General features: G+C 35.2%; 2 protein-coding genes and 1 long non-coding RNA gene across 3 annotated transcripts in view; 1 reads left to right on the top strand and 2 right to left on the bottom strand.

Moving 5' to 3' along the window:
- Positions 1-737, bottom strand: part of LOC107930477 (uncharacterized) — a 2,002-nt gene extending 1,265 nt beyond the window's left edge. The window contains exons 1-3 of the mRNA XM_041074690.1: positions 511-737; positions 222-405; positions 1-110 (exon numbers count right to left, since the gene is read on the bottom strand). The exon at positions 1-110 is cut by the window's left edge and continues 739 nt beyond it. Of these exons, the coding sequence (XP_040930624.1) occupies positions 1-110; positions 222-405; positions 511-737 (521 nt within the window). The remainder of the gene's footprint in view (positions 111-221; positions 406-510) is intronic.
- A 36,024-nt stretch (positions 738-36,761) lies between these two features.
- LOC107930475 (uncharacterized) lies at positions 36,762-39,838 on the top strand. The gene is made up of 5 exons (XM_041074689.1): positions 36,762-37,555; positions 37,607-38,370; positions 38,455-39,257; positions 39,299-39,417; positions 39,523-39,838. Exons 1-5 carry the CDS (start codon positions 36,762-36,764, stop codon positions 39,836-39,838), a joined length of 2,796 nt encoding a protein of 931 aa, XP_040930623.1.
- A 12,289-nt stretch (positions 39,839-52,127) lies between these two features.
- On the bottom strand, positions 52,128-52,841 carry LOC121204890 (uncharacterized). Its single transcript, XR_005900040.1, has 2 exons — positions 52,730-52,841; positions 52,128-52,505 (listed from the first exon to the last, which is right to left on the bottom strand). It is a non-coding gene; the product is annotated as an uncharacterized lncRNA (long non-coding RNA).
- Between the last annotated feature and the right edge of the window lie 19,248 nt (positions 52,842-72,089).

Genomic DNA, 72,089 nt, shown 5'->3' with positions numbered 1-72,089 from the left:
AGCCCTTCTTCAAATCGGACACATATGTCTTCTTCTGTAGGAATAATCTCTCGAGTATATCTGCTAAGGTATACAAACTCCCTCTCATACTCAGCTTCTGTCTGATTTCCCTATCGAAGATCAAGAAATTCTCTCTTTTTCTTGTCTAAATATCTTTTACCAACATATTTCTTTTTAAACTCAGCATGGAAAAATTCCCAAGTAAGTTTCTCAGCTGGTACCACAGCATCTATTGTCTCCCACCAGTGATATGCTTCTTCTTTTAACAAGGAAACAACACACCTTAAATAGTCATTTGGAGAACAAGCCATTTCTTTAAAAACTCTTATTGTGCTCTGCAACCAATACTCAGCTTTTACTGGATCATCATTTGACCTGCCCTGAAATTCTTCAGCTCCAAATTTTCTGAGTTTTTCTACCGGAGTTCTCTTACTTGATTTAGTTAGTGAAGAAGGAGGTGAAGGAGCAACTGATGGTACTATTGGTGGTACTGTAGGGGGAGAAGGTTACTGGGTCTGATTCCTTTCCTGCATCCTCTCATTATACCACTGATTCATTACTCCAATAATCATGTTTCTAAGTTCTTGTTCTCGTATCAAGGAAATTGGAACATCTATGTTTCTAAGTTCTTGTTCTCGTATCAAGGAAATTGGAACATCACTACTTGTCCATTGTTTAGATGTCTGTACTCTACTGTTTGCTTCTTCCTGTTCAGCATGTTTAGGTCTATCCAACATCTTTACAATCTATTAAAAAAACAAGGGTTAAATCGGATCATACACATCACACTATCACAGATTTATATGGCATGAATTTCTAAACATTTTACACATCACGTCCATTTCGAGAATCGACTAAACCGAAGCTTTGATACCAATAAATGTAACACCCCTAACCCCAAACTGTCACCGAAATAGGGTTACGAGGCATTACCGAACATATTGGTTAATTTACAAACAATTCATGAGTAAACAACAAATATATTAAAATTAAACCATTAAGTCTCTTTTATGAACCCTTGAGGCCTAAATCACGTATTATAAATGAATAGGGACTTATTCAAGTACTCTAGAATTTATTTTTTTATTTTATTTTATTATTATTATTTAAAAAAAACTCAAGATAACCCTTTTAGAAACATCTAACCTTCCTTGCAATTTTAAAATTGCAACCAATTCAACACAAACAACAACTCAATAAATACAATCTTCATCCAAATCACATTCGTTTTGTAACAATATAACTAGTCCTTATTTTATCTAACATTATATCCATTCATACTTTCAAGTAGTATTTAAACATCTTAGTTAATTTCCATTCATATCATATGTCAACTTATATTAACTTAACTAATATATTCATGAGTTAATACAAAACATTGTCATATAAGCTCCTATACATACCTTATAAACCACATAAAGTATTTATAACAAAATCTACCGAAAAAATCGAGATAGTGTGACTTGAGCTTGATGATCCGATCCTCTGACCCACCAGTTAATCTACAAAGAATAATAAACATTACAAGTAAGCTGACTATACTTTAGTAAGTTCGTCGGTTTTAACTATAAATCTTACCAAATATTAGTTTTCCAAAATTCAAATCATATGGACATTCCAAGTCAGTTACTTTCATCTTGTAAGTCATAATCTCATTTAAAAAATTTACTTAATTGAGCTAAATGATAATAATGATAACATTACTTACATTTTTTTTCATACGTTACATTTATGACTTACCAACTTGTCCATTCAAGGAACGGCTTACGAATTTGAGTACATCATGATTTGAAGCCCGAAGTCTAGCTGAAGCACATAAGTACTAAACGGAAGCCCGAAGGCTAACTAAAGCACACAAGTGCTAAACGGAAGCCCGAAGGTTAACTGAAGCTCATCAGAGCTGAACTGAAACCCCAAAAGGGTTAACTAAAACTCATATGAGTTAACAAAAGATCGTAAGAGCTAAATGGAAAGCAAACACGAGAATTCATAACAAATGCTGAATCTCGATTTACTTGGGTAATTTACCATCAATTCATCTTTTTCTGTAACACCCTGAAAATTTCTACAGTGAGATATTATCCTTAATATAGTAAAATAAGGAAATAAAGTGACAAGAAGAGGAAAAATTGAGTTATGTCACTGGGAAGTATATTATGATATACTGATTTAAGAAATGACTAAATTGTAAAAGTGAGAAAAGTTTTGTGGCCCAAGAGTAAATACTTAAAATTTGAGGGATTAAAATGTAAATATGAAAAGTTGAAGGACTAATAGTGAAAATATTTTAAGGGTGGAATGATCTAGAAACCAAGGAAAATTGATGAATTAGGACCAAATTGAATAGGTGAAAAATTATGAGGGACTAAATTGTAATTTTACCAAATTAAGTGATGACTCAAGAATGAAATTTTAAAAGATCACTAAGGGAAAAATGGTCAATTGGAAGAGAGAGAAATCTAGAGACAATGATGATGTTGGAGATATTTTAGATAAATTAAATAAATAAATATTAGTTTATTAATACTTTAAATTGATTTTTAAATGATATTTTATTATTTTATTATTATTTTATTTAGGATATATAAAGAAAGAAAGATGAAGAATCATGATCTTTTCTTTCCCATGCAAACCAACGTGAGAGAGAGGAAGAAGAAAAGAAGTTTTCTTTCTTTATAATTTGGTCCTTCCACCAAAAATTCACCATTTTCACCTAGAAATCAAAAGAATTTCCATAGCTACTAAGAGAGAAAAATGTTAAGGAGACCATGAGGAGTTAGAATATCAAGTTGGATTCAAGAAATAGAAGCTGGAGGAGAGAGAAAATCAAGTTAAAGATTAGTATCAATAGAACAAGGTAAGTACATCAAGATTTCAATATGTTTTTAAGTTTGTTATTATTGACAAAGCATGAAAATAATGTAATAGTAGAGTTTTCTTACACAAGGTCCTATATTCTTGATATGTTAGTGAAGAGAAAATAAGAGAAAGTGATGAGAAATGATGTAGAAAAAGAAAATAAGGGTGTTATAACATGGTAATTAATATCTTGCACTAAAACAGTTTTGGACAGCAGCAGTAGTCTAAATTTGAAAATCATAAAAAATTGTAGAAATATAATTATAGGATGAATAAAATATGAAATTAAAGCTTATTAAGTATAGTTTCTTATAGAAGAAATTATGTAAGAAATGAAATTGTAAATCATGAGATATGATGAATTTTTTGAGACAAGGTCAGAATGATTTTGGGTTCCCCTGTTTTGACTTTGTAAAATCATAAAAAATTGGATAAAAATAATTATGGGCTTAAATTTATATATTTAGAATCTTGAATGAGTTTATTTTCAAAAGAAACAAACAAAAACATCATTCAAATTCTGTATGGGGAGATAATTAATTTTTAGTGAAGAAGGGTCACAACTGTCAGATAGCAGAATAAGGGTGACTTTAAAGAATAAACTGTACTTATTGGCTAAACCAAAAATTCTAAAAATTTTATGGAAAGAATATATATAAGTCTAGTTTCAGGGAAAATTATTGGATCTAAATTTGGAGCTCTATATCTCCAGATATAAATAATTTAGTGATTATGATGCAGATAGATATTTGAATATTCATAAAAGTAAATAATAAAAATTATAGATAATGTTACTTACAAGTGTGTATATACATTAAGGATGTGGAATGGAGAGGAGGAGGAGGAAAAATATGTATGAATATTCATCTAACATGGCTAATTTGCATATTTTAGGCTCAGGGACTAAATTGAATAAAAGTAAAACTTTATGGGTAATTTTGTAAAAATGTCAGAAATGACCAAATTGCATGAAATGGATTATTTGATTATTTAAATTATAAAATTGAATGAAATTATTAATTTAGTTTAAGATCGGGGGAAAACATGTTTTAGGGATTAAATTGAAACGAGTTGAAATTATGGAAAATTCTGATAGTTTATAGAATTCATGGACTGTTATCAATATGTATGAGAATAATTGCTAGAAATAAGGATTAAATTGCAAGAATTTTATTTTCTTGACCCTAAGGATGAAATCGTCATTAATTAAAAGTTTAGGGGCAAAATGGTAATTTTGCCTAGAGCATTAATTAAATGCATTAGAATATGAAATGAATGAAAATGATGATCAAATTTATTTATAAAGATCCGGACGACTCAAATACGAGACTTGATCGTGGAAAAGAAAAGATATCGGATTAATGAAATTATAAACACAAACAAGCAATGAGGTAAGTTTGTGTAACATGAATTATATTTTTAAATACTTGAAATATGTGGTTATGTGATGAAAATACGATTTGAATGTTCAATTCTTGATAATTGATGAAATATTGATAATACTCGATATAAATTGAAAATAAATCCCTGTTGAATGGAATGGAATTCGATGGATCATTGGAAAAGGAATTGACGATAAAAAAGATCTAGCCCGGACGGGTGATCCTATTCTGATATAGCCCTCCCGAAGGATATGTGTAAAATGGATTTAGCACGGATGGGTAATCCCGCTATAAGGATGAGTTTATATTACAGGGGATTTAGCCTGGACTGGTAATCCCGCTATAAGGATGAGGTTCGCGAGAGTGTGCTTTCTGAAATGATATGTGTAAGACCATGGTTGAAAGATACCATGGCAACATGATATGAAATGTGTAAGACCATGGTTGAAAGACATCATGGCAACATGATATAAAATGTGTAAGACCATAAGACAATGGTTGAAAGACACCATGGCAACATGATATGAAATGTGTAAGACCATGGTTGAAAGATACCATGGCAACAGGATATAAAATGTGTAAGACTATGGTTGAAAGATACCATGGCAACATGATATGAAATGTGTAAGACCATGGTTGAAAGATACCATGGAAACAGGATATAAAATGTGTAAGACCATGACTGAAAGATACCGTGGCAACATGACGGGAATGAATAAGACCATCGTTGAAAGATACCATGGCAATGTAACATGAAATGAACAAGACCATGGTTGAAAGATACCATGGCAACCTGACAGAAAATGAGTAAGACCATAGTTGAAAGACACTATGGCATCATGTCAAAGATAAATAAGACCGTGGATGGGAGACGCGATGACATCTATTGAACAATTGATATTCAGGTAATATGTATCAGATGACGAGTGATTATATGAAATGGTTGTGTGAAATGTTTACAAGAACTGGTCATATGGAAATGTATGTACAAAATAGTTGTATGAAATAATTATGAAGATAGATAAACGAAATAAGAATAAGTACATGAAATATAATTTATGTTAAGTTTGATATAAACTTTACCGGAATAAATATACATAAAATAAATGGAAATGATGGAGAATGAAATATTGATATAATGAAATGATTGATATATACTTATGAAGAAACGATAAGAGAATGATATGTTTCATGACATGTACATATATGATTGTCTTTGATATGTTGATATAAGGAAATCATGTAAGTAAAGACAATTATTAAACTCAAGCGTGACATGTCAAGAAAATAAGTATATCAATGTTGAATTTATATGAAATATGTGCAAGTATACTAACAATGATGTTGTTTGACGCTTAGACAAGTGTCAAGCTATTGATTGAATGGTAACATGTTTAATTATAAGAAGCATTGAAATGGTAAGTACTTAGATGAAAATATTTAAGATTTTACTAAATTTTTTATGATCCCGATTTAATTCCGGTTGGTTTTTAATTATGTTTGGGGCTTCAAGGGCCCAATAGAGAGACGTTATGATTATTTTCAAAATATGAATAATAAATGACTTAGAATTATCTGAAAATGTTCAATAAACTCTGGTAATGCCTCGTACCTATTCCGGCAATGGATACGGGTAGGGGGTGTTACATTTTCACTGAACGATCATACTCATTTCCTTCGTTCTGTTCCTCCGAAATACTCAGTTCGATTTCGTAACTTTTATACATAATTTACTTATTTTCAACAATTAACATACATAAATATTAATCACCATTCATAAAATAATATTGAAATTTAGTAATTTAACTGTACGAACTTACTCGGAACAATTTGCAGTAGTTGTAGAGATTGCTGGAACTATTCCGGATTTTTCTCTTTTCCTCGTTTATCCTCGATTTCTTGAGCTATAATGTAAAATTTTTTCCATTTATTCATTAGTATTTATTCAAATTCTACTCTAATTTACAGCTTATACACTTTAATTTTTGAAATTGTACTTTTACCCCAAATTTTACAATTTTTACAATTTAGTCCCTGCTCAATTAACCTTCCAATTGAACTAGTTTTCTCAACTAACACTTTATTCTATTGCTTTAAACTACTTCATAACCTTCATAAATTAGAATTTCAGCATTAGACCTCAATTCCAAACTTTTTCACAATTAGGTCTTAAAAATCAATTTCCACTAAAATTGCTTAATAAAATCATCATATAATAAGATTAAAACTTCAAATCCATGCTAAATCATCATAAAATTACAGAAATTATTCATAGAAACTTTCAATTTCACTCATAGAATCCTAAAAAAATGAATTTAATAGTAGGACCTAGTTGTAAAAGTCTTAAAAACACAAAAATTACAAAGAAAAAGCAAACAATTAAACTCACATGATGCAAAAATATGAAAAAAAAGCTTGTTGCAAGCCTCCTATGGAATTTTTAGCTGATGAGAAAGAAGAAAAATGAAGAAAAACCTAGATAATTCCAATTTAGTCCTAACTTTATTTAGTTAATCTTGGCAATATTCCAATTTTGCCCTTATTTCACTAATTTCCTGACTTTTTCTCAGCTATTGCCGTCCAAAATATCTCCCTTGGGAAGATTTTCCCTTTAGGTCCTTCCTCATTGGACACTTAAGCTATTTAATCACTTTCACAAGTTTTACACCTTTACAATTTAGTCCTTTTTATTTAATTAACCACCCAAACGATAAAATTTTCTAACAAAATTTTAACATCATATTACTAACACTCCAGAAATATTTATAAAATTATTTTCAGCTCAGTTTTACGAGATCGAGATCTTGATACCTCGTTTTTAACTTAATTTATTTAATAATTTTTCTTTAAATTTTAATTTCTCCTAGTTAAAATATTTCTAACATCTCTCTCACTTCTAAATATTATTTTATTTTAATTACCTAATCCCAGTCATTGGATTTAGTGATCTCGAATCACTGTTCCGACACCACTGAAATTTTAGGCTATTACACATGCGCATGACACGGCCGTGTGGTGATGTGGGTGTGGCCATGTGGGCCACACGGGCTAGGCCAAGTTGGGCATGTGGGTCTTGGGCCAGGCCGTGTGGGCCATACGGGTAAGCCACACAGGCATGTGGGCCCATAATTCTGAAATTTGCCCTAGGGTCGTACGAGTAGTTCCGATCGGCTGTAGGCCTACTGTAGGGCTGGTAAGGGCTAACCAAACCATAGATTATGTGATTTGATATTCTGATAGTATACTCTGAGTAGGACACTTTTATGCATGTCTGACTATCCTAATATATGTATATATGATATTTGTACGCAAGCTTGATAAGCATGTTATATCTGTATCTGGATCTGTATTTTGTATCTGTTTTTAGGGTGGGATTGTATATACGGAGGAAGTGTTCTGAAAGGTGACCCTCACCTATATTCTGGTAGCTTGGCTGCATATTATTTGATACGTGTTGTAATGACACAATATGGTGTGTAGGGATGGGTGGGTGTTTTTAATCCCACACGGTGTGTTGGGATGGTCGGAGATGGTGTGTAGAGGATGGGGGTAGGATTCTGCATATCTGATTCTGTCAACTGTTTTCATAAATAACTAAGGTCCGATTTGATTTTGAATGTATATGTGATTACTGTATAAATTGTATGTCTATTTCCGTTGGGCTACACACTCAGTTTACGCAAACTCACATCTGTTTGTCTGTTCTGTTCAAGTAATCTACAAACTTAGGCGGATCGGTACGATGAAGCCTCTTGGTGACCATGAGTTTATAAACGGTTTATGATTATGATTTTATTTTGATTTTAAGGATTATTTCTGAAGTTTTTTAATAATTGGACTCACTGGACTTTTTGGTTTAACTTTGGAATTTGGATTTTTAGTTTAACTTTTTAGTTGCAACGGGTATTTAAAACCATTTTTTTTACGAAATCAAGAGTTTTCCAAAATAATGAATAGGATTTTCAAAAATAACATTTTATAGTACTTCCGCTGTAGATCATGTTTGGCAAATTATTTAATTAAATAACGTTTGTGACAATTGCTATAAGCGAAAATGAGATATAAAACTGAAATGATTTATCGTATCGACTTTGTTTTTAAAACCCTTTTTTGTAGTGTCTCCAGATTCGGTCATGACATCTAGGCCGGGTTTAGGGTGTTATAGGCGCTGATGAGCACATTGAACTATCCATATGGCTGAGAGCCCTCACAGCCCAAGCACAACAACGCAATTATTTAGGGCGCGCTATAGCACTTACCTAATAGCTTGTTGTACAGGCCTCCCGCTTAATTTTCGAATGAACATACAGTAACATCTCTAGATCTGGCCATAACATCTAGGCCGAGTTTGGGTTGTTACGCGTATACTATCGACAATCATATACATGTCATTATCAATCATGGTTTTAAATGGTCATGCCTAAATCATCAAATTCTAACTACAATCATGATATCATTCACAACTTTAAGAAAATAATCAATAATCATAAACATATAAAGCACAAAATTATTCATCCATGTAGATATTTCTCACCATCCTAATCTAGGACCTAATTGCATAATCTAATTCTCTAGATGCCTTTAAAAATCTAATCAGGGACTAAATTGCATAAAATAAGTGAAAATAAGGAAAAACTATAATTTTGAGTTTTCAAGGGCCACACGGTTGTGTGTCCAGCCCGTGTGCATGGCCCCAGGCCATGTGTGAAACCACAAAATGCAAGTTCAGGGGCCATACGGCCGTGTGCGGAGCGCGGATGTGAGGGAAAAATAGGGGACACGACCGTGTGAGGGACTGTGTAATCCACATGGGTAAACCGTGGGTACTTAGGTAGTTTCAAATTTTAACCCGATTTATAATAAAAAAGTCACCCACCTTACTTTCTTGGGACCTCAAGTGACCACCCTATGTTCAAGCTTGATCCAAACACCTATAAGGATCTTTTAATCGACAAAACAAGATGATTATTGGTGGGTTTTCAAGATTCGATAGAGCTTTTCGATAGAAATGTTTAAGGATTCAATAACGGGTTGATAAATTGGTCAAAACTCATTACTTCCTAAAGATTGAAAAGTCCTAATTAATAGTGAACAAAATACTTACTGATTTTGACAGGGACTTGACGAGTAAGCAACGCAAGATCCAATGTTTTTGATGAAGACGATAGATTAGGGCCTGATTGCAAAGATTCAAGAATTCAAAAAATTTCCAGCAACAAGGTTTTGAGAACAAGTTTGTGACAAGGGGGTTTTCTGAGGTTATGTGAAAATAAGAGTTGGGGTATGGTTTTTATTTGCTAAAATAACAAATGGGAATTTTAGTTGAACTGGGGAGTCTTTTAGAGAATTGGGTTGAGCAAAGTTTTGGGATTTTATTGGGCAATTAGCCATTCTGTGAAGAAAATCATTAAAGTAGGATGGCTAACGTGGATTGGGTTTTTTGTAAATGGGTGGAAAAAAAGAAGAAGAAAAAGTGCAATTTAGGAGTCTTGAACTTTGGTTCACTATACTTTCTACCAAGCTCTTAACCACTAGACTAGGATTAAATTCATGATAATTTTTTAAGAATCTAACCTCCTATTGTGTAGGGTGTTAGAACTCCCCCCTTCTTAAGGAATTCTTTTTCTCGAAATTTTACCTTTTTCGAATAAGTGGGGATATTTTTGGTGGAATGGATCTTCTATTTCCCACGTAGCTTCCTCAACACCATGGTTTCGCCATAACACTTTACTAATAGAATTTGTTTCCTTATCAGAACTTTCACATTTTTTTAAAGAATTCTAATGGGTTCTTCTTCGAAGGACAAATTAGGTCTTACCTCAATTTCTTTGATGGGCACAATATGCGATAGGTCAGAACGGTAATGTCTTAGTATGGTTTTTATTTGCTAAAATAACAAATGAGAATTTTAGTTGAATTGGGGAGAGTTGAATTCAATTTAAGAGGCTTGAACTTTGGTTCTCTATACTTTCTACCAGGCTCTTAACCACTAGACTAGGATTCAATTCATGATAATTTCTAAGAATCTAACCTCCTATTGTTTGGGATGTTACAATTCTCCCCTCCTTAAAGAAATTTTATCCTCGAAATTTTACCTATTTCGAATAAGTGGGGATATTGTTGACGGAGTGAATCTTCCCATTTCCCTTGTAACGTCCTCAACACCATGGTTTTGCCACAACACTTTTACTAATGGAATTTGTTTCCTTATAAAAACTTTCACATCTTTTTAAATAATTCTAATGTGTTCTTCTTCAAAGGACAAATCAAGTCTTACCTCGACTGCTTTAATGGGCACAATATGAAATAGGTCAGAATGGTAACATTTTAGCATGGAAACATGGAAGACGTCATGGATACAATCTAGTTTAGGTGGTAATTTGAGTTGATAAGCCACATGGCCAACTCTTTTGAGGATTTGGTACGAACCTATGAAGCGACGATTGAGTTTCCCTTTTTGGGCACTGACAACATGTTCCATAACCCTTAGTATTGCCTGGGTTACCACGTCCTCAACCATAGTATATGAATAGCTTATAAATTCGATGGATCGGAAATTAGAACCATGCAAGTTCAATTGAAAAGATATGAAATTACGATACTTGAATGTTATATAACAAAAGTAAATTAATTCTCTTTAACAACCTTTTTATTCACTAATATTTTATTTGCCAATTTTTTGGATACAAAGTTTATCTTATAATATATGACATTGTTGAAAGGCTTAAATTTAGAGTTTTTTGAAAAAAAAATTATTTTTCTCAGGCACAACACTTGTAGACACAAATTCCACCTTGAATGTTATGGGCTTAACAAGCTGGTGGGCAATCCTTTGCAGTTTCAATCATTGCTACATAGCATCCACCGTTGCTGCAATGTTAGATGGTAGCTGCTCTGACACTGGTAAGGAACTATATTTTTTAGTTATCAAGTCACAAAAGCCACCATGTTTACACTGGCCCAAACAATCTATGTCACGAGTGCATGCTTCTGAGTTTGATACACCTGCAAATTAAACAACAATTTTTTCATCATTTAAACATTTTCTTAGTTATTTTATATTAGCTATTATATATAATGAGTTTAAGACACACATGATTTGAATCGCAATGATTGCAAACACTCATTTATTTTAAGACTACAATCTCTTTTATACTAAAAAAAAATTACATGTATATATATGTATGTAATAATTAAATATTGAACTGGATAAATATTTTAGATACTAACAAAAATTCACAAGCAAAACTGCAAAAAGAGAAACCATGCTGAAAGAAGCCATAGTTTAAAATGAAAGCTATTGAGAGATGAAACAAAGAGTTAGTAGTATGATAACAAGCTGATGATATACAAAAAATGACATGCATTTGGTCATTTATAGCTGAATTTCTTGGAATTTTTTTAACCTAATTTGCATTAAAGTTATGACTTGGTAGGTGAAGATATACTTGCCAATTTTGTAGCAAGAGAAAAATCATATAGAAGATTTTGCAATATGTTTTATATGTCACCTATGGCAATATAATAATAGCACAACTAATTTAAGATATAGTTAACATATATTATCATTTTTCTATTTTTGATAATTAGTTGACAATAATATTTTTATACAATAATTTATAGGTAATAAAAAATTGCAAATAATTGGCTATTATTTTTATCTACACCTTAGTAATTGTGCTTGTAAACTCAAAAAATAAACCCTAATTCATACGGTAGAATTTTTTATTATTAATCTTTGTACTATACAAAAGTTGTGGATTTAGTCCTTTTAATTTTATCTAATCAATTTTAATTACTCTACTTTTTTAATGTGAAATTCTAGTACTTGCATATACAATAGCAGTTAAATTTGTTAGATTAAATTATGCTATTAGTCTCGTTCTATGTGTTAGTTGTGGATTTAGTTCCTATTCTCTAATTAGATCATTTTTTGTTTTTATAGTTTATATAATTTATTTTTTAAAATTTTGCTGGAATAAGGTAAGAAGTCAGTTGTTGATGCGCAATGTCTGTTAAACCAGATTATGAAGGAGGTAGTGATAAAAGAAATCACAAAACGGTTGGATGTTTGTATTGTGTATGTTATCTCTGATAGTGAGAGAGTAAGTCCAACTCAATGTGTTTCTAATAAAGGTGGCATAATAGTTATCCTGAATAAATAGACTCAATTAAATTATTTCCAAAGTCATAGAATTTTCTTTTGATTCAAATGTAGTCCGATTGAGCTTTTGTTGAGCTAGTGGAGGGACCAATTATACATATACAATTACGCTCGAGTAATTGCAATTATGTCCAGAAGCATCTTTCAGATAATTCATAATTTACTTAATCTTGGAGTTAGTCCACAAGTAGTACCATGATTAAAAACTTCTTATTGTATACTCTTTACGAAAGTAATTCATCCAACTACTTTGTTTAATGACCTCATCGTGAATGTGTTACCCTCATATGATATCATTGATTCCTTTGAGTTAAATTCATTCACTCAATACAATCATATTTTATCTCATCATCATCGTTGTGTCTTCTTAATGGTTAATATGATCATTGTCAACTAATGAATGTGACAAATAACTCGTTCGAGGACAAGCAACCCTGTGGCCAAATCCATTTTTATCAATTCAAACAATATCAATGAGAGGATATCGTTAACTCCTAGTCAAGCTATGAATTTCATTGTTGTCAGTAAAGCAATGCCAAACATAAGTCATGTGCCCAACATATTGGCTATTAACTCGGTCATGTTGAGAGCATAAGCCTATACTATTATCAAATGACATGAGTTACATATGCATGGTTAGTGACTAACTCAGGATTTAGGTAAGTCATACCATGAACGTCACAAGTGAATTGATCCAACTTAGGTCAAGTCTAATGTCTCATTCTTCCAATCAGTACATTATGTCTCTACCCGTGGAGCCAACTGCTCAGATAGCCAAGACTAATCATCTCTCTAACTGGAATTGTATACGACATAATAATGCTTCTGAGTATTTGAATCAAATGCTCACTTTGATTCTTTTACGGGATTACAGACTCGTTTAGATTATTAGCAGAAGTAAATTGTCTTTCTCGAAATGTAAACATTCTTATAGTGCCATAGTTATCATCAGTTTCAACTTAGACAATCAATGAGCTAACATTTGCTTGTCGCAATTTCAATACGTAAGCAAAACATGAAAGATAGAAACACAAGATATAAAAGTGAAATGTGAAATTAACTTTATGTATTTATTCATCGTTCAAATACATAGAAAATAGTTACATGTTTACTACAATATGAGCACATTTACCAACATCTTTCTCTTTAATTTGAGATTTTATTAAAGGCTTAATTGAATAGGAGGCCCTTGAACTATTTGCTTTGTTTGACATAGGTACCTAAACTATTTTTTAGCCAATCCAAATACCTAAACTTTGATTCTCTTACTGAAGTTGGTACTTACAGTTAGTGCCATCAAAATAAAGTTTTAACTAATGGGATTGCTAAGGTCAATACCCCATAAAAAATTAATTAAAAATAATTTTATATTAATATTAATATTAAATAAATATATTATTATAACAATAAAAAATTATCCATCCTTCATCCCTCTCCATCTCCCCCCACGATTACTGTAACCTTTTTACTTTTTAAAATTTGAAATCCTAGTGCTCAAATAAGCAATAATGTAACGACCCCTAACCCCATACCGTTGCTGAAACTGGGTTATGAGACATTACCAATCAGTACAGTACAATACAGACATTAATTAAATATAAATGTTCAGACTCATCATAATTTTAAGATGACGTCCCTTTAATGGACCCTCGCGTCCAATATGAACAGTAAAATCAATTCGGGACTAAATGAGAATTACTACGAATTTTTCTTTCAAATTTCAAATTCATACTATATACCATGGTCAATCATAATTTAATTATTTTATCAATACTTTCACAACCTAAATGACTCTCATAAGACATTCTAGGTACACGTCATTACCAATACTCAACATGCTTTACCTCATCGAGTTCAGGATCAGCCTGGGATGCTGATTCAATGATCTAGCCTTAACTTAACCTGCGCACGGAAACAAACCGTACGCTGAGTATACACTCAGTGGTATTTTTATAATCTGAACACTTAAACAATTATAAAACATATTAATTTATATATATTGAACTATTCAAACTCAATGAATATTCAAACATTCACTTTCCAACCAATGTTTTGGTCTACTTTAAATTCAAAATCATTTATTATTTTTCAATAGTAATTAATCAATCAATAATATTCATTAACGATCAGTCAATCAGAATAATTATTTATTTAGTAATAGTCAGTTATTCAGTATCAATCAATTGATCGGTTATTCAGTAACAGTTAATTATTCAGTAAAAATCAAATATACAGTAACAATTAAATTATTCAGTAACAGTCGATCTTTCCAATTCGTTTATTTACCCCTATTAACATGACTCGGACCTAGACGGATACACGGATCCAACCAACACACCAGTATGGCACATAGTGCCTCATCGGCCGAAGTCAGAACAGTAATAGTAACAGTAACAGTACGGTACACAGAGTACCTCATCGGAACAAATCCAGAACAGTAACAGTAACGGTAACAGTAACAATATCCGACACACAAAGTGCTGAATCGGTAACAATAACGGTAACAGTAACAGTAGTCGGCACATAAGTGCTTGATCAGTAAGCTGGCAAAACCCGTACTCTTCCATATCCTATGGCATGCCAACTATATCCGACTAGCCCAACTGGTTAATAGGGTATTTAATTCATTTTCCAGTTTTCAATTAATTCATATTTTAATTAATTAACTATATTTTTTCAATTCAATATAATTCCATTCACTTTTCACTAATAAATATTGAATTTCACAACAAGCACAATTTTCTATCAATTTCATCACACTTCCAACTACATATATTTTCCAATATAACAAATATTTATTATTCAATTTCCACATCAATATTCATTTCAATTCAAACATTCACATATATTCATAAATTAATTCAATGTAATCAATATTCAATCCAATTCAAATAATCATCTTAAAACACCTACTATATATATATATATTAAATAATAAATCCAATAATTTAAGTATTAAGTTCAGATTATAGAAATACAAACCGTATTTTCTCGAGCTAACTCCCGTTGTCTTTGCCATTTTTCCTTGCTTAGCCGAGATTTCCCGAGACAACATTAGCTACGGGAATTAAAACAAATCATATTCATTAATTCACTACTAATTTATATCTAATTAATACAATTTCTATTCAATTTCTACTTTAATCTCAATTTAATCTTAACTAAATTCACTTACTTTTTCTATCTTAATTCATACTTCATTTCTATTCAAATTTTGTTCAAACTCATAGTTAACTATTGATTTTCCAACATATTTTCCTAATTTCAAAATTTCATCAATTTAGTCCCTACAACATAAAATTTATGAATTACTTTACAATTCAATCCTTATTTCATTTCTAACTTGAATTTCTATCAATTTAACCCTTATTTCATCATTTTACTCAACATGAACATTATCTAGAAATCTAATAACTTTCAAAATATCAACTGAATTTCATCAAAACTTTATTCTAAAGCTTCTAAAACATCAAAATTAAGTAAAAAGGGCTAAATTGACATACCTATTTAAACCTCAAGCTTCAAACCTTTAATTTTCCGTTTCTTCTTTCTTTTCTCCTTTCTTTCTTTCTTTCCCTGCTTTTCGTTTTGCCTATTCTGTTTCTATTTCTATTCTTTTTCTTTCTTTATTTCATTAAACCATTATATATATAAATATAATAACTTAATAATTATCCATTATAAAAATCTATTTAATAACAAATATTCTTTTAACATTTGTATACATTATAATATCACCCTTGCCTTTCACTAATCTATTTATTATATAATATATTATTTAATAATATACTTATATAATAAGTAAATATACATATATTTTACAAATGTATGTATATTAGTATCACACATGTCACTATACATATCATACATTTGTCAACTTTTTATTTATTTATCATATAATATTAATTTAATAATAATAAATACATTAATATTTACTTAAATACATTAATATTTACTTAAATAATAAGCAAATACATATATGTATTACAAATGTGTGTATTATATTTATTATACTTGTATTTTATTTTTGCCATACACTTGGCACTCTTTTTGGTTTATTTACTTATTTAGTCCTTTTAATTTTCTTTATTCTATAATTAAACTTTCACACTTCATTCAATTCAATCGTTTTATCCAATTATTCTTAATTAAATTAAATTCACTTAATTAAACTCTAATTAACCACTCATTTTACTTCGTAAATATTTTTAAATAAATATTTACGAATCCACTTTTCAGAAATAAAGACCCGAAAATATACTTTTTCGACATCGGTAAAATTCAGGTCATTACAAATAAAGTAGATTAAATTATGTTATCAATCTCATAGTATTGATAAGTTGTGGGTTTAGTTTCTATTCTCCAGTTAGATCATTTTTTGATTTTTGATATTTCTATCTTGACCCAAGCTGTAGTCGTTAAATACATTAATTAAATCAAGTCACTCTTTATGAGTATTATGTGGAAATGACTAGCTGGCATGATATTATAAAAATAGCCGTTAAATCAATTAATTAAAAGATTGTATGGATAGCATATAAATTCGATGGATCGAAAATTAGAACCATGCATATTCAATTGAAAAGATATAAAATTATGATACTTGAATGAAGTATAACAAAAATAAATTAGTTCTCTTTGACAACCTTTTTATTCACTAATCATTTATTTGCAAAAGTTTTGGATACAAAGTTTATCTTATAATATATGACATAGTTGGAAGGCTTAAATTTAGTTCTCTGAACCAAAAAAATATTGTTTTCTTTTCTAGGGACAATGCTTGTAGAAACAAATGCCACCTTGAATGTTATAGGCTTAATAAGCTGGTGGGAAATCCTTTGCAGTTTCCGTCATCGCTGCATAGCATCCACCTTTGTTGCAATGTTAGATGGTAGCTGCTCTAACACCGGTAAACAACTACATTTTTTAGTTTTCAAGTCATAAAAGCCACCATGTTTACAGTTTCCGTCATCGCTGCATAGCATCCACCTTTGTTGCAATGTTAGATGGTAGCTGCTCTAACACCGGTAAACAACTACATTTTTTAGTTTTCAAGTCACAAAAGCCACCATGTTTACACTGGCCCAAACAGTCTATGTCATGAGTGCATGCTTCTAAGTTTGATACACTTGCAAATTAAACAACAGTTTTTTCATCATTTAAACATTTTGTTAGTTATTTTATATTAGGTATTATATATAATGAGTTTAAGACACACATGATTTGAATCGCAACGATTGCAAACTTTCCCTTATTTTAAGACTGCAATCTCTTTTATACTAAAAAAAACACATGTACATATATTATGTAATAACTAAATATTGAACTAGATAAATATTTTAGATACTAGCAAAAAGCCACAAGCAAAAAGAGAAACAACACCGAAAGAAGCCATAAATTAAAATGAAAGCTATTGAGAGATGAAACAAATAGTTAGTTATATGATAAGAAGCTCATGATGTACAAAAAATGACATGCATTTACCCATTTTATAACTGAATTTCTTGGAAATTTTTTAACCTAATATTACATTAAAGTTATGACTTGGTAGGTGAAGATATACTTGTCAATTTTGTAGCAAGAGAAAAATCATATAGAAGATTTTGCAATATGCTTTATACGTCATCTGTGGCAATATAATAATTACACAATTAATTTAGATATCATTACCATATATTAACATTTTTCTATTTTTGATATATTGAAAATAATATTTTTATATTGTAGGTAATAAAAAAATTGCAAATAATTGGCTATTATTTTTGTCCACACCTTAGTAATTATGCTCATAAACTCAAAAATAAACCCTAATTAATACGGTTGAATTTTTTTTATTAATCTCTGTACTGTACATAAGTTGTAGATTTAGTCCTTTTAATTTTATCTAATCAATTTTAATTATTCTACTTTTTTAATTTGAAATTCTAGTACTTGCAAAAACAATAGCAGTTAGATTTGTTAGATTAAATTATGCAAGTAGTCTAGTACTATGTGTTAGTTGTGGATTTAGTTCCTATTCTCTAATTAGATCATTTTTTTTGTTTTTATATTGTCGAAACCATTTTTTAAAGGAATGTTTGAAAAATGGGGATCGGCTTTTAAAAAACGAAAACGAGAGTCGCCACCAACCTTTTTAGGTGTGATTGGATCACTTTATAAAACGTTTTGGTCTACGAAAATTAAGAAAACAAGTTCGGGAGTCGGTTATGTACGAGGAAGGATTAGCACCCTCGTAACGCCCAAAATTGGTACCAAATTGAATAGTTTTCTGTCTTAATGTCAAAAATTTGAAAGGATTTAAAAATAGGATCCCTTTTTTAAAACCAGAATTATTTAAGTTGAAAAATCGAGATTCCTTAGCTCCGAAAGAATACAAACATCACATCCAGCATGATAGGACACGATATTCTTAGACTCTCGTAACTGAAATCATCTCGTGATTTATAAAATCTATTTAGAAGGATACTTTAGGCATTTAGACAAATGGGAAATCGCAACCCAGCATGTTAGGGCACTATTTCCCGAATTCCTAAATACGAAAAACATTGCCTCATTTTAGAAAATCCTTTGGATAAAATATGACAATTAAATGAAATATATTTTTTTTAAAATAATGATTTGAGTAAAATTTAAAAAATAATTTACTAAGAGTAATACTAAAAAAATTATTAAAAAATGAAAGAGTTTGATATGATACTAAAATTATTAAAAAAATTGAAATATATATAAAAAAATCCGGGAAACATGGATTAAATCAAAATAAAAAGGGTTGAAAAACGAAGATGAACAAAGATTAAAATAAGAACAAACCATAGAAAATAAGAATGTAAGAGGGAGAGAAATTTGAGTGAAAGCTCTAAAAAATTTTTATTGTTTCCCAAAACTCCAGTGTGTTTACAATGAAGGAAGAGGCCTCTATTTATAGTTGAACCTCCTTAAATCCAATGGTACAGATCAATTACATCAACAGTTAAGATTAAAAGGTATCTACAAATTAAATCTTCTAAGATTACAAAATCATATCTAAGATTGTATCATATCAAAGATTTCATATCATATCTAAGATTGCATATCATTGAAGATTATATTTCCATATGAGTCAAGCTTGTAAATGGACCTTAAATCTTTTCAAGTAATAGGCCATTCCAATCGGGCCAAACTATATTTGTAATTCTGGACTGAACTTGGACTTCGTTTTTTTTTGGGTTTATTATTTTTCTTTTTGGATTTATTTCTGGGCTCGGGCAAAATTGAGTGTCTATAGCTGCCCCTCTTTTCTCATTGCTGTGTAACAGGAATAGAGCAAAGACTATAAAAGGACCAATTTTTCCCGGGCTCGCCGAGTGTTGAGTTCTTGATCCTTGATCTTCTTTAAATGGCCTCTTGACGGCTTCAATCTGCTTCACTGCAACTCAGGAAGGCGATATATGCTATCTTTGATCTGCTCCCCGTCTAATACAGAGACGCCAAATCTGTTATCTTCGATCTGCTCCCCGTATAATACAGAGACGCCAAATCTTCTTCTTCAATCTGCTCCTCGTCTAATACAGAGATGCCAAATCTATTATCTCCGATTTGCTCCCTGTCTAATACAGAGATGCCAAATCTGTCATCTTGGATCTGCTTCGATGTAAACATATGAAGGTCAGATCTACTATGTCTTCGATCTGCTCCCCATCTAATACAGAGATGCCAAATTATCTTGGATCTGTTTCAATGAAGGTCCAATCTGTTATGTCTTTGATCTACTCCCTGTCTAATACAGAGATGCCAAATCATCTTGGATCTGCTTCAATGAAGGTCAGATATGCTGTGTCTTCAATCTGCTTCCCGTCTAATATAGAGATGCCAAATCAACTTGGATCTGCTTCAATGAAGGTCAGATCTGCTATGTCTTCGATCTGCTCTTTGTCGAATATGGAGATGCCAAATCTGTTTCTTCGATTTGTTCTCTGACAGTACAGAAATGCCAAATCATCTTAGATCTACTTCAACGTAAACACGTGAAGGTCAGATCTGCTATGTCTTCGATCTGCTCCCCGTCTAATACAGAGATGCCAAATCATCTTGGATCTGCTTCAATAAAGGTCCAATCTGTTGTGTCTTCGATCTGCTCCCCGTCTAATACAGAGATGCCAAATCATCTTGGATCTGCTTCAATGAAGGTCAGATCTGCTATGTCTTCGATCTGCTCTCCGTCGAATATGGAGATGCCAAATCATCTTGGATCTGCTTCAATGAAGGTCCAATCTGTTGTGTCTTCGATCTGCTCCCCGTCTAATACAGAGATGCCAAATCATCTTGGATCTGCTTCAATGAAGGTCAGATCTATTATGTCTTCAATCCGCTCTCCGTTGAAAATGGAGATGCCAAATCTATTTCTTCGATTTGTTCTCTGACAGTACAGAGATGCCAAATCATCTTAGATCTGCTTCAGCGTAAACACGTGAATGCCAAATCTGCTATGTCTTCGATCTGCTCCTTGTAAATGCAAGGATGCCAAATCTTCTTGGATCTACTTCGATGTGAAAACATCCGAAGGTTAGATCTACTATGTCTTCGATCTGCTCTCCGTTGAATATGGAGATGCTAAATCTATTTCTTCGATTTGTTCTCTGACAGTACAGAGATGCCAAATCATCTTAGATCTACTTCAGCTAAACATGTGAAGGTCAAATCTGCTATGTCTTCGATCTGCTCCTTATCAACCCAAGGATGCCAAATCATCTTGGATCTACTTCGATGTGAAGACATCCAAAGGTTAGATCTGCTATGTCTTCGATCTGCTCTCCGTCGAATATGGAGATGCCAAATCTATTTCTTCAATTTGTTCTCTGACAATACAGAGATGTTAAATCATCTTGGATCCGCTTCAGCGTAAACACCTGAAGGTCAAATCTGCTATGCTTTAGCCTGTTACCCTACTGCTTAGGGGGTTAAGGCTCATCAATCTTCATTGTCCCTTGAAGGACATAACCTGTATAATGTGTATGAGTTCATGCCTAATGATTAGGATGCTATGATCGAAGTGAGTCAAATGCTCCTAATTAAACCTGTTATAATGCAAAATGTTTATGAATATGACCCCTATTCCAGACGTCACCAACCATTCTTTTGTCGAAGTTTATCCTTATTTCTCTCGAAGTATCATTCCTACTCAGCCTGTGGGTTTGTACCATTCTTCAAATGCTATGACCCACCAAAAATGTCTGTAAGATGATCCTCTCTTAGGATCGAATCATTTGATTTGTCCAATCATCATTTTGGACTAAAGAAAGAATTTTCTCGAGTTCTTTCAAACCTCACTTATGTGAATTCTTCGAACAATTGTTCTGTTTTAGTTTCTTGTATTATCTAGAAATTTCCAGAGTAATGAGCAAAACTTCATTTGTGAAAATTATTTAGTTCATCTATCATTATTTTAATGCAACATACTTTAAGAATAATGGAAGATGAATTTAATCTTGAGAATAATTAGATTTGAATAAATTTGTCAAAAATACAAAGGAAATTAATCTGAAAGCCTATCTTTGAGAAGAAAAAGAATCTAAAGATAGCAAACAGGACAAAAGTTAGATGCCTTAGATATCGCCGTTTGAGCGTTTATATGCCAGCTCCATGAAGACTTTCTTGAATTCAACATGTGTTTAAAAGATCCAAAGTACTTTGTTGATGCTCCGATATGCAACGCGCTTCACTCTTCGTTAAATCAGATATAGCAAGATTACCGTGTGCTCTTCAAAATTTGAGCTGCCCTTTCGGTTTTTCAATTCAAAACCCCTTTGGTCACAAGGCGCCCTTTGCAGGTTTTCACCTTGGCCTCTCTATTTTTTTTTCGAAAACTCAAGGCGCCCTTTGCGGGTTTTCACCCTGAATTCTTCTCTCCTTTAGAAAAAGTACTTTTTGACTGAGTCTGAATTCACTGGATTGGGAAAACTCTTCCCATCCATTTCCGTTAAGATCAATGCACCCCTAGAGAAGGCCTTCTTCACGACATATGACCCTTCCCAATTTGGCATCCATTTTCCTCTAAAGTCTTTCTGAAGAGGGAGGATCTTTTTCAGCACAGGATCCCCCTCGTAGAATTCTCTTGGTCGTACTTTCTTGTTGTAAGCTCGTATTATTCACTTTTGATACATCTAACCATGACGAATGGCCTTTAGCCTCTTTTCCTCAATCAAGTTCAACTGATCATATCGCGATTGTATCCATTCATCTTCATTCAACTTTATCTCTAACAAGACTTGAAGAGACGGTATTTCCACTTCAATGGGTAACACTGCTTCCATCCCATAAACCAACGAGAAAGGAGTTGCCCCGGTAGAGGTTCTGACAGACGTTCGGTAAGCTAAGAGTGCAAATGGTAACTTCTCATGCCAGTCTCTATAGGTTTCAGTCATTTTCCCCACTATCTTCTTGATGTTTTTGTTAGCAGCTTCCACTGCCCCATTCATCTTTGGGCGATACGGCAAAGAGTTATGATGCTTAATCCTGAACTGACTGCAAACTTCTGCTATTGTTTTGTTGTTCAAGTTCAATGCATTGTCTGATATGATCTTTTCAAGCATCCCATACCGAAAAATAATCTCTTTCTTTAAGAAACGACTTACAGCCGACTTAGTAACATTCGCATAAGAAGCAACCTCCACCCACTTCATGAAGTAATCAATGACCACAAAAATAAAGCGATGCCCATTTGAAGCTTTTGGTGATATTGGCCCAATGATATCCATGCCCCACATAGAAAAAGGCCATGGAGAAGTCATAACGTGTAGAGGTAAAGGTGGCACATGAATCTTGTCTCCATAAGTCTGACATTTATAGAATTTTTTGGCATAGTTGATACAATCCCCTTCCAAAGTAGACCAATAATATCCAAACCTCATGATTTGTCTAGCTATCGTGAAACCATTAGCGTGCGTCCCACAAACACCCTCGTGAACTTCTTCTAAGATTAACTTAGCTTCCACGGTGTCAACACATCTCAACAGTACTTGGTCCTTTCTTTTTTTGTACAAGATGTCCCCATCCAAAACTTAGTTGTAGGCTAATCTCCTTAAAGTTCGCTTATCATTTTCAGTTGCCTGTTCTGGGTATTTACGATCTCTCACATATCGCAATATATCCTGATACCAAGGGTTATCATCCTTTTATTCTTCCTCAATGTTACAATAGTGAGCAAGAGCCTCAAAGATACTCATCTGAATGGGTATCATCTCCTCCTCTTTATTCACTTTAATCATTGAAGCCAAGGTTGCTAGAGCATCTGCCATCTGGTTTTTGCCTCGTGGGATATAATTGAAAGTGATGTCATCGAACTCCTTAAGTAACCTCAAAACTACCTTTCAATAATTGATCAATTTAGGATCCCTTGTCTCCCATTCACTTTTAAGCTGGTAAATTACCAACATGGAGTCTCCATAAACTTCCAAGGTTCTTATTCCTCGCTCTATAGCCGCTCGGAGTCCCATGATGCACGCTTCATACTCGGCCGTATTGTTTGTGCAATCAAAATCCAACTTGCACGTGAATGGATAATAATCACCATTTGGGGATACCAAGACTGCCCCAATTCCATTTCCCACTACATTGGATGCCCCATTAAAGCTCAACTTCCAAGGTTAATCCTCTGTAGCTACTACACACATCAACTCCTCATTTAGGAAATCAAAATTCAATGGCTCATAGTCTTCTAGAGCTCTACTAGCCAGAAATTCCGCTATCGCACTTCCTTTTATAGCTTTCTGGCTCACATAAACTATGTCAAACTCTAAAAGCAGAATTTGCCACCTCGCCATTCTTCCATTCAAAGCTCTTGGCTCCATCATATACTTCAGAGGATCAAGTTTTGAAATAAGCCAAGTAGTATGATACAACATATATTGCCTCAACCTTCGAGTCGTCTAGATTAAAGCACAGTAAAATTTCTCAATTGGCGAATATCTCATCTCACACTCTGTGAATTTCTTGCTGAGGTAGTATATCGCCTTCTCCTTTCTTCCCGACTCGTCATGTTGGCCAAGCACACATCCCATAGAATTGCTAAACACTGATAAGTACAGAACTAATGGTCTACCTGGATTAGGTGGAGATAACACAGGAGCATTTAACAAGTATTGCTTAACCTTATCGAAAGCACTCTGGCATTCCTCATCCCAAGTACCTTGGTTGTGTTTTCTAAGGAGGCGAAATATAGGGTTACATTTCTCAGTTAATTGTGAAATAAACCGAGCAATATAATTCAACCTTCTAAGAAAACCCCGAGCTTCTTTCTAAGTACGCGGTGAAGGCAAATCTTGTATGGCTCTAACTTTGTCTGAATCAAATTCTATTCCTTTTTCACTGACCACAAAACCTAGTAACTTCCCCGACCTGGCTCCGAAAGTGCATTTTGCCGGATTAAGTTTTAACTGAAACTTCCTTAATCTCAAGAATAGTTTCTTTAAAACCTCAATATGTTCCTCCTCTGTTCGAGATTTGGCAATCATATCATCAACATACACCTCAATTTCCTTGTGCATCATATCGTGAAATAAGGTCACCATAGCCCTTTGGTATGTTGGCCCTGCATTCTTTAGCCCAAAGGGCATTACCTTGTAACAGAAAGCCCCTCACAAGGTTATGAAGGTGGTTTTGTCCATGTCTTCAGGATGCATATTTATTTGATTGTACCTTGAAAAACCATCCATGAAGGAGAACAACGAATATCCCGATGTGTTGTCTACCAAAGTATCTATGTGAGGCAGAGGGAAATTATCTTTTGGGCTAGCTTTGTTCAGATCCCTGTAATCAACACACATTCGTACCTTCCCATCCTTCTTAGGAACTGGTACAATGTTAGCTACCCATTCAGAATACTTCACCTCTTGTAAGAATCCTGCATCGAACTGTTTCATGACTTCATCCTTTATTTTTAATACGATATCTGGTCTCATTCTTCGCAACTTCTGTTGAACTGGTTTACAATCCTGTCTTATTGGAAGATGATGCACCACAATATCAGTATTTAACCCTGGCATATCTTGATAGGACCATGCGAAGATATCCTTGAACTCATGTAACAACTCAATCAGTCATTGCCTTATATCATCAGCAATATGCGTGCCAATTTTCACCTCTTTCCCTTCCTCTAGGGCTACATTCTCTACTACCTCTTTCTCATGTGGCATGACTTGTTTCTCCTCTTGTTTCACCATCCTCAAAAGATCTAGAGACACATCACAATCCTGGACATCTTCAAAATCCTGTGATTCCTCTAAACACATGTCTTGCTCACGAGAGAAATCAGGATTTGTAATATCAATGCTCATGTCATTGATATCTAGGGATCTGTGAAGTATAAAGAATATACAAAGAATGAATGAATTTAAGAATGATTATTTATGTGGTATGAATGAAAGAATAAGAATTGCCAAAATTTAACGGAATATTGGTTGATAAAAATGAAACAATACTCGTTCAAATTGATAAAAGTTACGCTTTATTAAAAAATAATAGATGATTGTAAGCCCATTTCACAAATGAAATCCTATTACTCTTAGGCTCTAGAGTAGCAAGAATGTTTCGAGAATTACTCTGAAAAATTTCTAAAGACTACAGGAAGTTCCTCCACAGTCCAATTGTTTAGAGAGCTTCCCGGTTCGTAAGGGCGAATGCCCTCAAGGTTTTCTTGCTCCGATCCTTTGTCGTGTATAGCATTAATCTGATGACCTCTTCTAAAAGTAACCCTCCTGGTATAAAGGTTTGGGATATTGGAGGGCATGTCATCGGTTCCCACTCCACTTCTCTTCTATTAAGGCGCGCCCTTCTTCCCTCTTTGCGCTTCTCAACTTCCTTCCTCCTTTGCTTATAGTCTGGCTTGAAGCCCAGACCAAAGCGATCTCTCTTCTCTTTTAGTTCTGGGATTTGAGTCCCTCCTTGCAGGTATTTTCTTAACCCCCTTCCTGGTAAGGCTCCCTTTCCCACTATCATTTGTAGAGCCATCCTCGTGGCTCTTGCTATCTTTGGCGCCGGTGGCTCACTCCCTTCTGAAATGAAGGTTGCATTTACAAATTATAAAGAGCGAAAGGAACACTCAATAGACTCTTTGTTCGTCTCGACATAAGGGGCCTTGCTAGTGACTGTGGCTATAATATCCTCCTCCACATTGATGGTTACTAACCATCCATCCGTCACTAACTTTAATTTTTGGTACAACGATGAGGGCACCACTCCTGCTGAATGTATCCATGGCCTCCCTAATAAGCAATTGTAGGAGGGCTTGATATCCATCACCAAGAAATCTACTTCGTATATATTCGGCCCAATTTCCAAGGGGATGTCAATCCTTCCCATCACCTTCCTTTCTGTACCGTCAAAGGCTCTTACCACATTTTTACATGTCTTCATGTGAGAATCGTCAATGGGTAATCTGTTTAGAGTAGACAATGGTAGAACATTCAAAGCCAATCCATTATCGACGAGCACGCTTGGAAGTGTGTATCCCTTACATCGAGTGGTGATGTGTAGGGCCTTTGTTGACCCTCTGCCCCCGGTGGGATTTCATCATCATTAAAATAGATGAAATTATCCACACTTATGTTATTCACCAATCGATCCAGCTTGTTAACGGATATGTCATGGGTGACATATGTTTCGTTGAGCACCTTCATCAATGCATCCCGATGCACCTCAGAACTCAGAAGTAGAGCCAATACTGATATGTGAGCTGGCTGCTTATGCAATTGCTCGACCACGTTATACTCGCTATGTTTAAGGAACTTTAGAAATTCCTTAGCCTCTTTCTCCTTTACTAGCTCCTTGATAGGTGCTTCGGCCTCTTTCTCATTCTCTGTACTAACATTCTTTATTTTTGTGGGCTTCTCTCTGACGCCCACTATATCATACCGCTTCCCGCTCTATGTATGGGAACCCTCACCTTGAACTTCCTTAGAAGCACTTGCTATATCCTCCCTCCCTGGCATTGACACATGGCAGTTATAACTCCATGGTACTCTCTTGTTATCCATATAAGGAAAGGAATCAGGTTTATGAATGATGACTTTCGGTACCGTCAGTATTTCAACTTCATTACTTTCTGGTAAAGAAATAATGATCCTTGGCTGGTTTTGATTCTTCAGTGCACCTTTTAATGTGCATATATGTCTCTCATTTGGCCCAGCTTCATAAAATCCTAGCTCCTTGTTGTCCATAAGGCTTTGTATCAAGGCTTTAAACTCATCGCATTCCTGAATCTTGTATCCCTCTTCGGCATGGAACTCACAATAGTCCCTTGCTTATTCAATCCCCTCTTTAGAGATTATCATCTCTCTTTTTACCATTTATTCCCAAATCATCTTCATCGGTGTTCTCACATCAGCCACGCCTTCCTTTATTCTCCTCTCACTGGTTTCATCAATGGCGTTCACTCCTTGATCGCTATGATTTGGTAATGGGTTTTCAGTATTCGGGGTATTATCGAACTTCACTACCCCCATCTTAATAAGCCTTTCTACGGCCTACTTAAAACCAGTACAGTTTTCAATTGAATGCCCCGGTATTCCAGCATGGTATTCGCATCTGTGTTTGCGCCATACCATTTAGGATATGGGGGCTGCAATGGCTTAAGGTGAAAAGGAGAAATAACATGTGCATCGTATAAGCTTTGATAGAGCTAACGATACGTCACGGCGATAAGTGTGAATTGCATCCTTTCAGAATTTTTCCTTGTACCTGACTCCTGCCTTTGAGAACTCTATTGCTCAACCGTAGCTATTTTAGGTTGACCAACTGTAATTGCCCTCGTGTTGAAAGTGCTTGTGTTATTCACTTCACTATTCTTTTCTCTTTGGGGACGATCTTTTAGTTGTTTCCCCCTCAATTTTGCCGCCCCTTATGGCATTCTCAATCATCTCTCCTCCCATGACTATATCTGCAAAGCTTTTGGTGGTGCTCCCAATTATGTGAGTGATGAATGGAGCTTTTAGAGTGTTGATGAACAACATGGTAGTCTCTTTCTCCAACAACGGTGGTTGAGCTTGCATTGCTACCTCTCTCTATCTCTGTAAATATTGCCTAAAATTTTCATTAGGCTTTTTCTCCACGTTTTGCAGCGTGATCCTATCCGGAGTCATGTCAGTCACATGATTGTACTGCTGCATGAAGACCTGTGCAAGATCCCTCCATGAACTTATTCTGGCCCGGCTCAGTTGATTATACCACTTGGCTGCTGCTCCAATTAAACTGTCTTGGAAACAGTGAATCAACAATTGATCATTATTCACATACCCAGTCATCCTCCTACAGAACATCGTAATATGGGCTTCTGGGCAAGTAGTCCCATTGTACTTCTCAAATTCTGGCATCTTGAATTTGTGAGGAAGCACCAAGTTTGGGACCAATCTTAGATCTTAGGCATCAACCCTATGATGCCCATCAGCATTCTCTAAAGCCTTGAACTTTTCCTTCAACCATTTGCAGTGATCTTCTAACTGTCTTGCAGCTTCAGTTATTAGATCCTCTTTTTCAGCCATGTCTAAGTCAGGAATGATAGAATTTGCAGGATTGTCACCCAAATTGAATCCTGAACTAGTTGGGAAATTCATGGGGATCCTAGTATCAACTGACCCTTGTTGGGGCCTTATAATGACAGATGGCCTCCAAGGAAATGCCTCGGTTTGTGTAGGCACGTGGGGTGGGGTGAAACCTGGAGGATGATCTTCACCCTCCTCGCCAGTAATTACCATGGGAGCCTTTCCCTTATCAGTAGCCCTCAGAAGTTGGGCCATCTCAGCCATCATGTTCCTTTGTGCCTCCAACATTTGCTCCTTCATGTCGTTTTGCATCTTTGCCAATTACTCTTGCAATTGGTCCTGCATGTCCTTTTGTAACTGTTCAAATCTTTGGTCCATGTTTTTAGTTTTTGCACGGGTTCCGTAGTGATGTGTTGCTTTCAGATTTTCTTTCTCTTACTCTCTTTCTCCCTATTAATTTTAACTAATTAGGGTCTTTCTATAAACTTGAACGCATATGATACAATGAGATGCTATGAAATGCAAATGCATGAATGCAAAAAGATGTCGATTCTGATTCAATTTCATTTTAGAAAACGTTATTTAAGGAACAAAAATCTTTTCATAAAACGGATTACAAATACGCTTTCGCCCATAGGCCTAGAGTCTTAACCCTATCTAATAACAATGATAGCTCTCGTCCTCTGTCTGATGATGACTCATACATTATACTCAGTGTTCTAGCTTATACTGCCAAATCCTGCAAGTGTTCAGTAACCTCTCGAATCTGAACTAAGGCTTCTCCCATGAGATAATCCCTATTTCCAAGTTGATCCTGAAGATGGTGAAGTTCTCCCTTCCACTGTTCTTCTCTTGCCTCGAGCTGCTCAATCTGTAGCTCACAGCCCTATAGTGCTGCTCCCAACCTTCCAATATTGTGCTTCATTTCCTCGATCTTATTCAAGCTTGCCTTTAACTCGATTGCAAGGTTACGACTTCAGTGATATGAAGAGATCGTCCAAGTTCAGCCACCTTAGTTTTTAATCCTTGATTTTCCTTCTCTAGGGCCTGATTACGCCACTGCATCTCTTGGAACTTCTTCTCCTAATACTCGGCTTTGGCTCTTTCTTCCTAAATCTCTTGCTGCCACTGCTCTAGAGATCTCCCTAATCCGACCCTTTTCAACATTACCTAGGCCTTTTTATAGTGCGTCTTTAAATCATCTCGATCTTCCTCGATCTTTCTCTTTTCCTTTTTGACCTTCTCGACTTTCATCTTTTGAACATCAATGTCGAGACTTAAGCACATTTTTTCCTCTTCGAGCTTTTCAATCCTCTTTTCAATCTCCGAATCCTTTCTCTCGAACTCTTGCTTCATAACCTCCAACTCTGATGAAATCACTCGTAAGCTCTCCTCTAATGATCGAGCCACTCCCAAAATTGGCCTAGGGACATTATCGTTGCCTCTCCTACTAAACCACCCTTTATACTCAATGATTGACGTCGAGCCTTCGGTCAAGATCTTCATACAGAAAGGCTTCTTCCAAGCCTCAAAAATCTCTCGTACTTCTTCTTATAGTGATCTCCTTTATAAGAGAAATCACTTTAAGCTAGACCCTGTGTAACCGGTATGAACTGCCTTGCTCTATATTGCCTTAGAACAAGCAATGGTACATATCCAACAACTCCCCAAATTCCTGGCAAAAAGACCCAATCAAAACTGCCACAGCGGTAAAAGACTTCACTAGGAACCAACCAAGGAGCCTTCCATATAACATCTTCCTCTCGAAGATTCTGAAGAATGTCTATCCACCTCTCCTATGAAATGTCATCTCTCCTCGGCATGTCTACTACTTCTTTTAAGGGAGAATAACCCTCAAAGAATACTCGACAAGGAACCTTATCAAGCTTCCAAAAATGACTGTGGAACCAAACCAACAACAACTGTGCACATCCAATGAATCTACCTTCGCCGGCTCTCCGACATGCACTCAAAGATCTAAATGTCTCAGTTAGGATTGCTGGTATCGGTGTATTCTGCTTACCAACGCAATCGAACAAATCCACAACTACCTCATCTATGTGCCCTAACACCTTTGGGAAAATTATCATGCCGTAAATACTCAAAGCCAGGACGTCGACCCTTTTCTTTACGTCTGGATGTGTCGATATCAAATCCCTCAAAACGGCACATGGAACGCACTTACTATCACCCTTTTGCTGTATACGAGCTACAGCCCACTGCTCACTCATCCTAGTAATCATCACTAACTTCTTTGCAAAAGTTAGAATACTAGCAGGCCTAACATAAGCCTTGTGACCCTGAATCCTCGGGTAACGCAGTAAAGTCGTATACTCCTCCAAAGTAGGTGCAAGATCAACATCACCAAATGTAAAGCAACTATAAGCAGGGTTCCATAACTGTACCATAGCTCGAAATAAGTGCCTATCTACATTTACGTCTAGCAAATAGGAAAGGTCTCCATAATTCTGATAGAAAAGCTGCTTAGCCTCGTCATCCCATTGGGCCCAAATGTTTCTCAGCTCCTGAAACTCATTCTGTGTCGAATTAATACGGGTGAAGTCCCATAACTCTGACGTATATCCCTCAGTGACACTATCTCCTTTCTCTAACTGGGTTTTCTCTGACCAGGTACAGATAGAAGCATTGTCCTCCACTCTATCAAGGTACTCATTCCTCATTACAAAACTTTCTAATCTAAAAATTGAGTCGTGAATCGACACCTTTAAATGCCAAATGACATGCAATGACAGCAAAATAAAAATAGGTCAGTATCATAAAAAAATGATAAACAAGTACTTATAAGGGTAGCTTACCAAAGGCTATCACTATCTTTCCTAAACTCTTTAAAGTTCACTATATGAGTTTTAGCTCTAAAGCTAGGGAACTTGAACCAGCAGACTCCTTGGTCTTCACCCATTATAGGCTCATATAGACCAAGTTCAGTTCAGGGGGACACATTTCCCTATGGCCATACGGAGATGAAAATCTCACGAAGACATAGGTACAGTATCTCGGAAGTAATCTACTAGCTCATACGAAGGTGAAAACCTTACGAAAGTGTAACTTCTCACTCTCACTTAAGGGTGTGACCACAACGGTCATGCAAATACAATGTACAACAATAAGGAAACAAACATATGCAGGAAACACATGTAAAAAGGATCCAATTTTAAATTTTCCAAACTTTTGACATTAAGACAGAAAATACTCAATTTCTTGGCTTGACTCTCTTAAGTACCCAGTGGAGTCGCCAAGCTGTCGAAACCATTTTTTAAAGGGACGTTTAAAAAATGGGGATCGACTTTTGAAAAACGAAAACTGGAGTCGCCACCAACCTTTTTAGGTGTGATTGGATCACCTTATAAAACGTTTTGGTCTACGAAAATTAAGAAAACAAGTTCGGGAGTCGGTTAAGTACGAGGAAGGATTAGCATCCTCGCAATGCCCAAAATTGGTACCAAATTGAATAGTTTTCTGTCTTAATGTCAAAAATTTGAAAGGATTTAAAAATAGGATCCCTTTTTTAAAACCGGAATTATTTAAGTTGAAAAATCGAGATTCCTTAGCTCCGAAAGAATACAAACATCACATCCAGCATGATAGGACACGATATTCTTAAACTCTCGTAACTGAAATCATCTCGTGATTTACAAAAACTATTTAGAAGGATACTTTAGGCATTTAGACAAACGGGAAATCGTAACCCAGCATTTTAGGGCACTATTTCCCGAATTCCTAAATAAGAAAAACATTGCCTCATTTTAGAAAAACCTTTGGATAAAATATGACAATTAGATGAAATATATGTTTTTAAAATAATGATTTGAGTAAAATTTAAAAAATAATTTACTAAGAGTAATACAAAAAAAATTATTAAAAAATGAAAGAGTTTGATATGATACTAAAATTATTAAAAAATTAAAAAATATAAAAAAATCCAGGAAACATGGATTAAATCAAAATAAAAAGGATTGAAAAATAAAGATGAACAAAGAATAAAATAAGAACAAACCGTAGAAAATAAGAATGTAAGAGGGAGAGAAATTTGAGTGAAAGCTCTCAAAAATTTTTATTGTTTCCCAAAACTCCAGTGTGTTTACAATGAAGAGAGAGGCCTCTATTTATAGTTCAACCTCCTCAAATCCAACGGTAGTAGCCCAAAATTGACCGGGCTTAAATAAAACAAAAGAAAATAAATAAATAAATATTTATTTATTAAACAGTCCATTAAAGTCCAGGTTACAAAACCCAAACAATGGGGCCCAATGTCTAAACATAGCAGATTGACCGAAACCCCACATCAGGCCCAAATTCTAAAACACGTTACAGAACAGACCCTTAAAAATCTATCAGGTTAACCCAAATCTAAAAGCAGCCCAAAAGGCCTAAATGACTGAAGAGAAATAGGAAACCTTAGGGTTTCCTGAAGACTGCAGCGCCGCAGCATCTTCTAGAAGCCTCGGGGAGCATCTGTCCAACTCCCTAAATCGAGGCCATCAATGCACTATTGACGCACCATTAATGCGCTGCCCAGAAGCTTGTCTCTCTCACGACCGTCCAGCTCTAGAATCAAGGCCCAATTGACTCTATTCTAGCGACCTTTTCGTTGCCGAAATCATTGCCCCCGTAGCAGTCCTAGCCTTGGATCGTGCCACCATCGACGCTTCAGCATTCATCACGCCAGCGGCCCTTGAATCATCGAAATCCTCGCGGTCACATGCAGGAAAAGGAAAGAAATCAAAGCAAAATCGCAGCAAATAGATTAGAACAGGATATGGAAAGAAACCTTGTGATTTCTTTCCTAAAGTATGTCAGTTTAAGGCTATAAAGCCTTTCTGAGAATCTGTAAAGGACTTACGCAGAGGTTACCCACGAGACACAGAAAAAAAAGTAGAGGTTTATATCCAAAAAAGCAAAGAAACACACACATTTACATACAAAATAGAGTTTCTTACACATACAGAGAAAAAGAATACAAAGAGACAGATATTTATAAACAGTTGTATCTATTCAAAGCGGAAGAAATAAAAGGCAGTTTCTCATTTTTTTTTCTCAAGGTAATCGAGTTATTTTTTTAGTTTCATTTACCTGTTCGTTTTCTAGCATGAATACATAGATTAAAAAATGCAATCAATGAAAATAAGAAAAAAGGATACCTGACGATTTGCAAGGAAAGGGGGAGGGTTTCTCGAACCTTAGCCACTGTGTGCGGTTGTTCTTAAGACGGCGCGTCGGCGTGTAAAGACCACATATAGACCACTGGTTCAGGTACCTCAAACTTTAGAAATAAACCACATATAGAAAAATCGTAAGAGCTCAATATAGATAGAATTATACTTAGGTTATTTTTGTGTTTATTAATATCATATGATACTGACTGTTTCCTTTCTTTTGTGCTTGTCATTTTGCATTTAAAAGGTATCGATTCACGGTCAGTTTCTAAGTTAGAAAGTTTTATTATGGAGAACGGACTTCTTGATAGAGTGGAGGGCAACGCCAACGTCCATAGATGGTCAGAGCAAACTCAAATAGGAAAGGGGGATAGTATAGCTGTGGGATATATGTCGGAGTTCTCAGACTACACTCGCATCAGTGTCACACAGAATAATCTGCAGGAGCTTAAGGAGGTTTGGGATTAGTGGGGCAATGAGACCAAGCAGTTATTCTACGATAATTACGGAGATTTACCTTACTTGCTCGATATTCAGGTAGATGAGCACTTGTTCCGAGCCCTTGCTCAGTTTTGGAACCCGGCGTACAGTTGTTTCACTTTTGGGGAAATAGATTTGGTACCTACCGTGGAGGAGTACACTGCTTTACTTCGTTGTCCCAGGTTTCAGAGTGATAGGATCTATTCTCGAGCTGCTTGTGTCCCTACCTTTTGGAAGAAATTAATGACCATTACGGGAATGAGCGAGCAGTGGAACACGGCTAGAATTAAAGAAAAGGGTGAGTGCAAGTGCATTTTGTGGGACGCTTTGAAAGATCTGATTTTGACACACCCCGATGAGATAAAGAAGGTAGACGTTTTTGCCTTAAGTTTGTATGGACTGATGGTTTTCCCTAGGGCTTTGGGATATGTGGACGAGGCAACCACGGATCTTTTTCATTGACTCAGTAAAAGGGTCACTTCTGTCCCTGCGATTTTGGTGGAGACATTCAGGTCCTTAGGTGCATGTAGGAGGGCTGGTGCAGGCAGGTTTATAGGGTGTGCTCAGTTACTTTTGGCTTGGTTCTACAGTCACTTTTGATTGATTGATGGGATTGTTTTTCGGGTTTTCTTTGAGAACTACTCCCCGTTGAAAGATATAGTAGCCTCATCTAGGAAAGTGGATGTGCCGGAAGAGAATTGGATAGCATTACTTCGAAATCTTCAGTCGGAGGATGTTGAGTGGAGAGCTCCATGGATGGTTCCTGGTGAGATACTTTATCGATGCGGCAGCTTTGATTGGGTTCCCCTGTTGGGAATTTGGGGTGCCATTGGTTATGCCCCTTTGCTCGTGCTAAGGTAGCATGGATTGAGACAGTTCGTACCAGTGACTCATGGGTTGGCTCAAAGTGAGTTTGTATACAGAGGAGCCGATTACAAGAGGAAGGTTAGCGAGGTTTCTAGTGCTTGGAACAAGACTTGTCGGTTGAAGGGAGTGGCCATTAATCCTACTACGACACCGGAATATGTGAAGTGGAGGAGTAGAAGGATTAAAGATAATGTCCCTATGACAAAAATGGAGGAAGTTCGACCAATAGAGGAATATCTACAAGTGATACCCTCGGAGCTTGATATCATGAAGCAAGAATTTAAGAGAAAGAATTTGGAACTTGAAAAGAAGATAGAAAAGCTTGAGGAGGAGAAGATGTACCTGAGTCTAGATGTTGACCTGCAAAAGAAGGAGGTTGAAAAAGTTAGAAAGGAAAAAAAGAAGGTTGAGAAAGACTCAGATGATTTAAAAGAGGAGTATAAGAAGGCAGAAGTATCTTTAAAGCGAGTGGGGTTAGGAAGGTCTTCGGAACAATGGCAGAAAGAAGTTCAAGTGGAAAAAGCTAGAGCCGAGTATTGGGAGAGGAAGTTCCAAAAGATGCGGTCGCAGAATTTGGAATTAGAGGAAGAGAATAAAGGGTTGAAGACCAAGGTAACTGAGCTTGGAAGATCCCTTCGTTGGCATCGAAACCATGATCCTACGGTCGAGTTAAAGGAGCTAAAAAGTAAGGTTGAAGATTTGGAAGTGGCATCGCATGATGGTGAACTTCAGATTGAGCAGCTCTAGGCGCAAGAAGATTGTATAAAAGGAGAGCTCCATCAAGTTAAAGGTCAAGTCAGAGATAGGGATTACATTATTGGGGAAGCTATAGCCCAGATCTGAGAGATTGTTGCATATATTCGAGACTTAGCAGTACGAGCTGACGCGTTGAGTATAATGTATGAGTCAGCGTCTGATAAAGGTCGAGAGTTAGCCCTTTTATTAGATAAAGTTAGAACTCTGGGCATTAGGGCAAAGGCGTATATGTAATCCATTTATATGTAAAGATATTCTTTTTCTAAATAAAGTTTTCTAAATGAGATTGAATCGAGATCGATGCCTTTTTGCATTCATGCATTTGCATTACATCACATCATATGCATTCAAAGTTATAGAAAGACCCTAATTAGTTAAAGTTTACTTCCAGAGAGGTAAAAAAGAAAATTTGGAAATCACACATCCTTACGGCACCCGCACTAAAACTAAGAGTATGGGTCAAATGTTCAAACAATTCCAAAAGGATATGCAAGACCAATTACAAGAGCAGTTGACCAAGATGCATAATGACATGAGGGAGCAAATGCTAGAGGCTCAAAGGAATATGATGGCTGAAATGGCTCAGCTTCTAAGGGCCACTGATAAAGGGAAAGCCCCCATGGCTATCACTGGTGAGGAGAGTGAGGATCATCCTCCGGGTTTCACTCTGCCTCATGTGCCACTACAAACCGAGGCACCTCCTAGAAGGCCGTCTGTCACTTTGAGGCCTCAACATGGGCCGGTTGATGCCGGAATCCCCGTGAATTTCCCATCTGGGTCGGGAAATAATTTAGGTGATAGTCCGATCAACCTTATCACTTTTGATCTGGATATGATGGAGAGGGAAAGAATGGCAACCAAATCCTCAAAACTGTTGGAGGATCGTTGCAGATGGCTGGAGGAGAAATTTAAGGTTTTAGAAAGTGCTGACGGGCATCATGGAGTTGATGCCAAAGAACTAAGCTTGGTCCCAAACTTGGTGCTTCCTCACAAATTTAAGATGCCAGAGTTTGAGAAATACAATGGAACTACTTGCCCGGAGGCCCACATCAAGATGTTTTGTAGGAGGATGACTAGGTATGTGAACAACGATCAACTGTTGATCCATTGTTTCCAGGACAGTTTAGTGGGAGCGGCAGCCAGGTGGTATAATCAGTTGAGTCGGGCCAGAATAAATTCATGGAGGGATTTTGCACAAGCCTTCATGCAACAGTATAATCATGTGACTGACATGACTCCTGATAGGATCACGCTGCAAAATATGGAGAAAAAGCTTAATGAGAATTTAAGGCAATATGCTCAAAGATGGAAAGAGGTTGCCATGCAAGTTCAACCACCATTGTTGGAGAAGGAGATCACCATGTTGTTCATCAACACTCTGAAGGCCCCATTCATTACTCACATGATTGGAAGCACTACCAAAAGTTTTGCGGACATAGTCATGGCGGGAGAGATGATCGAGAATGCCATAAGAGGTGACAAAATTGAAGGGGAAGCAGTCAAAAGATCGGCCCCAAGGAGAAAAGACAATGAGGTGAACAACACAAGTAGCTTCAACTCGAAGGCAATCACAGTTGGTCAACCCAAAGTAACTGCGGTTGGGCAACAGGGTTCTCAAAGGCAGGAATCGGGCACAAGTCACGAGAGGATGCAATTCACACCTATCCTTGTGATGTATCGTGAGCTTTATCAAAGCTTATACAATGCACATGCTTTTGTTCCTTTCCACTTGAAACCATTACAGCCTCCACATCCTAAATGGTATGATGCAAACGCCAGATGCGAGTACCACGCTGGAATATCGGGGCACTCAATTGAAAATTGTACCGGGTTCAAGAAGGCCGTAGAGAGGTTGATCAAGATGGGGGTTGTGAAATTTGATAGTACCACAAATACTGAAAACCCTTTTCCAAATCATGACAATCAAGGAGTGAATGCCATTGGCGAAGCTAGTGAAAGAAGGATAAAGGAAAATGTTACTGAGGTGAGGATGCCTATGAAGGTGATTTGGGAAAAGATGATGAAGAGAGGGATAATAACCTCTAGGAAAGAAAGAGAAAAAATGGAGAACTACTGTGAGTTCCATGGAGAAGAGGGTCATGAGACCCAAAATTGTGAAGAATTCAGAGCCTTGGTGCAAGGCTTTATAGATAATAAAGAGCAACAAATTTTTGAAGGTAGCTCTTATTAAAGAGAAATAAGTGTGCTGGAAGGTGAACAAAATGGAACCAGCCGGCCAAGGATCATTATCTCCCTGTCAGGGAATAACGAAGTGGGGACACCAGCAGTGCCCAAGGTCATTATCCATAAACCTACTCCTTTCCCTTACAAGGATAGCAAGAGAGTACCATGGAATTATGACTGTAGTGTGACAGTGCTGAAAGAAAAAAATATAGCCAGCGCATCTAAAGACGTGCAAGTGGAATGTTCTCACACCCAGAGTGAGAAGCGTTATGATACGGGGGGCGTCAGAGTGGAGCCCACAAAAACAAAAGGTGTCGAGGTTGAGAAGGAGAAAGAGACCGAAGTACCCATCAATGAGCTAGTAAATGAGGAGGAGGCTAAGGAATTTCTAAAGCTCCTTAAACATAGCGAGTATAGCGTGGTCGAGCAGTTGCGTAAGCAACTGGCTCGCATATCAGTATTGGCCCTCCTTTTGAGTTCTGAGGTGCATAAGGAAGCATTGATGAAGGTGCTTAATGAAACATATGTCACCCATGACATATCCGTTAATAAGCTGGACCGATTGGTGAACAACATTAGCGCGGATAATTTCATCTACTTTAATGATAATGAAATTCCACCGGGGGGTAGAGGGTCAACTAAGGCCTTGCATATTACTACTCGATGCAAGGGGTACACCCTCCCAAGCGCGCTCGTTGATAATGGATCGGCTTTGAATGTTCTACCATTGTCTACATTAAACAGATTATCCATTGACGATTCTCACATAAAGACATGTCAGAATGTGGTAAGAGCCTTCGACGGTACAGAAAGGAAGGTGATGGGAAGAATTGACATTCTCTTGGAAATCGGCCTAAACATGTATGAAGTAGGTTTCTTGGTAATGGATATCAAGCCTTCCTACAATTGCTTATTAGGCAGGCCATGGATACACTCAGCAGGAGCAGCGCCCTCGTCGTTGCACCAGAAATTGAAATTAGTGATCGATGGACGGTTAATAACCATCAATGCGGAGGAGGAAATTATAGTCGCAGTCACTAGTAAGGCCCCTTATGTCGAGACAAACAAAGAATCTATTGAGTGTTCTTTTCGCTCTTTAGAATTTGTAAATGCGACTTCTATTTCGGAAGGGAGTGAGCTACCAGTGCCAAGGATAGCAAGAGCTTCGAGGATGGCTCTACAAATGATGGCAGGAAAGGGATTCAGATCCCAAAGCTGATTGCGAAGAAAGACCGCTTTGGTTTGGGCTTCAAGCCAGACTATAAGCAAAGGAGGAGAGACATCGAGAAGCGCCAAGAAAAGAGAAGAGCGCGTTTAGATGGAAGAGAAGTGGGGTGGGAATTGATAACATTCCCTCCTATATCCAAAACCTTCATATCAAGATTAATGCTGCACACAACGAAGGATTGGAGCAAAGGAATCTTGAGGGTATTCGCCCTTATGAATCGGGAAGCTCTTTGAATAATTGGACTGTGGAGGAACTTCCTGTAGTCTCTAGGAATTCTTCAGAGTAATTCTCAAAACATTCTTGTTACTCTAGAGCCTAGGAGTAATAGGATTACATGTGTGAAAATAGGCTTATGTTCATCTATTATTATTCAAATAAAATATAATTTTTTTCAATTTGAATGAGTATTGTTTCATTTATATCGACCAATATTCCTTTATATTTTGGCAATTCTTATTCTTTCATTCATTGCACATAAATAATCATTCTTAAATTCATTCATTCTTTGTATATTCTTCTCAGATTCCTAGATGTCAATGACATGAACATTGATATTACAAATCCTGATTTCTCTCACGAGCAAGACATGTGTTTAGAGGAATCTCAGGATTTTGAAGATGTCCAAGATTGTGATGTGTCTCTAGATCTTTTGAGGATGGTGAAACAGGAGGAGAAACAAATCATGCCACATGAGAAAGAAGCAATAGAGAATGTAGCCCTAGAGGAAAGAAAAGAGGTGAAAATTGAGACACTTATTGCCAAGGACACAAGGTAAGAACTGATTGAGTTGCTACATGAATTCAAGGATATCTTCGCATGGTCCTATCAGGATATGCCAGGGTTAAATATCGATATTGTGGTGCATCATCATCCAATAAGACAGGATTGTAAGCCAGTCCAATAGAAGTTGTGGAGAATGAGGCCAGATATTGTTCTGAAAATAAAGGATGAAGTTAAGAAGCAGTTTGGTGCGGGTTTCTTACAAGAAGTAAAGTACTCAGAATGGGTAGCTAACATTGTGCCTGTTCCTAAGAAGGATGGGAAGGTACGAATGTGCTTGATTACAGAGATCTGAAGAAAGCTAGCCCAAAGATAGACCACTAATATTATACTTATCAGTATTCAGCAATTCCATTGGATGTGTGCTTGACCAACATGATGAATCGGGAAGAAAGGAGAAAGCGATATATTATCTTAGTAAGAAATTCACCGAAAGTGAGATGAGATATTCGTGAATTGAGAAATTGTGCTGTGCTTTAATCTGGACGACTCGAAGGTTAAGACAGTACATGCTATATCATACTACTTGGCTTATATCAAAACTTGATCCTTTGAAGTATATGATGGAGTCAACAGCATTGAATGGGAGAATGGAAAGATGGCAAATTCTGCTTTCAGAGTTTGATATAGTCTATGTGAGTCAAAAGGCCATAAAAGGAAGTGCGATAGCGGATTTTCTGGCTAGTAGAGCTCTAGAGGACTATGAGCCGTTGAATTTCAATTTCCCAAATGAGGAGTTGATATGTGTAGCAACCACAGAGAATTGTCCTTGGAAGTTGAGCTTTGATGGAGCGTCCAATGCAATGGGAAATGGAATTGGGGCAGTCCTCATATCCCCAGATGGTGATTATTATCCATTCATATGCAAGTTGGGTTTTGATTACACAAACAATATGGTCGAGTATGAAGCATGCATTATGGGACTCCGAGCGGCTATAGAGCGAGGAATAAGAATCTTGGAAGTATATGGAGACTCTGCGCTGGTAATTTACCAGCTTAAAGGTGAATGGGAGACAAGAGATCCTAAACTGATCAATTATCGAAAAATAGTTTTGGGGTTACTTGAGGAGTTCGATGACATCACTTTCAATTATATCCCACGAGACGAAAACCAGATGGTAGATGTTGTCGCAACCTTGGCTTCAATGATCAAAGTGAATAAAGAGGAGGAGATGAGACCCATTCAGATGAGTATTGTTGAGGCTCCAGCTAGCTGTTGTAACATTGAGGAGAAAGAAAAGGATGATAACCCTTGGTATCAAGATATTTTGCGATATGTGAGAGATTGTAAATACCCAGAACAGACAATTGAAAATGATAAGCGAACTTTAAGGAGATTAACATGCGGCTACGTTTTGGACATGGACATCTTGTACAAAAGGAGAAAAGACCAAGTACTGTTGAGATGTGTTGATGCTGTGGAGGCTAAGTTAATTTTAGAAGAAGTTCACGAGGGTGTTTGTGGGACACATGCTAATGGTTTCGTGATGGCTAGACAAATCATGAGATTTGGATATTATTGGTCTACCATGGAAGGGGATTGTATCAACTACGCCAAGAAATGCCATAAATGCTAGATATATGGAGACAAGATTCACGTACCACCTTCACCTCTACATGTTATGACTTCTCCATGGCCTTTTTTCCATGTGGGGCATGGATGTCATTGGGCCAATATCACCAAAAGCTTCAAATGGACATCATTTTATTTTTGTGGTCATTGATTACTTCACAAAGTGGGTAGAGGCTGCTTTTTATGCGAATGTTACTAAGTCAGCTGTAAGTCGATTCTTGAAGAAAGAGATTATTTATCGGTATGGGATGCCTGAAAGGATCATATCAGACAATGCACTGAACTTGAACAACAAAACGATAGCAGAAGTTTGCAGTCAGTTCAAGATTAAGCATCATAACTCTTCGCCGTATCGCCCAAAGATGAATGTGGAAGCTGCTAACAAAAACATCAAGAAAATAGTGGGGAAAATGACTGAAACCTACAGAGATTGGCATGAGAAGTTACCGTTTGCACTCTTAGCTTATTGAACGTCCGTTAGAACTTCTACAGGGGCAACTCCTTTCTCATTGGTTTATGGGATGGAAGCAGTGTTACTCAATGAAGTAGAGATACCGTCTCTCCGAGTCCTGTCAGAAACAAAATTGGATGAGGCTGAATGGATACAATAGCGATATGATCAATTGAACTTGATTGAGGAAAAGAGGCTAAGGGTCATTCGTCATGGTGATGCGAGCTTATGACAAGAAAGTGCGACCAAGAGAATTCCATGAGAGGGAACTTGTGTTAAAAAATATCCTTCCCATTCAGAAGGACTATAGAGGAAAATGGATGCCGAATTGGGAAGGGCCATATGTCGTGAAGAAGGCCTTCTCTGGGGGTGCATTGATCTTAACAGAAATGGATGGGAAAATTTTACCCAATCCAGTAAATTCAAACTCTGTCAAGAAGTATTTTGTCTAAAGGGGAGGAGAATCCAAGGTGAAAACCCGCAAAAGGCTCCTTGAATTCAAAAAAAAATGATGAAAATGGAGAGGCCAAGGTGAAAACCCGTAAAGGGCGCTTTGTGACCAAAGGGGTTTTGAGTTGAAAACTCGAAAGGGCAGCTCAAATTTTGAAGAGCACACAGAAACAAACCTCATAGTCATTTAATTTCTGTATAGAGAAATATCTGATTCGTAATACACAGAGGTCAGAGCAGTCGAACCCTGAAACAGGGGAGACTTTAACTAATAAACTGTACTAATTGGCTCAACCAAAAATTCTAGAAAAAAATTAGTAAATAGATATATGAGTCTAGATTTAGGGAAAATTTATGGATCTTGATTTCGAGTTTCATAACTCGAGATATGATTTTTCTTGTAACTGTGACGCGAGTAGCTAGAAAGCTGTGAATGTAGAAACAAATGATTTGAAGTTCTTAAATTGATAAATTATGTTCGGTAACCCCTCAAGCTCGACTCCGGTGATGGTCTCGGGCGTGGGGGTGTTACACACACGGTAATCTTGCTATAACGAAGAGTGAAGCACGTTGCATAATGGGGCATTAAGAAAGTACTTTGGATCTTTTAAACACATGTTGAACTCGAGAAAGTCTTCATGGAACTGGTGTATAGACGCTCAATCGGCGATATCTAGGGCATATAACTTTTGTCCTGGTTGTTATCTTTAGATTCTATTTCTTCTTAAATATAGGCTTTCAGATTAATTCCCTTTGTATTTTTGACAAATTTATTCAAATCTAATTATTCTTAAGATTAAATTCATCTTCCATTATTCTTAAAGTATGTTGCATTAAAATAATGATAGATGAGCTAAATAATTTTCACAAATGAAGTTTCGTCCATTACTCTGGAAATTTCTAGATAATACAAGAAACTAAAACAAAACAATTGTTCGAGGAATTCACATAAGTGAGGTTCGAAAAACTCGAGGAGATTTTTCCCTTAAGTCCAAAATGATGATTGGACAAATCAAACGATTCGATCCTAAGAGAAGATCATCTTACAAACATTTTGATGGGTCATAGCATTTGAAGAATGGTACAAACCCAGAGGCTGAGTACGAATGATATTGCGAGAGAAATAAAGACGAGCTTTGGCGAAAGAATGAGTAGTGACGTCTGGAATAGGGGTCATATTCATAAACATTTTGCATTACAACAGATTTAATTAGGAGCATTTGACTCATTTCGATCATATCATCCTAACCATTAGGCATAAACTCATACACATTATACAGGTCATGTCCTTCAAGAGACAATGAAGATTGATCCGCCTTAACCCTTAAGCAGTAGGGTAATAGGCGAAGGCATAGCAGATTTGACTTCGGATGTTTTCACACCAAAGCAAATCCAAGATAACAGATCTGGCATCTCCATTTCGACGGAGAGCAGATACATAGCAGATCTCACCTTCAGATGATTTCACTGAAGCAGATCCAAGATGATTTGGCATCCCTGTGCTTACGGGGAACAGATTGAAGACATAGTAGATTTGACATTCCTGTGCTTACAGTGAAGCAGATCGAAGATTTCAGCATGGCATAGTAGATTTGGCATCCTTGTTTACAAGGAGCAAATTAAAGACATAGCAGATTTGGCTTTCACGTGTTTGTGTTGAAGCAAATCTAAGATGATTTGGCATCTTTGTATTGTCAAGGAACAAATTGAAGAAGCAGATTTGGCGTCTCTGTGTTCGACGGAGAGCAGATCAAGATATCAACATGACAGTCTTGAGTTTGCATTGAGCAGATTGAGGACCATGATTCGATAAGGCCAGGCAAATTTGGTCTTTCTATTAGTCTTTGCTCGATTCCTGTTGCACAGCAATGAGCAAAGAGGGGCAGCTGTAGAAGCCCAAATTTGACCGGCTTAAATAAAACAAAAGAAAATAAATAAATAAATATTTATTTATTAAACAGTCCATTAAAGTCCAGGTTACAAAGCCCAAACAGTGGGGCCCAATGTCTAAACATAGCAGATCGACCCAAACCCCACATCAGGCCCAAATTCTAAAACACGTTACACAACAGACCCTTAAAAATCTATCAGGTTAACCAAAATCTAAAAGCAGCCCAAAAGGCCCAAATGACTTAAGAGAAACAGGAAACCCTAGGGTTTCCTGAAGACTGCAGTGCTGCAGCATCTTCTGGAAGCCTCGGGGAGCATCTGTCCAACTACATAAATCGAGGCCATCAATGCACTATTGACGCAGCATTAATGCGCTGCCCAGAAGCTTGTCTCTCTCACGACCGTCCAGCTCTGGAATCAAGGCCCAATTAACTCTGTTCTAGCGACCTTTTCGTTGCCGAAATCATTACCCCCTAGCAGTCCTAGCCTTGGATCGTGCCACCATCGGCGCTTCAGCATTCATCACGCCAGCGGCCCTTGAATCACCGAGATCCTCGCGGTCACATGCAGGAAAAGAAAAGAAATCAAAGCAAAATCGCAGCAAATAGATTAGAACAGGATGTGGAAAGAAACCTTATGATTTCTTTCCTAAAGTATGTCAATTTAAGGCTATAAAGCCTTTCTGAGAATCTGTAAAGGACTTACGCAGAGGTTACCCACGAGACACAAAAAAAAAAGCAGAGATTTATATCCAAAAAAGCAAAGAAACACACACACTTACATACAAAATAGAGTTTCTTACACATACAGAGAAAAAGAACACAAAGATATAGATATTTATAAACAGTTGTATCTATTCAAAGCGGAAGAAATAAAAGGCAGTTTCTCGTTTTTTTTCTCAAGGTAATCGAGTTATTTTTTTAGTTTCATTTACCTGTTCGTTTTCTAGCATGAATACATAGATTAAAAAATGCAATCAATGAAAATAAGAAAAAAGGATACCTGACGATTTGCAAGGAAAGGGGGAGGGTTTCTCGAACCTTAGCCACTGTGTGCGGTTGTTCTTAGGACGGCGCGTCGGCGTGTAAAGACCACATACGACGGAGCTCAAGGATGAGCAGTGATATTCCCTTGACCGAAGCTCAGAGAGTCGGAGGGATTTGAGAGAGATTTCTCTCATTTTTTTTAGAAACGGGTTAAAATGAATTTCAAATAAAAGAAATCGGCCTTATATAGTTTCAACGAAACGACATCATTTCTGCTTAATCCAATAAGCTCAAAACGGTGTCGTTCTAGAGCTAAGAATCCGGGTGTTGACCCGTTTACCCAGAAAGGATCCGTCTGTTTTTAAAGATTGGGTTAATTACTCAATTGGTCCTCTCGTAATTTTAATATTTATAATTCCATTTTATTTATTTTTTTAATTTAGCTCTAATGTTCTAATTTTGTCTCAATTTAATCCTTATAATGGTTTTAAATTGTAATTTGGGAAACGATATCATTTGGGATTAGGGCAAATTGCCCAGGGAGTCCCTCGACTTTAGTCCGTGTTCCAATTTAGCCCAGTTCTCTTTATTTATTCGTAATTAACCCTAAATTCCCTAATTAAATTTAATTTTAATCCTTATATACCTTTAATTTAACTTATTTAAAACACTTTATATATATTTTTAATAAACATTAGTTATGTATATAATAATATATTATTCTATTGTTTGTAACATTATATATAAATTTTATTATATGTTATGGATTTTTATTATATTACATATTTTATTGTATTTTTGTGTAAAACATTTGTTACATTATTATTATTATACATATTTCATATTATATTTCATTATAGTTATTTAAGTTTTCTTCATTATATATATATATATATTATTATTATGCATTATTAAATATTGTATTTTAATTATATATGTATATTTTTTAAATAATTACTCACTTTATTTCATGACTTAATACGTATTAAATATTTTATATATTGTTGTGTTTTATTAAATGCTAGTTTCATAATGTTATTAAGTGTTGTTTGTTATATATATATATATTACTACATTATTTTTTTTATATTATTACATTTGTTTTTTATATGTATTTATATGTCTAATTGTATAGCATGCATCGTTTTTAAATTAATTATTACTTGGTATGTTCGCATATTTTGTTTATTCATCTTCAATATATATTATGTACATCTTAATATGTATGTTGTTATGTAACTAAGATTCGCTATATTTATTTATGTATCGAGTATAGGACCTTCACATAATTGCTATTATATTATTTAAATGCATGTTTTAGTCACTTATTATTGTGATATGCTATCTTGTATGTTATATTTTATAATGTTAATATGATTCCTCATGCATTAATTAAAAACGTGTTTCAAAAGTTTTCAAAAATAAAAAAGCAATGCTTGGTATTTGGAAACTTCGAGAAAGGTAGTGCCCTAACTTACTAGGTTGCGACTTTTCACTTTGAATTCGAATAGTCAAGCACCTTTCTAAGTTTCTAATGTTTTCAAAATACGAGCAACTGTCTTGGAATTTCAAAGCGTTGTGTCCTAACTTACTGGTTATGGCGTTTTGCCGTTTTGAGATAGAGATTTTCAAAAAGGGCCAGCTTAGCTTCGAATGTCTTAAAAATATCGCTTCCTAACTTATTGGATGTAATATTTTGATTCATTTGATACAAGAGAACCCTAATTTTTGAAATTAAAGTATTCTAATTGAAAGAGGTTTGCATATTAAAACTTTCAAATTTCCGACATTAAAGACACTTGATAATCAATTATGTACCAATTTTTAGGCGTTACGAGGGTGCTAAACCTTCCTCGTATGTAACCGACTCCCGAATCCATTTTCTCGACTTTTGTAGACCAAAATTAATGTTTTAAAATAAAACATTTTATAAGGTGATCCAATCACACCTAAAAAGATTGGTGGCGACTCCCGTTTTCGTTTTTCTTAAAGTCGATTCTCATTTTCCAAAATTCGATTTAAAAATGGCTTCGACACCAACGGTACAGATCAATTACATCAACAATTAAGATTAAAAGGTATCTACAAATTAAATCTCTAAGATTACAAAATCATATCTTCTAAGATTGCATATCATATCTAAGATTGCATATCATTGAAGATTATATTTCCATATGAGTCAAGCTTGTAGATGGACCTTAAACCTTTTCAAGTAATGGGCCATTCTGATCGGGCCAAATTATATTTGTAATTTTGGACTGAACTTGGACTTCGTTTTTTTTTGGGTTTATTATTTTTGTTTTTGGACTTATTTCTGGGCCCGGGCAAAATTGAGTGTCTACATATATTTTATATTTTATATTTTTAAAATTTTGCTGGAATAAGGCAAGAAGTTAGTTGTTGATGCGCAATGTCGGTTAAATGCAACTATGGAGGAGGTAGTGAAAAAAGAAATCACTAAATGGTTGGATGTTTGTATTGTGTATGTTATCTCTGATATTGAGAGAGTAAGTCCAACTCAATGTGTTTCTAATAAAGGTGGCATAATAGTTATCCAGAATAAATCGACTGAATTAAATTATTTCCAAAGTCATAGAAATTTTTTTGATTCAAATGCAATCCGATTGAGCTTTTTTTTAGCTACCAGAAGGACCAATTGGACATATACAATTAGGCTCAAGTAATTGCAATTATGTTCAGAAGCATCGTTTAGATAATTCGCAATTTACTTAATCTTGGAGTCAGTCCACAAGTAGTACCATGATTGAAAACTCCTTCTTGTATACTCTTTACGAAAGCAATTCATCCAACTGCTTTGTCTGATGACCTTGCCGTGTAACAATCTGATTTTCAGTGGTGTCAAAAATAGTGGTTTAATAACCACTATTTCGACATAATAATCCGTAAATATATTTTTTAAAATTTACAAGACCTTTAAGCTCGTATTAAATTTTAGTTAGAGAATTTTATTGTTTAGATAGTTTATTAAGTGAAAAAGACTGGACCATAAAAGCTACAAAAGTTGAGTTATTTAATTAAAGGGGCTAAATGAATAATTTAACCAATAAGGGTTAAGTTAGTGGATTAACTTGATTGCTATTATATGTGGATAAGCTTAATTAATGTTAATAGTGATTAATTAAAGCTTAATTAGTAGCGGATGGGGTAGGATTGTAAATCTGTATCTAGTATGTTCTGATTCTATTTGTATATAAGATATATATTTGTTTGACTTTTGAAAGCATGATTGAAAATTTTATCTGATATTTTTGCGTATATTTGTTATACATTGAGTTTCGAAACTCATTCTTTGTTTGTCTATTACTTTAAAGTAACTCTCAAACTTAGAACAGATCAGTGCGATGGGAGCTCGGTTTAGTTCTTTTGTTAAAATATGCAAAATGATTTGATTTATAGTATTTTCATTTTGATGGACTATTTGAGATGTTTTTGGGACTGTTTAATTTTTGGATTTTATTTTCTGGTTTATCAATTTTACCATTTTTGGTAGGCTTAAAATTTGATCCACGAAACGTTTGATTTTACAATAACAAACCGTTTTTTCAAAACTTGACCCAAATAAGAATTTTCCGCTACAAACTCAAACATTTACAAAATATACAAATATATATAAATAACATTTTTATTAATTTGGTTAAGAAGGATTTGTTTCAAATAAATCAGATCTTTATATACCAATAGCTAATGACATCTTTCCAAAACAAATAAGAAGAATAAAAAAGTGGGCGTTAAGAGACCCTCTTGTCCCAACCCTAAACACTTTAAGATCCTTTTTCAAACCTGCTCCATTTCGAGTCAAGATATAGATAAATAGACACATTCTATTGCACTGATCGTGGCCGTTCATAGTGACTGAGGGCGTCGAAGACCAAGAAGTGAATTATTTATCAGGCAAGCATTCTTCTTATGGCTAGATCCAATCTCCTAGTCCCTATAGAAAGGAAAAAGAATTTTACATTCTTCCTTTCAGGAGGGTAGGATTAGGAAAATCTTATTGATTGTAGCTTTCTCTGGACCTTCGAGAAAAGCATGACAAAATGGCTCGAGTGGTACGATCCTTTCATCACCCCAAAATGAAAAGGGCGATCTTATAGTTCTTGGTCCGTGAAGATACATTGTTAGATGCTCCATTTTATTCTCCCATTGAGGCTGAACTTAAACTTATTCTCGAGAGATAGCTATCCATAAACTGATAAGAGATGTATGGATTATCGAAAATAGAGGGTTAGTGATGGTCCCCCCAGACCACCCATATCCCACGAGCGAATAGAAAGTTGGATCTACATTGGATCTCACCTAAATCGCCCCATCTTTCCTCATGAGGAGAAGTTTGGTTTCAAACACCGGTTTGAATAGGAAAAGTACACCATGCTAATGATCCTTGGATGATCCACATCTCAGGGTCAGGCGTTGATGAGCACATTGAACTATCCATGTGGCTGAGAGCCCTCACAACCCAGGCACAACAACGCAATTATCAGGGGCGTGCTCTACCACTTAGTTAATAACCCGTCGTGCAAGTCTCCTACTGGATTTTCAAATGAACATACTGTAACATCTCTAGATCTGGCCATAACATTTAGGCCGGGTTTAGGGCGTTACACATATACTATCGACAATCATAGATATGTCATTATCAATCATGGTTTTAAATTGTCATTCCTAAATCATCAAATTCTAACTATTATTATGATATCATTTACAACTTTAAGAAAATAATCAATAATCATAAACATATAAAGCACAAAGATATTTCATACCATCCTATTCTAGGACCTAACTGCATAATCTAGTTCTCTAGATGCCTTAAAAAATCTAATCTAGGACTAAATTGCATAAAATAAATGAAAATAAGGCAAAACTGTAATTTTGAGTTTTTAAGGGCCACACGGTCGTGTGTCCAGCCCATGTGCATTGCCCCAGGACGTGTCTGAAACAAAGAAGTGCAGGTACAGGGGCCTCTTGGTCGTGTGTCCAGGCCGTTTGCTAAGAGTGGATATAAGGGAAAAACAAGGGACACGGTCATGTGAGGGACTGTGTAATCCGCAGGGCTAGACCATGTGTACCAGTGTAGTTTCAAATTTTAACTCGATTTTTCGTAAAAAGTCACCCACATACTTTTCCGAAAACTCAAATTTTAAGCTTGATCAAAACACCTACAATGATCTTTTATTTGACAAAATACGATAATTACTGATGAGTTTTCAAGACTTGATGGTGCTTTTCGATAGAAATTTTTAAAGATTCAATAACGGGTTGATAAATTGGTTAAAGCTCGTTGCTTCCTCAAGATTGAAAAGTACTAATTGATAGGGAACAAAATACTTACTAATTTTGACAGGGACTTGACGAGTAAGCGATGCAAGATCCAATGTTTTTGATGAAGACGATGGATTATGGCTTGATTGCAAAAATTCAAGAATTCAAAAGATTTCCAGCAATAAGGTTTTGAGAACAAGTTTGTAACATGAGGATTTCTGAGGTTATGTGAAAATAAGAGTTGGGGTATGGTTTTTATTTGCTAAAATAACAAATGAGAATTTTAGTTGAATTGGGGATAGTCTTTTAGAGAATTGGGTTGAGCGAAGGTTTGGGATTTTATTAGGCAATTAGCCCATCTATGAAGAAAATCATTACAGTAGGATGGCCAACGGGGATTGGGTCTTTTGTAAATGGGTGGAAAAAATAAGAAAGAGTGCAATTTAAAAGGCTTGAAACTTTGGTTCTCTATACTTTCTACTAGGCTCTTAACCACTACACTAGGATTCAATTCATGATAACTTCTAAGAATCTAACCTCCTATTATTTGGGATGTTACAACTCTCTCCTCCTTAAAGAAATTTTATCCTCGAAATTTTACCTATTTCAAATAAGTGGGGATATTGTTGACGGAGTGAATCTTCCATATCCCTCGTAACGTCCTCAACACCATGGTTTTGCCACAACACTTTTACTAATGGAATTTGATTCCCTATCAAAACTTTCACATCTTTTTAAATAATTCTAACGTGTTCTTCTTCAAAGGACAAATCAAGTCTTACCTCGATTGCTTCGATGGACACAATATGCAATAGGTCAAAATGGTAACATTTGGTGCGAACTCTTTTGAGGATTTGGTGGTAATTTGAGTTGATAAGCCACATGGCCAACTCTTTTGAGGATTTGGTGTGAACCTATGAAGCGACGACTGAGTTTCCCTTTTTGGGCGCTGACAACATGTTCCATAACCCTTAGTAATGCCTGGGTTGCCATGTCATCACCCACAGTATATGAATAGCTTAAAAATTCGATGGATCGGAAATTAGAACCATGCATGTTCAATTGAAAAGATATGAAATTACGATACTTGAACATTGTATAACAAAAGTAAATTAATTCTCTTTAACAAACTTTTTATTCACTAATATTTTATTTGCCAATTTTTTTGATACAAAGTTTATCTTATAATATATGACATTGTTGAAAGGCTTAAATTTAGAGTTTTTTGAAAAAAAAATTATTTTTCTCAAGCACAACGCTTGTAGACACGAATGCCACCTTGAATGTTATGGGCTTAACAAGCTGGTGGGCAATCCTTTGCAGTTTCAATCATCATTGCATAGCATCCACCGTTGCTGCAATGTTAGATGGTACCTGCTCTGACACCGGCAAGAAACTACATTTTTTAGTTATCAAGTCACAAAAGCCACCATGTTTACACTGGCCCAAACAGTCTATGTCACGAGTGCATGCTTCTGAGTTTGATACACCTGCAAATTAAACAACAATTTTTTCATCATTTAAACATTTTGTTAGTTATTTTATATTAGCGATTATATATAATGAGTTTAAGACACACATGATTTGAATCGCAATGATTGCAAACACTCCCTTATTTTAAGACTGCAATCTCTTTTATACTAAAAAAAATTACATGTATATATATGTATGTAATAATTAAATTTTGAACCGGATAAATATTTTAGATACTAACAAAAAGCCACAAGCAAAACTGAAAAAAGAGAAACCATGCCGAAAGAAGCCATAGTTTAAAATGAAAGCTATTAAGAGATGAAACAAAGAGTTAGTCGTATGATAACAAGCTGATGATATACAAAAAATGACATGCATTTGGCCATTTATAGCTGAATTTCTTGGAATTTTTTTAACCTAATTTGCATTAAAGTTATGACTTGGTAGGTGAAGATATACTTGCCAATTTTGTAGCAAGAGAAAAATCATATAAAAGATTTTGCAATATGTTTTATAGGTCACCTATGGCAATATAATAATAGCACAACTAATTTAAGATATAGTTACCATATATTATCATTTTTCTATTTTTTATAATTAATTGAAAATAATATTTTTATACAATAATTTATAGGTAATAAAAAATTGGAAATAATTGGCTATTATTTTATCTACACCTTAGTAGTTGTGCTCGTAAAGTCAAAAAATAAACCCTAATTCATACGGTAGAATTTTTTATTATTAATCTTTGTACTATACATAAGTTGTGGATTTAGTCCTTTTAATTTTATCTAATCAAATTTAATTATTCTACTTTTTTAATGTGAAATTCTAGTACTTGCATATACAATAGCAGTTAAATTTATTAGATTAAATTATGCTATTAGTCTCGTACTATGTGTTAGTTGTGGATTTAGTTTCTATTCTCTAATTAGATCATTTTTTGTTTTTATATTTTATATTATTTATTTTTTAAAATTTTGCTGGAATAAGGTAAGAAGTCAATTGTTGATGCGCAATGTCTGTTAAACCAAATTATGAAGGAGGTAGTGATAAAAGAAATCACAAAACGGTTGGATGTTTTTATTGTGTATGTTATCTCTGATAGTGAGAGAGTAAGTCCAACTCAATGTGTTTCTAATAAAGGTGGAATAATAGTTATCCTGAATAAATAGACTCAATTAAATTATTTTCAAAGTCATAGAATTTTTTTTTTGATTCAAATGTAGTCCGATTGAGCTTTTGTTAAGCTAGTGGATGGACCAATTAGACATATATAATTATGCTCGAGTAATTGAAATTATGTCCAGAAGCATCGTTCAGATAATTCGTAATTTACTTAATCTTGGAGTTAGTCCACAAGTAGTACCATGATTAAAAACTCCTTACTCTACACTCTTTACGAAAGTAATTCATCCAACTACTTTGTTTAATGACCTCGTCGTGAATGCGTTACGCTCATATGATATCATTGATTCCTTTGAGTTAAATTCATTCAATCAATACAATCATATTTTTATCTCATCATCATTGTTGTGTCTTCTTAATGGTTAATATGATCATTGTCAACTAATGACTGTGACAAATTACTCGTTCGAGGACAAGCAACCCTGTGGCCAAATCCATTTTTATCAATTCAAGCAATATCTATGAGAGGATATCGTTAACTCCTAGTCGAGCTATGAATTTCATTGTTGTTAGTAAAGCAATGCCAAACATAAGTCATGTGCCCAACATATTGGCTATTAACTCAGTCATGTTGAGAGCATAAGCCTACACTAATATCAAATGACATGAGTTACATACGCATGGTTAGTGACTAACTCAGGATTTAGGTAAGTCATACCATGAACGTCACAAGTGAATTGATCCAACTTAGGTCAAGTCTAATGTCTCATTCTTCCAATCAGTACATTATGTCTCTACCCGTGGAGCCAACTGCTCAGATGGCTAAGACTAATCATCTCTCTAACTGGAATTGTATACGACATAATAATGCTTCTGAGTATTTGAATCAAATGCTCACTTTGATTCTTTTACAGGATTACAGACTCGGTTAGATTATCAACAGAAGTAAATTGCCTTTCTCGAAATGTAAACATTCTTACTGTACCACACTTATCATCAGTTTCAACTTTGACAATCAATGAGCTAACATTTGCTTGTCACAATTTCAATACGTAAGCAAAACATGAAAGACAGAAACACAAGATATATGAGTGAAATGTGAAATTAACTTTATGTATTTATTCATCGTTTAAATACATAAAAAACAGTTACATGTTTACTACAATATGAGCACATTTACCAACATGTTTCTCTTTAATGTGAGATTTTATTAAAGGCTTAATTGAATAGGAGGCCCTTGAACTATTTGCTTTGTTTGACATAGGTACCTAAACTATTTTCTGGCCAATCCAAATACCTAAACTTTGATTCTCTTGCTGAAGTTGGTACTTACAGTTAGTGGCATCAAAATAAAGTTTTAACTAATGGGATTGCTACAGTCAATACCCTATAAAAATTTAATTAAAAATAATTTTATATTAATATTAATAATAAATAAATATATTATTATAACAATAAAAAATTACCCGTCCTTCATCCCTCTCCATCTCCCCCCATGATTACTATAACCTTTCTACTTTTTAAAATTTGAAATCCTAGTGCTCAAATAAGCAATAAAGTAGATTAAATTATGTTATCAATCTCATAGTATTGATGTGAAAAATAAAATAAAATAAAGAACACACAAATTTTACGTGGAAACCCTTTCGGGAAAAAACCACAGGCAGAGGAGAAGAAAATTCACTATGTCGAAAAATTTGACTCAAAATACAAGAGGAATAGACTATGTCTATTTATAGGCTTGCAAAGCCATATTCTAGTAGGATTGAAACACCTTATCCTAATCAATATAAAATAGATGGAGTTTAATAAGATTTAAAAACCTTATTCTAAAATAAAAATAAAAAAGTCTAGTTCTATATGGATTTTACTTTTATTTTATTTTCCATCGTATTTTATTTAAATAAGAATTTGGGTTACTTAATTCTAACAATCTCCACCTTGACACAAATTCTCAATGAACAAGTTCTTCATCGCGAACTTTCAATAAACAAGTTCTCCACCTCTTCCATAAAACCCCTTAAGGGTTTAACTTCAACAATGAACACCAACCAAGTCTAAGCAATGCTCAAACTTGGTTATAGGAAGTGACTTAGTCATCATATCTGCAGGATTTTCATGAGTACTAATTTTGCTCACAACAATATCACCACGAGCAATAATATCACGAACAAAATGATACCGAATATCAATGTGTTTTGTTCTCTCATGAAACATTTGATCTTTTGTAAGAAAGATGGCACTCTGACTGTCACAAAATACTGTGCTGATTTGAAGATCTTCATTGAGTTCACTAAATAGTCCCTTCAACCAAATAGCTTCTTTACAAGCCTCAGTAATCGCCATGTACTCAGCTTCAGTGGTAGACAAAGCGACTGTAGTTTGCAAAGTGGCTTTCCAACTAATTGCACAACCTCCAATTGTAAAGACGTAACCTGTGGGAGATCTTCTTCTATCAAGGTCTCCAGCAAAATCAGCATCAACATACCCTATAACTCCATCTTTAGTTCTTCCAATCTATAAGCAAACATCAGTAGTGCCTCGTAAGTATCTTAAAATCCACTGAACTGCTTTCCAATGTTCTTTACCGGGATTTGTCATATATCTGCTAACTGCACTGACTGCATATGATAAATCTGGACGTGAACAAACCATAGCATACATGAGAGATCCCACTGTACTAGAGTATGGAACATGTGACATGTACTCAATCTCATCATCTGATTGAGGAGACAAGGTCGATGAAAGTCTGAAATGGGCTGCTAAAGGAGTACTAACAGGCTTAGCACTCTGCATATTGAACCTGCAAAGAACTTTCTCAATGTACCCCTTCTGACTTAGGTACAATTTTCTTGCTTTTCTATCTCTGAGAATCTCCATACCAAGTATCTTCTTTGCTGGTCCTAAATCTTTCATCTCAAATTCTTCACTTAGTTGAGCTTTAACCTTTCTTATCTCTCCTTTATCTTTTGCTGCTATCAACATGTCATCAACATAAATAAGTAGATACACAAAAGAACCATCACTATTTTTCTTAAAGTAGACACAACTGTCTAAACTACTTCTTTTGAAATCATGAGAAGTCATGAAGGAATCAAACCTCTTGTACCACTGTCTTGGTGACTGTTTCAAACCATAAAGGGACTTTCTCAGCAAGCAAACATAGTCCTCTTTTTCTGAGACTACAAAACCCTCTGGTTGTTGCATGTAAATATCTTCCTCAAGTTCTCCATGCAGAAATGCAGTTTTTACATCTAACTGCTCAAGCTCCAAATCATGCATGGCCACAATACCAAGCAAAGCTCGAATTGAACTATGCTTAGCAACTGGAGAGAACACATCTGTGAAGTCTACTCTTGGAATTTGACTGTAACCCTTTGCAACAAGCCTTGCTTTATATCTGGGTTCTTCAACTCCTAGAGTCCCTTCTTTCTTTTTAAACACCCATTTACAACGAACAACCTTTTTACCTTTAGGAAGTTTGAGAAGGTCCCATGTTCTGTTTTTGTGGAGTGATTCCATCTCTTCTTACACAGCAAACATCCACTTTTCTTAGTCTTCACAGCTAACCGCCTCAGAATAATTAGATGGCTCTTGATTCGCATCTATATCTTCAGCCACAGTTAAAGTATAAGCAACTAGATCAACCTCGGCATACTTCTTTGGAGGTTTAATTTCTCTTCTAGTTTTGTTTTTGGCGATAGAGTATTGTGGTGAAGAAGCAACTCTATTCTCAATTTTTGTTCTGGCTTGAGGAGTTGACTCTGTATTAATCTGATGCTCCACCTGCTTTTGATTTTCTTTATTGGAAGAGTCTTTAAGAGATAAGTTAGGTAGCATAGCAGTTTCATCAAAAACAACATCTCTGCTAATCACAACTTTTCTATTTTCATGACACCGTAACTTATACCCTTTTACACCAGCTTTATAACCAAGAAAATGCATTTAATAGATCTCGGTTCCAATTTTCCATTATCAACATGAGCATACGCAGGACACCCAAAAATCTTTAAATCAGAATAATTAGCAGGATTACTAGACCATACCTCTTGTGGAGTCTTTTTCTCAATGGCAACGGATGGAGATCGGTTGATCAAAAAACATGCAGTAGAGGCCGCTTCTGCCCAAAATGCCTTCGGTAAGTTGGCATTTGACAACATACATTGAACCTTCTCCATGATCGTTCTGTTCATCCGTTCTGCAACGCCGTTTTGCTGTGGAGTATGACGAACTGTCAAGTGTCTCATGATCCCTTCTGACTTGCACAATCTATTAAACTCATCAGAACAAAACTCTAAGCCATTGTCTGTGCGGAGGTATTTTATCTGTTTTCCCTTCTGTTTTTCAATCATAATTTTCCACGACTTAAATGTGAAAAACACATCGCTTTTTTGCTTCAGGAAAAATGCCCAAACTTTTCTGGAAAAATCATCAATAAAGGTTAGCGTATAATTAGCTCCACCTCTTGAAGGCACTCTGGATGGCCCCCGCAGATCAGAATGAATATACTCCAACATTCCCTTTGTGTTATGGATTCCTCTAGTAAATCAAACTCTCTTTTGCTTCCCAAAAACACAGTGCTCACAGAAATTCAGTTTGCAAATTCCTTGCCCATTAAGAAGTCCTCTTTTGCTTAATTCTGCCATGACATTCTCACTCATATGCCCTAGGCGCATATGCCAAAGTTTAGTAATATCATCATCTGACAAGGAAGAGTAAGCGACAGCTGCATCACCAGTAACAGTAGAACCCTGTAAAACATATAACTTGGCAATTTTTCTGTGCCCTTTCATCACAACAAGGGACCCTTTGGAAATCTTTAAAACCCCACTTTCAGCTGTGTATCTGTACCCTTTTGAATCAAGAGTACTCAACGAAATTAAATTTCTTTTCAATTCTGGAACATGCCACACGTCACTAAGTGTTCTGACAACTCCATCAAAGATCTTAACTTTAATTGTTCCAACACCTGCGATTTTACATGAAGCATTATTTCCCATCAAAACAACATCTTCAGATACTGTTTCGTAAGTTGTAAATCAATCCTGATTGGGACTCATGTGGAAGGTGCAGCCTAAATCAAGTATCCACTCCTTGCTTACTTTAGAATCATTGACAGAAGGGACTAGAAGTTCACCATCGCTGTAGTCTTCTACAACATCAGCTTCACCAGAAATTTCTGGTTGTTTTTCCTTTTGATTCGCAGCCTCCCTTTTAATATTATTTTGTAGCTTATAGCACTCAAATTTAATGTGCCCTTTCTTCTTGCAGAAGTTACAAGTTTTACCTCTGTTTGAAGACTTTGATCTACCCTTAGATTTACCACGAGGATTCTGTTCCTGTGTCCTACCACGATCATCATCAGCATTCCGATCTTGTCTCCCACGGACAATGAGACCCTCTCCCTGAGAGTCAGGTTTAACCACAAGATGCTTCATCTTATCATACGAGGTTAAAGAATCATAAACCTTATCAACTGTGAGAGACTCGCGGCTATATAAAATCGTGTCTCTAAAGGTTGAATAAGACGGGGGCAACGAACAAAGTAGAATCAACCCTAGATCTTCCTTATCATACTGAACCTCCATGGCCTCCAAGTTTGAGAGAATTTCTTTAAACACTGTTAAGTGTTCGTGTACAGACGCACCTTCCTCCAAACGATGAGCATAAAGACGCTGCTTCATATGCAACTTGCTTGTTAGAGTTTTCGACATACATATTTGTTCTAGCCTCTTCCATAATGCAGCAACAGTTTTCTCTTTCATCACATCCTGCAAAATTTCGTTGGACAAATGCAGGTGTAATTGTGTTAATGCCTTTCGATCCTTACGCTTCTTCTCTTCATTTGTTAATGTCGAAGGCATCTTATCTATCCCTAGCAGGACATCCTCCAGATCCATCTGTGCAAGAACTACTTGCATCTTAATTTGCCACAACGCAAATCTGGTGTTACGATCCAACAGCGGAATTTCATACTTTAAAGATGCCATTACCGTGATCGAGATGAATAACCCGGATGCTCTAATACCAATTTGTGAAAAATAAAATAAAATAAAATAAATAAAATAAAATAAAAAACACACAAATTTTACGTGGAAACCCTTTCGAGAAAAAACCACGGGCAGAGGAGAAGAAAATTCACTATGTTGAAAAATTTGACTCAAAATACAAGAGGAATAGACTATGTCTATTTATAGGCTTGCAAAGCCATATTCTAGTAGGATTGAAACACCTTATCCTAATCAATATAAAATAGATGGAGTTTAATAAGGTTCAAAAACCTTATTCTAAAATAAAAATAAAAGAAGTCTAGTTCTATATGGATTTTACTTTTATTTTATTTTCCATCGTATTTTATTTAAATAAGAATTTGGGTTACTTAATTCTAACAATTGATAAGTTGTGGGTTTAGTTTCTATTCTCCAGTTAGATCATTTTTTGATTTTTGATATTTCTAACTTGACCCAAGCGTAGTCGTTAAATACATTAATTAAATCAAATCACTCTTTATGAGTATTATATGGAAATGACTAGCTGGCATGATATTATAAAAATAGCCGTTAAATCAATTAGTTAAAGGATTGCATGGATAGCATATAAATTCGATGGATCGAAAATTAGAACCATGCATATTCAATTGAAAAGATATGAAATTATGATACTTGAACGAAGTATAACAAAAATAAATTAGTTCTCTTTGACAACCTTTTTATTCACTAATTATTTATTTGAGAAATTTTTGGATACAAAGTTTATCTTATAATATATGACATTGTTGAAAGGCTTAAATTTAGATCTCTTAACCAAAAAAATATTGGTTTTCTTTTTTCTAGGGACAATGCTTGTAGACACAAAATGCCACCTTGAATGTTATGGGCTTAACTAGCTGGTGGAAAATCCTTTGCAATTTCAATCATCATTGCATAGCATCCACCGTTGCTGCAATGTTAGATGGTAGCTGCTCCGACACCGGTAAGCAACTACATTTTTTAGTTATCAAGTCACAAAAGCCACCATGTTTACACTGGCCCAAACAGTCTATGTCACGAGTGCATGCTTCTGAGTTTGATACACCTGCAAATTAAACAACAAATTTTTCATCATTTAAACATTTTTTTAGTTATATATAATGAGTTTAAGACACACAGGATTTGAATCGCAATGATTGCAAACACTCGCTTATTTTAAGACTGCAATCTCTTTTATACTAAAAAAAAACTACATGTATATATATGTATGTAATAATTAAATATCGAACTGGTTAAATATTTTAGATACTAACAAAACGCCACAAAAAAAAAAGAAACCATGCAGAAAGAAGCCATAGTTTAAAATGAAAGCTATTAAGAGATGAAACAAAGAGTTAGTTGTATGATAACAGGCTGATGATATACAAAAAATGACATGCATTTGGCCATTTATAGCTGAATTTCTTGGAATTTTTTTAAGCTAATTTGCATTGAAGTTATGACTTGGTAGGTGAAGATATACTTGCCAATTTTGTAGCAAGAGAAAAATCATATAGAAGATTTTGCAATATGTTTTATATGTCACCTATGGCACTATAATAATAACACAACTAATTTAAGATATAGTTACCATATATTATCATTTTTCTATTTTTGATAATTAATTGAAAATAATATTTTTATACAATAATTTATAGGTAATAAAAAATTGCAAATAATTGGCTAGTATTTTTATCTACACCTTAGTAATTGTGCTCGTAAACTCAAAAAATAACCCTAATTCATACGGTAGAATTTTTTATTATTAATCTTTGTACTATACAAAAGTTGTGGATTTAGTCCTTTTAGTTTTATCTAATCAATTTTAATTATTCTACTTTTTTAATGAGAAATTCTAGTACTTGCATATACAATAGCAGTTAAATTTGTTAGATTAAATTATGCTATTAGTCTCGTACTATGTGTTAGTTGTGGATTTAGTTCCTATTCTCTAATTAGATCATTTTTTGTTTTTATATTTTATATTATTTATTTTTTAAAATTTTGCTGGAATAAGGTAAGAAGTCATTTGTTGATGCGCAATGTCTGTTAAACCAGATTATGAAGGAGGTAGTGATAAAAGAAATCACAAAACGGTTGGATGTTTTTATTATGTATGTTATCTCTGATAGTGAGAGAGTAAGTCCAACTCAATGTGTTTCTAATAAAGGTGGCATAATAGTTATCCTGAATAAATAGACTCAATTAAATTATTTCCAAAGTCTTAGAATTTTCTTTTGATTTAAATGTAGTCCGATTGAGCTTTTGTCCAGAAGCATCGTTCAGATAATTCGTAATTTACTTAATCTTGGAGTTGGTCCACAAGTAGTACCATGATTAAAAACTCCTTATTGTATACTCTTTACGAAAGTAATTCATCCAAATACTTTGTTTAATGACCTCGTCATGAATGCGTTACCCTCATATGATATCATTGATTCCTTTGAGTTAAATTCATTCACTCAATACAATCATATTTTATCTCATCATCATCATTGTGTCTTCGTAATGGTGAATATGATCATTGTCAACTAATGATTGTGACAAATTACTCGTTCGAGGACAAGCAACCCTGTGGCCAAATCCATTTTTATCAATTCAAGCAATATCAATGGGAGGATATCGTTAACTCCTAGTCGAGCTATGAATTTCATTGTTGTTAGTAAAGCAATGCCAAACATAAGTCATGTGCCCAACTTATTGGCTATTAACTCAGTCATGTTGAGAGCATAAGCCTACACTAATATCAAATGACATGAGTTACATACACATGGTTAGTGACTAACTTAGGATTTAGGTAAGTCATACCATGAACGTCACAAGTGAATTGATCCAACTTAGGTCAAGTTTAATGTCTCATTCTTCCAATCAGTACATTATGTCTCTACCCGTGGAGCCAACTGCTCAGATAGCTAAGACTAATCATCTCTCTAACTGGAATTGTATACGATATAATAATGCTTCTGAGTATTTGAATCAAATGCTCACTTTGATTCTTTTACGGGATTACAGACTCGTTTAGATTATCAGGAGAAGTAAATTGTCTTTCTCGAAATTTAAACATTCTTACAGTGCCACACTTATCATCAGTTTCAACTTAGACAATTAATGAGCCGACATTTGCTTGTCACAATTTCAATACGTAAGCAAAACATGAAAAACAGAAACACAAGATATAAAAGTGAAATGTGAAATTAACTTTATGTATTTATTCATCGTTCAAATACATAGAAAACAGTTACATGTTTACTACAATTTGAGCACATTTACCAACATGTTTCTCTTTTATTTGAGATTTTATTAAAGGCTTAATTGAACAGGAGGCCCTTGAACTATTGCTTTGTTTGACATAGGTACCTAAACTATTTTTTGGCCAATCCAAATACCTAAACTTTGATTCTTTTACTGAAGTTGGTACTTACAGTTAGTGCCATCAAAACAAAGTTTTAACTAATGGGATTGCTAAGGTCAATACCCCATAAAATTTAATTAAAAATAATTTTATATTAATATTAATATTAAATAAATATATTATTTTAACAATAAAAAATTACCCGTCATTCATCCCTCTTCATCTCCCCCCACGATTACTGTAACCTTTCTACTTTTTAAAATTTGAAATCCTAATGCTTAAATAAGTAATAAAGTAGATTAAATTATGTTATCAATCTCATAGTATTTGTAACGCCCCAAAAATTGGGCCTAGAAATATTGGGTTTGGAGTCCGAGTTCGGGTAGAAGATGGCCCGAGATAGAATTATTGATGTTTTAACTTTTTACGGGAAATTATTATCAATATTGTTATTAATTATTTTGTGTAGGATCTAAGTGAATTACGATGGATTTATAGTGTGGGAAAAGGCTTGGGTTCGATTCAAGACTCTAGCAAAAAAAAAATTAAATTTTATGCTACCTTAGGGAATCTGGGCTATAGGCCTTATTAATAATTTCGGCTGAATTTTAGCACAAACAAGCACCTGGCCTAGTGGCTAAGCACGCTAGGAGGGCGTGGGAGGTGCCTGCGTTCAAGGCACGGCGCGCGCGAATGGTTGTTATTTTTTTAGTATTCAGGTTGCAGTTAAAATAGGGTTAAGAGGATTTGCGAGCATAATCCAACACAAGGAGTGCCCATGGCGCAGTGGCAGCAGCGTGCTGGGCATGCGGAGAGGGAGCAGGTTGGAGTCCTTGCGCGGCCGAATTTTGTTTTATTTTTTAAAGTGGGGCAGAACTGAAGCAGGCAAGGGTTATAAAATATTGTGGAAGTATTTTATTGAAAACAAGGTTGTGTCCCAGTGGCCAGTAGTGTGGGGGTGTGCCTGGAGGACTTAGGTTCGAGCTGCTGTGCGCGCGAAGGACGCTCTTTTTGCTGCATGCGTGAGGGAGAGTAGTGGAGTTGGACCGAAACTCTTCTTAGCAGCATGATGAAGAGGTGGATAAGGCTGCTGATCAGTTAGGAGTTTGAATGAAATTCAAACATTGAATTTGGCCAAGAATTAAGGAGCAAAACATGGAATTTAAGTCAGGAAGGAATTGTGCCGAAACTGTTCTTTTAATTTTGGGCTTTTATGAGTTGTTTCCTTCTTGTTCATCTCTTCTTCATCAAGAACCGAACCTATCTTCTTCTACTCTTCTCTTCTCTTTTTACTCATCTTTTCTCTCGATTAAAGATAGCCTATTACCCTTAAAAGCCAAAACCTTCATAAGTCATAGTGATTCGGGAATTAATATCTAGTTCTATTCTCTACTCGTATTTTAAGATTGGATTAACTGTGGATCTGAGATTGGGGAAGTGTTGGAAACGCTCTTGACAAGTACATCGTTGGTGGTAAGTACTCGGAATCTTATTTCCATTCTTTATTTTGGGATTTAAAAAAAAGCCGAAAACCCCTATATGCAAGGGGTGCCTGTCGACTAAACTAAAAAGGTTTAGTGGTGTTATTTGATTTGTTTTGCTCTAGTGTGGATTAAAGGCTACTGATCGAGGGCTTGGATAATTGGAACGACTAGATTTAGATCTAACCCATATTCCGGCAAAGGCAACTCGTGTGTAGAACTCGTCAATGTTTCGTCGAAAAACAGGTATGTAAACGACATCCACTAGTAGACTAGATCGGAAAAAGCTGAAAAGTCGAAATGCTGAAAAGCCGACATTTCGAGAACTTGCGAGCGTGCAAGTGCTCGTGGGATTGTTTGTATTGATAATTTTGGTATCTTTAACGGTAAGATTGCAAAGTGCGCAATTTCGTGCACCTCGGTGAATTTGGGCTTCGATGGGCTGAAATTGAGTAATAGGCAACGGGCCCATTTCGATTAAAACATCCGGTAAGTATTCTGAAGACACGTTAATAACTATAATGAGCCATAGTTTAAAATGAAAGCTATTGAGAGATGAAACAAATAGTTAGTTATATGATAACAAGCTGATGATATACAAAAAATGACATGCATTTAGCCATTTTATAACTGAATTTCTTGGAAATTTTTTAACCTAATATTACATTAAAGTTATGACTTGGTAGGTGAAGATATACTCGTCAATTTTGTAGCAAGAGAAAAATCATATAGAAGATTTTGCAATATGCTTTATACGTCACCTATGGCAATATAATAATTGCACAATTAATTTAGATATAGTTACCATATATTAACATTTTCTATTTTTGATAATTAATTGAAAATAATATTTTTATATTGTAGGTAATAAAAAAATTGCAAATAATTGGCTATTATTTTTGTCCACACCTTAGTAATTATGCTCATAAACTCAAAAATAAATCCTAATTAATACGGCTGAATTTTTTTTATTAATTTTTGTACTATACATAAGTTGTAGATTTAGTCCTTTTAATTTTATCTGATCAATTTTAATTATTCTACTTTTTTAATTTGAAATTCTAGTACTTGCAAAAACAATAGCAGTTAGATTTGTTAGATTAAATTATGCAATTAGTCTAGTACTCTGTGTTAGTTGTGGATTTAGTTCCTATTCTCTAATTAGATCATTTTTTTTGTTTTCATATTTTATATTTTAAATTTTTTTAAATTTTACTGGAATAAGGTAAGAAGTCAGTTGTTGATGCGCAACGTAGGTTAAATGCAACTATGGAGGATGTAAGAAGTTATTGGTAGAATCTGCCTGCAACAATAGTTTCCAAACAAGTTTAAGGATGGCACCTTATGAGGCCTTGTATGGTAGGAAGTGCCGAACTCCATTGTACTGGACTGAACTCAAGGAAAATCAGATTCATGGAGTTGATCTGATTAAAGAAACTGAAGAAAATGTTAAAGCGATACGGGATTGTTTAAAAGCAGCATCAGATAGGCAAAAGTCTTATGCTAACCTGAAAAAGAAAGGAAATTGAGTTCCAAGTTGGGGATAAAGTATTTTTGAAAGTATCTCCATGGAAAAAGGTATTGAGATTTGGTCGGAAAGGTAAACTGAGTCCACGATTTATTGGACCGTATGAGATTACCGAAAGAGTTGGACCGTTAGCCTATCAGTTGGCATTGCTACCCGAACTGGAAAAGATTCACGATGTGTTCCATATATCTATGTTAAGAAGATACCGATCAGACCCCTCTCATGTAATTTCTCTGGCTGAGATTGAAGTTCGACCGGACATGACCTATGGAGAGGAACCGGTTAAGATATTGGCTCGCGAAGTTAAACAGTTAAGAAATAAAGATGTGGCTCTTGTAAAAGTTCTATGGCATCGACATGGTGTAGAAGAGGCTATATGGGAGCTGGAAGAAACCATGAGAAGTCAATATCCGAATCTGTTTTCTGGTAAGACTTTCGAGGACGAAAGTCCCTGAGGAGGGGAGAAATGTAACATCCCGAAATAGGGCCTAATCGGAATAGTGGTTTTGGGACCACAAATTTGACATCAAAATATTTATTTTATGATTATTATAAGGCCTAGAATATGAGTATATGCATGTGTTAAAGTTTCATGAAGAAATTCTAAGTATAAGGTGTCCAATTGGAAATTAGGGACTAAATTGCAAAACTTGGATTCTAGAAGTAATTTGTATGAAATTGCCTTAGTTTATGAATTAGAAGGTCTTGGAGAGAAATTTCCCCAAATTCTAAATTTTTGGACAAAAATGGGCTTGCATAGATGAAATTTTAAAGAAAGGGCATAGGGGCATTTTGGTCATTTGTCTTTTTAGTGAAATAAAATGAGATAAATGAACCAAAATAAGCTCATTTTCTCCTTCATCCAGCTGAAACTTTCAAGCTTTCCAAGCTAAATAGTAAGTGCTCCCAAGCCCCGTTTTTCATGTTCCTTGTATTTTTGAAATCCCGGTAATTTGATCTCTCCATTTCTACCCATATCTCATGCTAGGGTTCATGTTTAAAAATTTACCCATGCATGAGCTAATTGAATTTTGATGGATTATGGAGGAATATGAAAGATTAATGTGTGTTAAACATCTTTTTCTAGTTAATTTTCATGGGAAACCCTTATAGGGACCATTTTGCAAAAGATGTAAATGTGTGGTAGAAATGGGGAAATAATGGATAATTTGGGCTACCATAAGAAGGAAAAGTGTTCGGTTAGGCTTGGGTAAGATAGAAATTGCATGTGTTTCATTATACGAGCTTAGGGACTAAATCGTAAAAATGTCAAAAGTTAGGGGCAAAACGGTCATTTGGATCGGGGGTAGATATTAAAGTTGAAATGTATAATGTGGGGTATTAATGAGTTAATTTTTTTGATATAGACCCCGAGGAACAAATTCCAGAGGTCGATCGTGGTAAACGGAACGTTTCGGAATAACCGAAACATATCTCTGAAACGAATACCAGGTAAGTTCGGATAACTTAAAGTAAACCCTTAATATGCATAATTGTATGAATTATGAATGCATGATATTTTCATTTATCGATGGTATGAAAATGCATGAAATGCACCTTTGGAAATGACTTGATGGCAACTATCTCGGTTGAGGTTAAGAAGGGGTTTCGATGGATAAACCATGTTTTGCATGTGGATTGATATCCTGCATGTGTTGCAGTGAGGATTTAGCCCGGACGGGTAATCTGTGATCTCAGGTATGGAAAGGAATCTAGCCCGGACGGGTGTTCCTAAAATGATCGAGCCTCCCGAAGAATATAAGTGCATTGAGGATTTAGCCCAGCGGGTAATCCTATTAGGGTCTGTATTTAGCCTAGACTGGTAATTCAGATCCAAGCTCATTAAGGGTGTTTGTCATAATAAGGGATTTATCCTGGACTGGTAATCCCGACATCACCTTATGAGTTTATGATATGGGGGATTTAGCCTGGACTCGTAATCCTGCCATGAGATGTGAGGTTCGCGGGAGTGCATGTATCTGAAATGATCATTTGTAAGAATTGACGTTGTCGAAACCATTTTAAAAGGGGGGTATTTTGAAAACGGGAGTCGCCACCAACCTTTTTAAGTGTGATTGGATCACCTTATAAAAATTTTTTGGTCTATGAAATTGTGAGAAAACGGGTTCGGGAGTCGGTTGCTTACGAGGAAGGGTTAGCACCCTCGCAACGCCCAAAATTGGTACCAAATTGAATAGTTTTGTCTTAACGTCAAAAGTTTGAAGGAATTTAGAATTAAGATCTCTTTTTTAAAACCGTAATAATTTGAGTTGAAAATCAAGATTCCTTCGCTTCGAAAGAGTACGAACATCACATCCAGCATGATTGGACACGATATTTCTAAGCTTTCATAACCGAAATCATCTTGTGATTTACAAAATTTATTTAAAAGGATGCTTTTTAGACATTTAGACAAACGGGAAATCACAACCAAGCATGTTAGGGCACTACTTCCCGAATTCCTAAATACCAAAACAACATTGCCTTAATTTTTAAACATTCTTTTGGATGAAATATAAATTTTATGACAATTATGTATATAATATATTACAAGGTATCGATACTAAATAATATATTATATATGATACATACTTTAATAATTCATGCAAGTATAACATAGAAAATGATAAATAATGACATAAATTTCATAATATGCATCATCATTTCATGCAGATATAACCATAGAAAACAATGATCATAACGATATAGATTACATAATACATACATAATAATATTTCATGCAAAATATAACATAGAAAACAATGAATATAACAATATAAATTACATAATATATAACAATATTTTATGCAAATATAACTTAAAATAACACAAATAATCAATTTTTATGCAAATATGATAAACAATAAATAACATAAAAATAACAAATAGTTGGTGAAATAACATTAGCATACTAAAACAATATTAAATAAATACAAAAATAATAAACAAAATATGAACATATAAATCAAAAAAATAAAGACAAGAAAACAATACAACTTTTTAAAAAAATAGATGCAGTATTAAAAAAATATTTAAAACAATGTATAAATGATAAAGGAGAGTTTTTTAGAGATGGTTAATATATAAAAAAAAACACTACATGATATAATAACTTAATATATAAAAATAATAATGTGTTAAATAGGAACAAAATTTTATAGTAAATTTTAAAAATATTAGATATTAAATATTTAATAACGATATATGTATTATTTAATAATAATTTACGAAATTTAAAATTTTACGCAATTTAATGAATAATAAAATAATATATAGTTTATAATAAAATAAAATTGTAAGGAATAATATATATAGGAAAATATATAACATATAATAAAATTTATAAATAAAATGTATAATAATATAAATATTATGATAAATAATATATAAAAAATAATATATATACAATTTGTACATGTAACTAATGTTTATAAAAATAAATAATACATATAGTATTTAAAATAAATTAAAAATATATAAAAGGATTAAAATTGAATTTAATTTAAAAATCTAGGGTTAATCACAAATAAAAAAGAATTCGGGCCTAATTGAAATGCACACCAAAATCTAAGGGACTCACTGGGCAATTAGCCCTATTCCCAAAACGACAGCGTTCTTAGAATAGGCTTTATAATGGCCATTGGGACTAAATTGAAATAAATGCAAAAGGTTAGGGCCAATTTAAAATAAAAATAAAAAGAAATTATAAATTTTAAAAATGCAGAAGGATTAATTGGGCAATTTGCCCATTTACCAAAAACACGCGGATCCTTCCTGGGTCACAGGTCAACGCGCGGATCTTCTATTTGAACGGTGTCGTTTTAGTGCTTATTATACTAAGCAAAAACAACACCGTTTTTATAATACTATATAGGTCATATTTCGGTCAAAAAAAATTCTTTAAGCTAAATTAAAAAAAAAACCTAAAATCCTCTGCAAGGGGAGAGAAGGGAAAAACTCTCTGAGCTTCGGCCTCTGGCCTTCATCGCCCACGAGCCGTACGCGTCACCGCACATGGCGGTTGGAAGGAGAAAAGCCTCGATTTTCCAGGTGAACCACAGGAAACCTCTTTTCTCTTCTAAATACCGATATTTTTCAAAGAAACAATTCGTACGCGTAGAACAACAAGAAATAAATCAAAAATGTAATTGAATCACCTTTTCCACAATGAAACTGTTCGTATTTTTCTTGTTTATATGTGTATATCTGTTTTATATCTGTAAAAAGAATATCCCCCCTATTACAGTGCAATACATTTGGCTTTTTATAGCCCCTATACAAATTTGGTGCATTCTTCTATTCGATTCCTTGCCATATTTGTTGTGTATTTCTTTCTTTTTTTGCAGGTGACGACGAGAAGAACAACGATTAATCCGGCGCTGATGATGGCGCACTGGCATGCCGATTGCGGCGTGAGACGAGGGGTTGTTGACTACGGCGTAACGATTGGGATCTTGCAATGCGAGTGCTTCTGGAAACCCTAGGGTTTCCTGATTCAGTTTAAGATTTGAGCCTTCCTGGGCTTCGCTGCTTTGGGTCTAGTTTGGGCATATGGGCCAAGGGTTTTAGGTGTTAATAGGTCTTTGGGCTATGTAAATGGGCTAACAATTTTGGGTTTTGTAAATGGACTGTAAAACTTTTATTAATTTATTTAATTTTTGTTTCTGCTTTCATTTATTTATTTTCTAGGCCCGGGCAAATTTGGGCTATTACAGCTGCCCCTCTTTGCTTATTACTGTGTAACAAGAATAGAGCAAAGATTATAAAAGGACCAAATTTTCCCGGCCTGGCCTAGTCTCAAAATCTTGATCCTTATCTTCCTCAAAGGTATTCTGATAGCTTCAAACTTGCTTCATCATAACTCAGGAATGTCAAATCTGCTATCTTCAACCTGCTCCCTGCAAACTCAGGAACGCCAAGCTGAAATCTTTGATCTACTCCTTGCCTAATACGGAGAAACTGAATCTGTCATCTTTGACCTGCCCTCTGTCAATACAGAGACGTCAAATCTGCTACCTTCGATCTGCTCTCTGTCAATACAGAGATGCCAAATCTGTTATCTTCGATCTGCTCTCTGTCAATACAGAGACGCCAAATCTGTCATCTTCAATCTGCCCTCTGTCAATACAGAGATACCAAATCTGTCATCTTTGATCTGCTCTCTATCAATACAGAGACGCCAAATCTGACCTCTTAGATCTGCTCTCTGTCAATACAGAGATGTCAAATCTGTCATCTTCGATCTGCTCACTGTCAATACAGAAACGCCAAATCTGTCATCTTTAATCTGCTCTCTGTCAATACAGAGACGCCAAATCTGCTATCTTCGATCTGATCTCTGTCAATACAGAGACGTCAAATCTGCTATCTTCGATCTGCTCTCTGTCAATATAGAGACGTTAAATCTGTTATTTTCAATCTGCCCTTTGTCAATACAGAGACGCCAAATCTGTCATCTTCGATCTGCCATCTGTCAATACAGAGACGCCAAATCTGTCATCTTAGATCTGCTCTCTGTCAATATAGAGACACCGAATTTGTCATCTTCGATCTGCTCACTGTCAATACAGAGACGCCAAATTTGTCATCTTTGATCTGCTCTCTGTCAATACAGAAACGCGAAATCTATCATCTTCGATTTGCTCTCTGTCAATACAGAGGCGCCAAATCTGTCATCTTCGATCTGCTCTCTATCAATACAGAGACGCCAAATCTGCTATCGGTGATCTACATTGTCCCTTAAAGGGCATAACCTGTAGAATGCATATGTGCTCATGCCCGATAATTAAGATGCGATGCTCAAAATGAATCAAATGCTCCTAATTATAACGCAAAATGTTGTGAAAATGACTCCTATTTCGAACGCCTTTATTCATTCATCCATCCGAGTTCTATCTTCATTTTTCTCGAAGTATTAATCATACTCTGCTCGTATGTTTTGAATCAAATTGGTCCTATTGTACCATTCTTTGAATGTTATGACCTGCTGGAGATGATCCTCTCCTAGGATTGAATCGTTTGAATTGTCCAATGATCCTTTGGACTGAAGAAGAAATTTCCTCAAGTACCTCCGACCTTTACTCATGGGAATTCTTCAAACAATT

The sequence above is a fragment of the Gossypium hirsutum genome, chromosome A08 (genome assembly GCF_007990345.1).
Source record: "Gossypium hirsutum isolate 1008001.06 chromosome A08, Gossypium_hirsutum_v2.1, whole genome shotgun sequence".
Classification (NCBI taxonomy): domain Eukaryota; kingdom Viridiplantae; phylum Streptophyta; class Magnoliopsida; order Malvales; family Malvaceae; genus Gossypium; species Gossypium hirsutum.
This window is presented reverse-complemented; position numbering and strand designations above follow the sequence as displayed.

Coding starts and splice junctions, on each gene's coding strand:
- LOC107930475 (XM_041074689.1), top strand. CDS start 36,762: ATGGCTGAAATGGCTCAGCTTCTAAGGGCCACTGATAAAGGGAAAGCC. Junction 37,556..37,606: donor TTGGAGAAGGAGATCACCAT/GTTGTTCATCAA, acceptor CATGATTGGAAG/CACTACCAAAAGTTTTGCGG. Junction 39,258..39,298: donor TGTATGAAGTAGGTTTCTTG/GTAATGGATATC, acceptor CTTATTAGGCAG/GCCATGGATACACTCAGCAG.